The sequence below is a fragment of the Mauremys mutica genome, chromosome 5 (assembly GCF_020497125.1).
Source record: "Mauremys mutica isolate MM-2020 ecotype Southern chromosome 5, ASM2049712v1, whole genome shotgun sequence".
In the NCBI taxonomy this organism is placed as follows: Eukaryota; Metazoa; Chordata; order Testudines; family Geoemydidae; genus Mauremys; species Mauremys mutica.
In genome coordinates this window covers 2,517,241-2,589,329 of record NC_059076.1, presented here as the reverse complement: position 1 = coordinate 2,589,329, position 72,089 = coordinate 2,517,241, and the positions used below count along the sequence as shown (strand labels likewise).

Below are 72,089 nucleotides of genomic sequence, written 5' to 3'. Positions count from 1 at the left end.
ATCTGCCCTGATCCTTGCCCATAATGAGCAGAGACAGTTGCACTGATGGCATGTCCACATCTCAGTTGTTTGCAAATGATACTGGCATCTGATAGGTCCCAGGAATCATCACAGACTGTCCCCCAGGTGCCATTGTAAGAAATCTCCACTCTCCCTGCACAGTGATCGATCCCATTCACCAGCCTGACCTGTTGGCTTTCTGTAAGGAAAAGTCTTTCAGTGTAAGCCGTGCAGCAATTTTTTAAAACCAAGCTACTTTTTAGTTATTAATTATTAATTATTATTATTATTTTATTTATTTGTATTACAGTACTGCTTTGGGGCCCCAATCAAGACTGAGGCTCCATAATGCTAGATACTTGCTAAACACACAGTAAGAGACAGTCCCTGTCCTGAAGATCTTGCAATCTAGATAGACAAGACAGACAAAGGGTGGGGGAAAGTATTAATATTCCCATTTTACAGATGGGGAACTGAGGCAAAGATAGATTAAGATCCAGATCAAAAGTGACAGACATTTAGGAGTCAAATGGCACTTGAGCGCCTAAGAGCCATAGCCTCAGAGGTATTTAGGTGCCAAACTCCTACTGGTTTCAATGTGAGTTAGGGTCTAAATAGCTTTGAAGATCTAAGTGCCCAAGTCACTTTTGAAAATGAGTCTTAGGCTCCCTACTCAGTTAAGCATTGCAACACGGAGCAAAGCAACACCTAAATATATTTAGAAACTTCGAGCTAAGTTATTTGTCCAAGGTGAATAGAAAACCTATAGCAAAGCTGGAAATGGAAACTATATCTTGGGAACCTCAAGGCAGTCCTTTAACCACAGCCGCCATCCTGCTCCCATGTGAAAGTGATGGATGGAAATATGTCAGTGGCTAGTAAAAGCCTAAATATGGACTTTAATTTTAGGCATCCACTTTTGACCATAGTATCTAAACTCCTTGATAAATTAGCTTTGCTCTCTGGTGCTATTCTTGTCATGATGAGATATCAATGGGAGATTAAAAAATAATCAAGAGTAGGGCAGATAGGATTTAAAAGCTTTTGAGGAATGGAATGGAGAAAAATGTCAGCGAGCCCTTGAAAATAAAATAACAGAACAATAAAATATTGATCAAAGTCCTGTAAAGGATAATTTGTTAATGTGTAAAAAAAAAAAGAGATCTTAGAATATTGACTGCTGGGTAATGAGCATTCCTTCTAAATCTGCAGGAGATGAATTAGAATAATTCATTGGTGAGTGTGTTACAGCCCCCTCTATGTGCCTGATCCACAGAGGACATGAGTCTGTTACAGCCTAAGCTTGAGAGCTTTACCTCAAGCTGTAGCAGCTTCTGTGTTTTGTTCTGTAATTTAATTGTCAGTGTGCTGGCCAAGAGGGAAATTGTCATAGGTTAGATTACGTGATAGCATTACTTTATTAGTGCATTCTTTAGCAGATTGCAATTCTTCCCTCCAGATATTGAGCATTTTTACGTACTAGAAAACTGTTGTAATTTATATCCGTATTTCAGCAGGAACATGTTACGATGCTTGTTTGTCTAATTAAATATAGGCCGGTGTGACGACAGTATGGCTAAAATTAAGTACATATAGTTGAAAAGGCATTTTTGAATGGAAAAACATGCTGCTCTCACATATCACTAAAAGAGCAGGTAAAAGTGGAGAGATGTAATTTACTTGTAATTTTCAAAATCTTTGAATAAAACCTCAGAAAAATTATTAAGGAAAATAACCACAAAGTAAGAGAAAAAGTTTTGTAATGGCACAAAGTCAAGGGCTAAAAAAGCAAAGAATCATAGTAAGGGCTGCATCTCAAAATACATGAATACTGTGCTGCCTCATAGGTTAGTACCAAGCCTGATGTACTTAGTATATTTTAAATTATTAATTCATAACCTCAGACCACAAATGATTTGGAGCAGAAAGAGGCTGTGAGTCGGAGAAATCTGGTGATAACACTAAGGACAAAATTCTATCCCAACTTAATTGTGCTGTTTGGGACAGAAACAAGGAATTTTAGTAGAAACAAATGTGAGAAAGAATTCTGGGTCCATCAGGGAGATAGATTCTTTTCCATCATACTCAGCTACCTTCTCCTTTTATTGCATCTTGTTTAGTTAATATTCATCTCTTATATTAATTCTGTTAATCAAATTCAATAGAGCATTCACAGAACAGACCTGAGCAGAGAACTCCAGCGTCTTCACCGTGCCCACAGTTGTGCTGACCCCATCCTCTGGAGGAACAGTCCCGAAGATAGGATTCGCTTCCAGAGCAACTCACATCATCCAGCCAGATCTGCCCTGATCCTTCCCCATAATGAGCTGAGCCAGGTGCATTGATGGCGAGTCCACATCCCAATTCTTGGCAAACAACATTGGCATCTGATGTGTCCCAGGAATCATCACAGACTGTCCCCCAGGTGTCATTGTAATAAATTTCCACTCTCCCAGCACATCGATCTGCTCCATTCACCAGTCTGATCTGTTTGCTTCCTGTAGGGAGAAATTCCGGATGCTATCGAAGAACAGGATTTTTGTAAAATTTCAGAAAACACCTGAGCTACAAAGACAACCTCAGCAATTTATGACAGTGAATATATGATCTGGAGGTATTGCAGCATCTGTTGGGTACCATCTCCTACTTACAATGTATTTTGCAACTGCATAGGGTAGTGAAATGCACATTCAGACTTGATGGGGTTATGAGTGGAATTTTATGTTTGTCATGATCACAACAGATGTCAATGGTGTTTGATTCCCTCCACCCCGCCATCCCCCCACAAATTAATATTCCTTGTTATTCTGGTTTATCTGCTTGTAAGCAAGTCTCCTTTGTGAATTTTTACAAATTTGGGTCCCTATGTGTTCAGTATAGTGGATTGTGAGTTTTTAAGTGGTTTAAAATATTAAATAAATATTAGTTGGTTTCAAATTATGTTTCTTGTAAAATAAAGAATATTAAATTTCTCATAATATTTCTTGTGACAAATAACTTAATGTGTCCTGGGACTTTTCTTTCTTTAAGTTAAAATTATGACTTTTCTGTTTTTTGCCTTTAGAGACAACAGGGCTTGGTTGCAGGTTTTCTCTGCATTTCCATACTGTAGCTGACAGCTCAGTGCTATGTCATCATTAGTGTCCCAGAGCTATCCTTGCCTCAGTCTCAGCTCCATTCCCAGTTTTAATTTCCCTGTTCAACAGTCTGAGTTTAAAACATTAGTTAGGTTGTAAAATAAAGTGTGGCCAACTGTGACATATAATAGGATTTTGGCCCTGTTATAGGTAATATCATGATGACATGAAAAATTTTGGGGTTCACACAATTTGGGGGAAGGTGTGTCCCCATCCCACAAAGCCCTACAGTCAAGGGGATGGATCTAACTCTGCTCTTAGGAGGAGAAAGACTATTTATAATTTTGCCGGAATAAATGCCAGAAAGACTCATGACCAGCAGAGAGATTTTTCTCCGTCACACTCAACTGCCTTCTGATTTTCAATCTCCATTTTCTAACATTCATCCCTCATATTAATTCCTTGTTTATCAGTTGAGCAGAGTGTTCACAGAACAGACCTGAACAGAGCACTCCTGCATCTTCATGATGCCCACAGTTATGCTGCCCCCAACCCTCGGAAGAACATTCCGAGAGAGTGGATTCGGTTCCAGAGCATTTCAACTCATCCAGCCAGATCTGCCCTGATCCTTGCCCATAATGAGCAGAGACAGTTGCACTGATGGCATGTCCACATCTCAGTTGTTTGCAAATGATACTGGCATCTGATAGGTCCCAGGAATCATCACAGACTGTCCCCCAGGTGCCATTGTAAGAAATCTCCACTCTCCCTGCACAGTGATCGATCCCATTCACCAGCCTGACCTGTTGGCTTTCTGTAAGGAAAAGTCTTTCAGTGTAAGCCGTGCAGCAATTTTTTAAAACCAAGCTACTTTTTAGTTATTAATTATTAATTATTATTATTATTATTTTATTTATTTGTATTACAGTACTGCTTTGGGGCCCCAATCAAGACTGAGGCTCCATAATGCTAGATACTTGCTAAACACACAGTAAGAGACAGTCCCTGTCCTGAAGATCTTGCAATCTAGATAGACAAGACAGACAAAGGGTGGGGGAAAGTATTAATATTCCCATTTTACAGATGGGGAACTGAGGCAAAGATAGATTAAGATCCAGATCAAAAGTGACAGACATTTAGGAGTCAAATGGCACTTGAGCGCCTAAGAGCCATAGCCTCAGAGGTATTTAGGTGCCAAACTCCTACTGGTTTCAATGTGAGTTAGGGTCTAAATAGCTTTGAAGATCTAAGTGCCCAAGTCACTTTTGAAAATGAGTCTTAGGCTCCCTACTCAGTTAAGCATTGCAACACGGAGCAAAGCAACACCTAAATATATTTAGAAACTTCGAGCTAAGTTATTTGTCCAAGGTGAATAGAAAACCTATAGCAAAGCTGGAAATGGAAACTATATCTTGGGAACCTCAAGGCAGTCCTTTAACCACAGCCGCCATCCTGCTCCCATGTGAAAGTGATGGATGGAAATATGTCAGTGGCTAGTAAAAGCCTAAATATGGACTTTAATTTTAGGCATCCACTTTTGACCATAGTATCTAAACTCCTTGATAAATTAGCTTTGCTCTCTGGTGCTATTCTTGTCATGATGAGATATCAATGGGAGATTAAAAAATAATCAAAATTAATTTTTTTGAGTTAATCACATGAGTTAACTGCGATTAATCGACAGACCTAGTAATTATGAATAGGAAATCCTCATCCAGTAGGTGTAGTTTTAGTGGTGTCCCGCAGGGATCAGTTTTTGACACTAGGATATTTAAACATTTTTATCAATTGCATGGAAGAAAATATAAAGTGTGCAGATGACGCAAAGATTGTGGGAGTGGTTAATAATGAAGAAGACAGGTCACTGATACAGACCAATCTGGATCTCTTGGTAAGCTGGGTGCAAGCAAGCAATGTGTGTTTTAATAAGGCTAAATGTATATATCTAGGAACAAATATTGTAGGCCTTACTTATAGGATGGGAGACTCTGTCCTTGGAAGCAGTGACTCTGACAAAGATTTGGAGGTAGTAATGGATAAACAATTGAACATGAGCTCCCAGTGCAACACTGAGGCCAAAAGGGCTAATGCCATCCTTGGATGGATAAACAGAGGAATCTCATATAGGATTAGAGAGGTTATTTTACCACTATATTTGGCACTGGAGTGACAGCAGCTGGAATACTATGTCCAGTTCTGGTGTCTACAATTAAAGAAAGATGCTGATAAAATGAATAGTTCAAAGAAGAGCCACAAGAACAATTAAAGAACTGGAGAATATGCCTCTACTGATAAACTAAATAGATTGACCTCCTTGAGTCTAACAAAGAAAAGGTTACGAGGTGATGACCACAGTCTATAAGTGCCAACATGGGGAACAAATTTTTGATAATGGGTTCTTCAGTCTAGCAGACAAAAGGTATAACATGATCCAATGGCTGGAAGCTGAAGCTAGACAAATTCACAATGGAAATAAGGTATAACTTTTTTACCAGGGAGGGAATTTAGCCTTTGGAAAAAAATAACAAGTCATGGTGGATTCTCCATCACTTTCAATGTTTAAATCAAGATTGCATGTTCTTCTAAAAGATATGTTCTAGGAGTTATTTTAGGAAGTCTTATGTCCTTTTTTTTAAATAAGTGGTCAGACTAGAGGTCACAATGGTCCTTTCTGGCCTTGGAATCTATGATTTATTTGCCTTTTAATCAGGGTCAATAGAGAATTCATTGTCCACACCTGAGCAGAGAATTCCTACGTCTTCATAGTGATGACAGTTATGTTGATCCCATCCTCTGGAAGGACATTCCCAGAGCTTGGATTCATTCCCAGAACAATTCAGATCATCTAGCCAGATCTTCCCTGATCCTTCCCCATAATGTCCAGAGAGATTTGAAAGAAGAGTGCGTCCACATCCAAGCTGTTTGCAAACAACATTGGAATCTGATAGGTCCCAGAAATCATCACAGACTGTTCCCCACATGCCATCATTATAGATTTCCACTCTCCCAGAGCAGCGATCTGCCCCATTCACCAGTCTGAGCTGCTTGCTTCCTGTAGGGATAAATCTCTGCTGTTAATACGTCATATTGCTATTGAACAAGAAGTCAGTGTTTGCACATTATCAGAAATAAAACAATTAATCAAGCTGACATCCATGGTAATTCTTGGTGGTGCTCCCTCAGGAATGGAGATTTTGAAGTGCATCAAAGGAGCTATGTCCTAAACACACTATATATTTCCAAATGTCAAAAGCTTTGTTGTTCCTCATTTAGATTTGAGGGTTTATAAGTAAGGTGTACTTCATGCCCATGGGTTCTGTGACAGAAATTTATGACATTTAAATATTTTCCCCCTCCTATACTGTGATGACCTTTGTGATTCTGGGAATCTGCCATTGAGCAAGAGTCCTCCATGAATTTTTACAAAATTGTTTCTTTATATGTCCAGAGCAGTGGAATAAGTGTTTCCAAATGGTATTAAGCTGTTTAAGTATCATAAAACAGTTTCATATTTCTTCTTGTAAAGTTTAAAAAAAATCTTAATTTTTTTGGATGACAAAAACCTTAATAATTATTATAATATTATGTGCCATGGTTTTTCCCTTTTTAAAAATCTAATATTATGGCTTTTCAACTATTTTGCCTCAACAGACAACCAGCTTTAGTCTTATCACATCTCCACACTGGAGCTGCCGGCACACCATGCTTGCTTCCCCACATATCATAGAGGCTTTAGCTGTCTCGTCACACTGACTCCCCATACCAACATGCTGAACAATTCAGAATGAACCGTGCTCTGGAGTGATGGGAAATAGACAGAATAACACGAATAGCTTCCAACACTTATGCAGCTCCTCTGTGACATTTTACACAAAATATCTAATGAACTGAATGGCATATTTGCAAATAATTTTTATATTACACATACAAGCACACAAAGTATGTTAAAAGACCATTATTAAAGTTCCAAAGTCAATCATTCAAAATTTAGGAAATGCCAGTCTTAAGATGCAATATTAATTTGCCCTCTTATGCACATGCTTTAAGATGCTGTCTTTAATTACACGATCACATGCTATTATTTCACCAGGACTTCTGCCTCATTCAGTGCACAGGATAGATAGTGTTCAGGGAATGAGTCAGGATTATGTAGTGAAGGAGGCTGTTGTCTGCAGGATCCCTGTCTGATTTCCTGCAGAAATTGGAAGGTGTGATGTGGACAAGCAGGAGGCTACAGAGACAGAAAGGACAGTCGTTTGGTTCATGCATAAAGGACTGGAGCTTCTTGTGTCTTCACAAACTAGCTCCAGCCCATTCCGAAATCTTGTCCCTTGCAGAAAAAACAACCACCCAAGAGTTGGTGATACTGTTATTACTGTAGACAACAGAGATTAGGGCTTTATTGTTCTAGGCACTAAACAAAAATATAGTAACAGGTGGTGTCTGCTCTGAAGAGTTTATAATCAAAACAGATGATACAGACAAATATTGGGAAGGGCAATGAGAGAGAGAGGTGCATAAGGTACAAACAAGTGTTCAGTGCCTTTGAGAAATTAAGGCCTAGATGTTTGAATTATTCAACCCCCTAAAATGTGTGGGCATTGAACAGTTTGCAAATGTTGGTCTTGATCTCTGTCATGGTCCCTCACAGACAAGTTGGGAGGGAGGCAGGTCCTTTCAGAGGTCCAGAGAGGCCCGGGCCACTTCCAGCTTTTGAGGCCCTTAACCATAATAAAAAATATAAAATGACAACACATGGAAACAAAATAAGGCACCAAAAAAGGAGTGAGACTTAGTGTGGATTTTTTTTTATTTAACAAATGCTTTTCTAGCCTTTTTCTGTGCAAATGCACCAATTACTGAGGGAAAACAAGTTGCGAAATGCCAAAAAAATAACAAGTGTCTAAATTTGAGGCCCCTTTGAGCTTGAAGCCCAGGCCAGATGGGCCTCCTGGCCCCCCTCTGATTGGCCTGGAGGGAGGCCCCACTGCCTCAGCACTGGCAGGCCGCAGGTAACAGTTTTATAGGGGAGAGCTCCAGCTCCTGAGGCAGGGTGAACCCAACAGTCTTTAGCCCACAGCCACCTGGCTGGGCAGACAGCTACGAACAGTCTGTACAGGAACTCTGACTCCCTCCAGGTCGGGCAGAGCCACAGGAAGTTAGGGCTCTGGCCCATATTCAAGGCAGAGCTGTAGCAGTCTGTAAGTCCAGACCCTCAAGCAGGTGGGGTGGCAAACAGTTAGAACTCAGGCAGGGTGAGCACCAAAGCAGGACCCTAGGCCTAAGGAACGGGAGCACTGCCAGCCCCGGGATGGGGAGGCTGAGGGTGGAGGGACACGGGCCCACCCGACTACACCCCATCCTAGCCTTGGTGAAGATTAATTTCTTAAAATGTGTCAGACATTCAGATACTAAAGCAGTGAGTGCCATAGAAAAGTTCTTGACAGATTTGATAATACTGTATTCAGAGGAGTGTTTTGTTGGTTTGCAATAAATATGGCTGGGGAGACCACTGAACAATGAGTATAAAGAGAAATACCAAGCAGCAACCTCATCCTCTGCCTGGAAAGAGAAAAGTTCCAGAAGAAAAAGTATTATGGGATTATATAACAAAAGAGCATCATAATGCATATGCATAAGAAGGCATCAGTAAGTTTGCACCATCCACCTTAATTCTGGAATTTCCTAACAGGCAGCTAGATTTTCCAAATTTAATTAAGAACATAAGAACATAAGAACGGCCGTACTGGGTCAGACCCAAGGTCCATCTAGCCCAGTATCCTGTCCATCGACAGTGGCCAATGCCAGGTGCCCCAGAGGGAGTGAACCTAACAGGCAATGATCAAGTGATCTCTCTCCTGCCATCCATCTCCATCCTCTGACAGACAGAGGATAGAGACACCATTCCTTACCCATCCTGTCTAATAGCCATTAATGGACATAACCGCCATGAATTTATCCAGTTCCCTTTTAAACGCTGTTATAGTCCTAGCCTTCACAACCTCCTCAGGTAAGGAGTTCCACAAGTTGACTGTGCGCTGCGTGAAGAAGAACTTCCTTTTATTTGTTTTAAACCTGCTGCAGATTAATTTCATTTGGTGACCCCTAGTTCTTGTATTATGGGAATAAGTAAATAACTTTTCCTTATCTACTTTCTCCACATCACTCAGGATTTTATATACCTCTATCATATCCCCCCTTAGTCTCTTCTTCTCCAAGCTGAAGAGTCCTAGCCTCTTTAATCTTTCCTCATACGGGACCCATTCCAAACCCCTAATCATTTTAGTTGCCCTTTTCTGAACCTTTTCTAGTGCCAGTATATCTTTTTTGAGGTGAGGAGACCACATCTGTACACAGTATTCGAGATGTGAGCATACCATGGATTTATGTAAGGGCAATAATATATTCTCAGTCTTATTCTCTATCCCCTTTTTAATGATTCCTAACATCCTGTTTGCTTTTTTGATTGCCTCTGCACACTGCGTGGACATCTTCAGAGAACTGTCCATGATCACTCCAAGATCTTTTTCCTGACTCGTTGTAGCTAAATTAGCCCCCATCATATTGTATGTATAGTTGGGGTTATTTTTTCCAATGTGCATTACTTTACATTTATCCACATTATATTTCATTTGACATTTTGTTGCCCAATCACTTAGTTTTGTGAGATCTTTTTGAAGTTCTTCACAACCTGCTTTGGTCTTAACTATCTTGAGCAGTTTAGTATCATCTGCAAACATTGCCACCTCACTGTTTACTCCTTTCTCCAGATCATTTATGAATAAGCTGAATAGGATTGGTCCTAGGACTGATCCTTGGGGAACACCACTTGTTACCCCTCTCCATTCTGAGAATTTACCATTAATTCCTACCCTTTGTTCCCTGTCTTTTAACTAGTTCTCAATCCATGAAAGGATCTTCCCTCTTATCCCATGACAGCTTAATTTACGTAAGAGCCTTTGGTGAGAGACCTTGTCAAAGGCTTTCTGGAAATCTAAGTACACTATGTCCACTGGATCCCCTTTGTCCACATGTTTGTTGACCCCTTCAAAGAACTCTAATAGATTAGTAAGACACCATTTCCCTTTACAGAAACCATGTTGACTTTTGCCAAACAATTTATGTTCTTCTATGTGTCCGACAATTTTATTCTTTACTATTGTTTTAACTAATTTGCCCGGTACCAACGTTAGACTTACCAGTCTGTAATTGGATCACCTCTAGAGCCCTTTTTAAATACTGGCGTTACATTAGCTGTCTTCCAGTCATTGGGTACAGAAGCCAATTTAAAGGACAGGTTACGAATCTTAGTTAATAGTTCCGTAATTTCACATTTGAGTTCTTTCAGAACTCTTGAGTGAATGCCATCTGGTCTCGGTGACTTGTTAATGTTGAGTTTATCAATCAATCCCAAAACCTCCTCTAGTGACACTTCAATCTGTGACAGTTCCTCAGATTTGTCACCTACAAAAGCCAGCTCAGGTTTGAGACTCTCCCTAACATCCTCAGCTGTGAAGACTGAAGCAGAGAATCCATTTAGTTTCTCCTTTATCATCTTTATGTGCTCCTTTTCTTTCTCTATCATCGAGGGGCCCCACTGGTTGTTTAGCAGGCTTCCTACTTCTGATTTACTTAAAAAACATTTTGTTATTACCTTTGGAGTTTGGCTAGCTGTTCTTCAAAGTCCTCTTTGGCTTTTCTTATTACATTTTTACACTTAATTTGGCAGTGTTTATACTGCTTTCTATTTACCTCGCTAGGATTTGACTTCCAATTTTTAAAGGAAGTCTTATCTCTCACTGCTTCTTTCACATGGTTGTTAAGCCACGGTGGCTCTTTTTTTGTTCTTTTACTGTGTTTCTTAATTTGGGGTGTACATTTAAGTTGGGCCTCTTATGGTATCTTTAAAAAGCGCCCATGCAGCTTGCAGGGATTTCACTTTAGTCACTATACCTTTTAACTTTTGTCTAACTAACCCCCTCATTTTTGTATAGTTCCCCCTTTTGAAATTAAATGCCACAGTGTTGGGCAGTTGAGGTGTTCTTCCCACCACAGGGATGTTGAATGCTATTGTATTATGGTCACTATTTCCAAGTGGTCCTGCTATAGTTACCTCTTGGACCAGCTTCTGCGCTCCACTCAGGACTAAATCTAGAGTTGCCTCTCCCCTTGTCGGTTCCCATACCAGCTGCTCCAAGAAGCAGTCATTTAATGTATCGAGAAATTTTGTCTCTGCATTTTGTCCTGAGGTGACATGTTCCCAGTCAATATGGGGATAATTGAAATCCCTCACTATTATTGGGTTCTTAATTTTGATAGCCTTTCTAATTTCCCTTAGCATTTCATCGTCACTATTACTGTCCTGGTCAGATGGTTGATAATAGATCCCTAACGTTATATTCTTATTAGAGTATGAAAGTACTATCCTTAGAGATTCTATGGAACATGTGGATTCACTTAAGATTTTTACTTCATTTGATTCTACATTTTCTTTCACATATAGTGCCACTCCCCCCACCCCCCACCCCCTGCACGACCTGTTCTGTCCTTCCGATCAGGGCCGGCTCCAGACCCCAGCGCGCCAAGCGCGCGCTTGGGGCGGCATTTTGCCGGCAGGGCGGCAGGCGGCTCCGGCGGACCTTCCACAGTCATGCCTGCGGAGGGTCCGCTGGTCCCGCGGCTCGGGTGGACCTCCCACAGGCGTGCCTGCGGATGCTCCACTGGAGCCGCAGGGCCAGCGACCAGCAGTGCGCCCCCTGCAGCGTGCCGCCGTGCTTGGGGCGGCCAAATTCCTAGAGCCGCCCCTGCTTCCGATATATTTTATACCCCGGAATGATTGTGTCCCATTGATTGTCCTCAGTCCACCAGGTTTCTGTGATGCCTATTATATCAATATCCTTCTTTATCATGAAGCACTCTAGTTCACCCATCTTATTATTTAGACTTCTAGCATTTGTGTACAAGCACTTTAAAAACTTGTCCCTGTTTAATTGTCTGCTCTTTTCTGATGTGTCAGATAGCTTTTTATGTGAATGTTTCTCATCTTATCTGGTCCTTACATTATCCTCTTCCATCCTCTGTTCCTGACTATAACCTAGAGAATCTCTATCAATAGACTGTCCCTTAAGAGAAGTCTGTGTCCAATCCACATGCTCCTCTGCAGCAGTCGGCTTTCCCCCATCTCCTAGTTTAAAAACTGCTCTACAACCTTTTTAATGTTTAGTGCCAGCAGTCTGGTTCCACTTTGGTTTAAGTGGAGCCCATCTCTCCTGTATAGGCTCCCCTCATCCCAAAAGTTTCCCCAGTTCCTAATGAATCTAAACCCCTCCTCTCTACACCATCATCTCATCCACACATTGAGACTCTGAAGCTCTGCCTACCTACCTGGCCCTGTGTGTGGAACTGGGAGCATTTTTGAGAATGACATCATAGAGGTCCTGGATTTCAGTCTCTTTCCTAGCAGCCTAAATTTGGCCTCCAGAAAGTCACTCCTACCCTTCCCTATGTCACTGGTACCTACATGTACCATGACCACTGGCTTCTCCCCAGCACTACACATAAGTCTGTCTAGATGCCTCGAGAGATCCACAACCATCGCACCAGGCAGGCAAGTCACCATACGGTTCTCCTGGTCATCACAAACCCAGCTATGTTCCTAATGATCGAATCTCCCATTACTAACACCTGCCTTTTCCTAGTAACTGGAGTTCCCTCCCCCGGAGAGGTAACCTCAGTGCGAGAGGTAACCCCAACACCATCTGGAAGGAGGTCCCAACTATGGGAAGGTTTCCCTCTGCTCCCGTTGACTGCTCTGCTTCCCTGGGCCTTTCTTCCTCCTCAACAGCGCAGGGGCTGTCTGACCAGAGGTGGGACATTCTACAGTCTCCCAGAAAGCCTCATCAACATACCTCTCTGCCTCTCTTAGCTCCTCCAGTTCCGCCACCCTGGCCTCCAAAATCCATACATGGTCTCTGAGGGCCAGGAGCTCCTTGCACCAAATGCACACATACGCCACCCGCCCACAGGGCAGGTAATCCATACATGCAACACTCAGCGCAAAAAACTGGATAGCCCCCACTCTGCTGCTGGGCTTCTGCCTGCATTGTCTCCTAGTTAATGAAGGGGTTGTTTAAAGCAAGAAGTTTTGACTGAAGTTTAGTTTATAGGTTTTAAAATGAAAACAACAGCAAGGGGCCCTTGCCTCCTTCCCACTCCCCTTCCAAACTCCCTTGCGAAACTTCCTGTTAGCAGCCCCTGTTCGCAAAGCTGAATGTAATGGCCATATTCTTGAAACATGCAAATGATCACATGACTCTTTGCATGTTTCAAGAATATGACCATTAAATTAAAGTTAACTCTAACCTCTTCTGCAACTCCTAGAGCTATTATTGATTGCACATGCAGCTTTTCAAATAGATCACCATCTTCACAAGGTAGAAGTACTTGGGGTATTTATTTTATCAATCTGATAAATTCTACCTCTATACTATGGAGGATTAAAATGGGAAAAAAACATGCAAAGGCATCAAAAGCCAGACTTGAAGAAGGCAAGTAGGCACCTAAAATGCAGACAGGTGCCGAGTGGGATTTTCAAAAGCATCTCTAGGTGTCTATCTCCCTCTTTAGGCTCCTAAATGCCTTTGGAAATCTGGCCCTAATTAGTTTCTCTTCTCTATACCCGAGGTCTGCTAGCATTCCTCATTCCAAACCTGGACCAAACCACACTATTCCAGTCTAACGTTACCAGACATTTCTATCACTGCACTTCAGTCCCGATCTATAGCACCCAATGCTGTTCTAGCCTCTTGCCTCTCCTGGGCAGAAATTGGCCGTTGTGCAGAATTAAGTGGTGAAATCTGTAGTTTTGATCAGTGGAGATTCTGGTGAAAGAGTCACCAGACTCCTCACTTCTGAGTCAAACCTGGATTTGAACACTACTCTCAGGATCTGAATGACAAGTTACCAAGAATTGTGACCAGTAGGGAAATTCTCCTTTATCATTACCAGCAGCCTTCTCATATTGTTGCTTTTGGGTTTGTTAACATTAATGTATATTAATTCCTGATTAATCAGGTTAAACAGAGCATTTGCAGAACGGACCTGAACAGAGAACTCCTGCATCTTCTTTGTGTCCACAGTTGTGCTGGCCCCATCCTCTGGAAGAACATGCCCAGAGATAGGATTCATTTCCAGAGCAGTTCAATTCATCCAGCCAGATCTGCCCTGATCCTTCCCCATAATGAGCAGCAGTTACATTGATGGAATGCCCACATCCCAGGTGTTTGCAAACAACATTGGCATCTGATAGGTCCCAGGAATCATCACAGATTGTCCCCCAGGTGCCTCTATAATTTACTTCCACTCTCCCTTCACAATGGTCCACTCCATTTATGAGTCTGACTTGCTTGCTCCCTGTAAAAATAAATTTCAGCTATTAATATATTCTATTACTGTTGAAAAATGAGGATGTTCCAGAAATTCAACCACTAAGAAAATAATGCTGACATCCTTAGCAATTCTTGACCGTATTTTCTCTGACTTGGACATAACACAGAATATTACACAGGATCTCACCTCCATCATATTTCATAGTTTTCAGTCCTCTCAGGACCTGTTCTTTATTTAGACTTAGGAGGGTGTTTATTTGTCATGTGTGATACAGCATGGCCAGAGGGCAGCAGGAGAGTGTTAGCAGGGAGCCTTATTCCCTGTAAGGGGAAGAAAGTTTGCTATAGATTTACTAGAGCACCTGAAGCCAATTAGAGCACCTGCAGTCAGTCACATGATAAAAACCCCTGCTGCAATCAGACAGTGTGGGAGTTGGAGCAGAAAGGATTGGTATTGGAACAGAGAACAGTTTGAAGGAGTTGGAGCAGAGAAGATTGGTGTTGGAGCAAAGAACAGTTTGAAGAGAAGCAGAGGAAAGTTTGGAGGAGTGCTGCGGTGGGCTAAGAAGTCCAAGACCCTAGGTAAGGGGCACCTGGCTTGTGCAGAGGGAGGGCAGGAAGCCCTCCCCACAAGCTGAAGGAGAGGGAAGTAGCCCAGGGGAAGGAACCGCCAGTTCAAGTGGTTCACCACTATCCTCAGGGCCCCTGGGCTGGGACCTGGAGTAGAGGGCGGGCCCAGGTCCCTCCCTCTCCACTCCCCTCCTCAAAGACACTAGTGGGGCAATTAATATTCCATTTCAGGGGCAAGAAATGGCACCCTGAACCCCCCGCAAAGAAGAGAAAGCGTGAGACCCATCATAATAGTGACAGCAATTTGCCACACATGGCTATGGTTCCCTTGACAAAACCTGTGACTTTGATATTCCTACCCTGACTCTCATAAATAGTCAGGCACTGTGTCATTGTTGCTAGCCTGATGCTCAGCATGTGCAAAGGATAAATATAGCACAACTAGGATTTGGGTAGGTATTGATTAACTTGTTGCTCTCTATGTTCTATTAACACATCTGTCTAGACCGGCAGGACTCCTGCTATTTAACCTCTCAGCCATCATAATGCTTTAGTCCAGTGTCTGTCTTGCACAGAAATTGCCATTGATAGTAAAATCTGTGGCATGAACAGTGGGGATTAAAGAAAGAGTCACTTCTGAGCCAAATATCAATTTGAATTCCTCCCTCAGGAGTCGCAAGGTTACTTATCATTCCACAAGATTGAATGCCAGAAAAAATCATGAATCCCACATGGGAATTATCCTTTATCATACTCAGCTACTCTTTCATTTTATTGCTGCATTTTATTTTCTTTATTTAAATATTTATAATATAATTTATATGTTTTTAATTTTATGTTATGGTTTATATTTTATTTATTTAAATAAAATTCTATTAGTTAAATTCACCTCTATCAATACTCTATTGCAGGGGTAGGCAACCTATGGCACGTGTGTCAAAGGCGACACACGAGCTGATTTTCAGTAGCACTCACACCGTGGGTCCTGGCCACCAGTCAGGGGGCTCTGCATTTTAACTGAATTTTAAATGAAGCTTCTTAAATATTTTAAAAACCTTATTTACTTTATATACAACAACAGTTTAGTTATATATTATAGACTTATAGAAAGAGAACTTCTAAAAACATTAAAATGTATCACTGGCATGCAAAATCTTAAATTAGAGTGAAAAAATGAAGACTCAGCACACTACTTCTGAAAGGTTGCCAACCCCTGCTCTATTGTTTGGGTTAAAATAGAGCACTTGCACAACCTACCTGAGCAGATAACTCCTGCATCGTTGGTGTGTCCACAGTTATGCTGACCCCATCCCCTGGAAGGACAGGCCCACAGACTGGATTCAGTTCCAGAGCAGTTCACATTGTCCAGCCAGATCTGCCCAGCTCCTTCCCCATAATGAGCAGAGACAGTTGCATTGATGGCGTGTCCACATCCCAGTTGTTTGCAAATGACATTGGAGTCCAATATATCCCAGGAATCATCACAGACTGTTCCCCAGATACCATTGTAATAAATTTCCACTCTCCCAGAGCAATGATCTGCACCATTTACCAGTCTGATCTGCTTGTGTTCTGTAAAGATAAATGCCAGCTATTAATGTGTCATCGTTATAGAACTGAAGGATGTCTGTAAGATTTCAAAAATAAAATGCCAGAGTAAGAGACACTGACATTGTCAGCAATTCCTTACTGTGCTATCTCAGATGTGGAATTTGTTATTCAGGGACTCATCTCCATCAGAAGTCGTATTTCTTTATACTTTTTGGGCCTGTTCATCTTTCAGACTTTGACCGGGGTTAAAAGTGACGCTATGTGTTTGTTGTGGCCGTGACTTCTGGGACAAAATCCATGATATTTTTTCCCCATAAATAATGCTCTGTCATCCTGGGCATCCTGATACTGAGCAAGACTTAGTCATGATTTTTTAAATTTTGGCTCTCCACCTGTTCTGTGCGGTGTGGTAAGTGATTTTTAAAACTTTTAAACCATTTTTCTAGTCAAATAAAAAAGTTACCATCTCATAATTTACCAAAACAATTTAATACAATATTATGTGCCATGACTTTTCCTTTTCCTTTGTTTTTTTGACAAAAATTGTTACTTTTGTGTATTTCTGATTCCAAATATTTAGCCTTAGTTACAAGTTTTTTCCACATCTCCACACTGCAGCTGCTTGCGTACCAAATTGGTATTATTGGTATCCCACCAATTATCTGGGACATTGCCTACATTTCATGCGCGGAAATCTCAACTCTCTTATTAAATGGATTATGCTAGTTAAACTCTCTCCACAGTTCAGAATCACTTATGCTCTGGAATGATGTTATCCACTGAATAAAACCCACTACGGTATTTTAGAAATTAGGAGTTCTATACAGAAGTATGAAATTATAAATGGTTAAACAAGAGCTTGCAGTACCCTATGCACTGCATTACTAAAAGGAACGGCCGGTGTTCAAGGTATACATTTGTCTTTTGAATTGAGTGTTGAGGGATTCAAGTACAGTCCATTCCAAGGGCTAGATGACTGTTATCAAAGGATTCCAAAGGAAATAAAGAATGAAATAGTGGAATTACTGACAAATTTATGCCCTATTCTTAAACACCTGTTACTAGAACATCACTATCATGGTGCCTGTTTAAAAAGTAAGAACAAAATGGAGACACTCTTGGTGGGGAAGGCAATAGGGGAACTTAAGCTTCCAGTTTCCCCCAAGGCGTTCTGCAGCTGTGGTATATTTTTTGTTGCTACAGAGGATGCAGACTGACATATCTTTGTCTATGTATTGGCAGGCAGTAGACCTAATCTTACATGTTTTGTTATGTGCTATTTTTGGTCTTGCTTAAGAGGAGTTTAGATTTACATGGGTGGTTTAAGATCTATGTACCAGTGTATGCACAGTTATTCTTGGGAGGGTGCATGCCTTTTCGTGTTTTTAAATCTAGAATTACTTTTTTATTATTATTTGCATTCTGTTGGCTCAGTAATAGGTGTGGGCAGGAAACCATTTTCCACAAAATATTTCAAGATTTTGAAATTTTTCCTATTCGGTGTTGGGATGAAACAGAAACCTTGTGAAGTTTTTCATGAAAAATCAGAGCGAGAGCAAGTGAGACAAAGAAAATAGCTTCAGAACAGCCAATAGCCTAATGGTTTGGGTGCCCACTGGGCATGTTGGTGGTCCAGGTTCAAGTCCCTTGTCCAATAAATATTTCATTATTTAATAGAAAGTGGGAAAGCTCCAAGAGGAGAGATGAAGAAAGCCAGTAACAAGGTGATTAGGGCATGTGTCTGGGATGTGAGTGACCATGGTTCAAGTCCTTTGACTGAATCAGGCTATTGGAAATTCTGGGGTGAAATCAATAAGCTGAAACTGCTATTTTCCCACAACCCGTTTCAGTTTCAACAAATTGGTATTTTCTGGAGAGAGCTTTTTTTTATTTTTTTGAAAAATTTGCAACCAACAGCTTATCTTGGAGTTTATATTAAATTTTTGAGTATGTATTTACACAGTTTTGGACATGTGTAAGCAGGTACATTCTCCATTTGTATCATCTTTTTAATACCTTTATAATAGAGACAGAAACATAAAATTAATTCTGAATTTCTTGGGTTTGAAATGCTTTAATTTTGTGATAATTACAGATTTTTATGTTTAATTTACTGATATGTATTCTCAACCTGAACTCTGCTTAAACAGTGAAAATAGGGTAGGTTCAGAAGCTAAAATAGATTTTAATAAGGCTTTTGATACAGTCTCGCATGACCTTCTCATTAACAAAGTAGGGAAATACAAGCGAGATGGAGCTACTACAAGGTGGGTGCATAACTGGTTGGAAAACCGTTCCCAGAGAGTAGTTACCAGTGGTTCACAGTCATGCTGGAAGGGCATAATGAGTCAGGTTCTGCAGGGATCAGTTCTGGGTCCAGTTCTTTTCAATGTTTTCATCAACGATTTAGATCATGGCATAGAAAGTACCCTTATAAAGTTTGCAGATGAAACCAAGCTGGGAGGGGTTGCAAGTGCTTTGGAGGATAGGATGAAAATTAAAAACGATCTGGACAAACTGGAGAAATGATCTAAAGTAAATAGGATGAAATTCAATAAGGACAAATGCAAAGTACTCCACTTAAAAGGAACAATCAGTTGCACACCATACAAAATGGGAAATGACTGCCTAGGAAAGGGATCTGGGGGTCATAGAGGATCACAAGCTAAATATGAGTCAACAATATAACACTGTTGCAAAAAAAGCAAACGTCATTCTGGGATGTATTAGTAGGAGTGTTGAAAGCAAGACACGAGAAGAAATTCTTCCACACTATTCTGTGCTGATTAGGCCTCAACTGGCGTATTGTGTGCAGTTCTGGGTGCCACATTTCAAGAAAGATATGGACAAATTGGAGAAAGTCCAGAGAAGAGCAACAAGGATGATTGGGGGTCTGGAAAACATGACCTATGAGGGAAAATTGAAAAAACTGGGTTTGTTTAGTCTGGAAAAGAGAAGGCCGAGAGGGGACATGTGAACAGTTTTCAAGTTGTTAAAAGGTTGTTACAAGGAGGAGGAAGAAAAATTGTTTTTTTTAACCTCTGAGGATAGGACAAGAAGCAATGGGCTTAAATTGCAGCAAAGGAAGCTTAGACTGGACATTAGGAAAAACTTCCTAACTGTCAAGGTGGTTAGGCACTGGAATAAATTGCCTAGGGAGGTTGTGGAATCTCCATCATTGGGGATTTTTAAGAGCAGGTTAGACAAACACCTGTCAGGAATGGTCTAGATCAGGGGTGGCCAACCTGAGCCTGAGAAGGAGCCAGACTTTACAAATGTACATTGCCAAAGAGTCACAGTAATACGTCAGCAGCCCCCATCAGCTCCCCCACCCCACTCCCAGCACCTCCCCTCCACCAGCAGCCCCACCAATCAGCGCCTTCCCTCCCTCCCCGCTCCCCATCAGCTGTTTCATGGTGTGCAGGAGGCTCTGGGTGGGGAGGAGGGAGGGCACGGCAGGCTCAGGGGAGGGGGCGGGAAGGGGTGGAGTGGGGGCAGGGCCTGTGGCAGAGTCAGGGGCTGAGCAGTGAGCACCCCCTGGCACATTGGAAAGTTGGCGCCTGTAGCTCCAGCCCCGGAGTTGGTGCCTAGACAAGGAGCCGCATATCAACTTCTGAAGAGCCGTAGGTGGCTCTGGAGCCCCAGGTTGGCCACCTCTGGTCTAGATGGTGCTGGTCCTGCCATGAGAGCAGGGGACTGGACTTGATGGCCCCTCGAGGTCCTTTCCAGTGCTATGATTCTATGATTTTATTTTTTTCTTGGAATTTCCTTTGAAAAATACTATTATTTATTAAACATTTCATACAAGAATATGAGACAAGAGAATGCTACCATTCAGTATATGTAATGATTTGAAGATTTATAACATCATCTTTAAATAATTGTTTATTTCTGCTTTTAAAGGCAGATTCACTGATACATCCGGCTAGTAAAAGCAGTCAGGGCAGTGAATCTAGATTCACAGTTGCTTTGTACCTCAAGAGCAGGACAAAGCAGCCAAAGTGTACTAGTGAACCTGGACTCTAATTTTCAGCTGACTTATTAGTCCAAAGGGCTATGTTGGGGAGACTGGTTCTACATGAAGGGAGCCCATGGGTCCCGATATCACTGCACTTTAAGGGATCTATGCTCCTGCCTCATTTCTCTTGGCAGTGTTGATAGTAGTGTGCAGTGGGTCCATGGCAGCAATCCCATGGGAAGCCTTTCAAGCATAGATCAGAGCATGTGGCAGTTGTAGTCAAGTAATGTACCACTGAGAAACATGTGCCCATTTTACCTTATATCAATGACTCATCTACAACCAGCAGAATTATTGCATGCAGTTTAGGTGTATAAGCAGAGCAGTGACTGATTGAGTCACCACTGATGCTGCCATGATTCCAATAAAGAATTACATGAGCTGTTGATCTGAGCCTATCTGTAGCATATATATTCATAACAATTAGATACAAGAAAAAAAAATAACTTAGCTTAATTATAACCTAATTTCTTGAAATATAGCGTATGCACAAAATTTTAATAAATTTTAACAGTATGGAGAGTTTGAAGAATCTGTTTTATACCATTATTAAAATTTGGGACAAAAGAAAGAGACAATTTGTTTTAAAATGAGTACTTTAACTCAAAATGGATATTTTAACTCAAAAACTGGATTTACTTGTGAATTCTCAGAAAATTAAGTCTGTGCTCATAGAATAAATGTAGTAACTCTGGGGCAGGTGTGATGTAGGTTTTCTACATAACAAAGAGGTTGAATGCCTGCTTTAAGTGCAAAACAGAATTCAACCTTTACTATGAAACTGTGATTGGTGCATTCATAATTCTCTGTTACCCCAGTTAAATAGAGCAGAAACAGAGCTCACCTGAGTAGAGCACTCCTGCATCTTCATGATGCCCGCAGCTGTGCTGACCCCATCCCCTGGAAGGACATGCCCAAAGGTTGGTTTCAGTTCCAGAGCAGTTCACGTCATCCAGCCAGATCTCCCCTGATCCTTCCCCATAATGAGCAGAAACAGATGCATTGATGGCACGTCCACATCCCAGTTCTTTGCAAACAACGTTGGCATCCGATAGGTCCCAGGAATCATCACAGACTGTCCCCCAGGTGTCTTGGTAATAAATTTCCACCCTGCCAGCACAGTGATCTGCCCCATTCACCAGTCTGATCTGTTTGCTTCCTGTAGGGTTAAATCTCAGCTGTTAATGTGTCACAGGAACCAATTGATGATTATGAGATTTCAGAAGTAAAACAGCTGAGCAAAGTATACCAACATCCTCAGCAATTTCCTACTGTGCTGTGACAGAGACTGGTTCCCATCTCCCACATAGCTCATTCCTCATTCACACTTTGGAGGACTGTAAGTGAGGCAGGATGTTGATAATGGCCATAACCCCTTGGCCAACATTCAAGACATTTAAAGTTGCTTCACTGCTCAAATGGCTGCTCTGTGTCATAACAGGCAGCCAGCTACTGAGCTAAACTCTTCCATGAATTTAGAAACCTGGCTATCCCTAAGCCCGCTTTCAATCGGGCCCATATGCGGTCAGTGTGACACTTTCCATTCACTTTCCATTTACTTCACAAGGCTTCTGGATCAAAACTGACAGGTCCAGTGCAGTGCAGAATAGGTTTAATACATTGTTTTAATCTAGTATGTCAGAATTATAACATAGCTTCAAAAATGGTTGTGCCATGACTTAATGTTCACATGTTGAAAGGATGATTTTTGCTATGACACACATGCAGGATTTGTTGTATGCATTCTCTGAATCTCCTCATTGTAGCTGCCTGCACACCACCCTGGCATCATTAGTGTTCCACAGATCACCCAGGATATAGCAGTGAACACCATGGAGATAAACCAACTTTCACCACTCTGAGCAAACCAGACCGGAGTTCTGGAGTGATGTGAATATGTTAAATAGCACTTACTACAGTACACTACAAATTATACATTCTATAGGTATGAAATTATAATTATTTAACAAATGTCTACAGTAGTGAATTTGCTACAGTGATAAAAGAAGCAGCGTCTGTCACCAGGTCACCAGTTAATGAAGTGTGGATCTAATTCTGCAAAACTATTAAACGTGTGCCTACTTTGCAGAATTGAGGTCCAAGACAGGAAATTATACTCTTGAATTGAAGTCTAATTTTATTATTTACTTAATTAAATTCTTAAAGCTGGTTGAAATTGTTTAACAGAAAAATTTCCCCAATAAAATATGTGATTTTGTTAACGTTGATTCCCCCTCCCAGGAAAATGTCAATTTCAATTAAATTTCCCAGTTTCTCAATGGAAAACTTAGACATGAAACATTTAGCTTCAAATCACCATTCTGAAATGTCAAAAATTTTAACACATTCAAACAAAATGTTTAATGTCAATCAAAAATGTCAAAAAAAAATCATGCCAACATTTCTGAATAGAACCTTTTTAGAACTTTTGCTTACATGAAAATTATTGATATTTAATCTTTTTGTCCTGTTTCTGAATGAAAGTAAATATAGAAATATATGAATTTCCCAAGAGAAATTCTATTTTCCGACAGCTCTACTGGAAATTCACTATTATGAAGTCTATTTTCACAAAAGAAACAGACAAAGAAAACCAAAAAAACCTCAAGAGCAGTTCTTGTTGGGATGGTTCCTTGTTGGGATGGTAGTGGGGAAGATGAATTATACTTTTCAACTGAAGTGGCATTTCATTATTTATAGGGCTATCAACTGATTAAAAATTAATCATAATTAATCACACATAATTAATTGTTAATAATAGAACACCATTTATTTAAACATTTTTGGACGTTTTCTACATTTTCAAATATATTGATTTCAATTACAACACAGAATACAAAGTGTACACTGCTCAATTTATATTTATTTTTGATTTCATGTATTGTCACTGTAAAGAAACCAAAAGAAATAGTATTTTTCAATGCACCTAATACAAGTACTGTAGTGCAATTTTATCATGAAGGTTGAATTTACAAATGTAGAATTTTGTACAAAAAACCTGCATTCAAAAATAAAACAAATGTAAAATTTTAGAACCTGCAACTTCTTGTTCAGCCAATCTCTCAGACAAACAAGTTTGTTTACATTTGCAGGAGATAATGCTGCCCACTTCTTGTTTACACGTCACCTGAAAGTGACAACAGGTGTTAGAATCATAGAATGTCAGGGTTGGAAGGGACCTCAGGAGGTCATCTAGTCCAACCCCCTGCTCAAAGCAGGACCAACCCCAACTAAATCATCCCAGACAGGGCTTTGTCAAGCCTGACCTTAAAAACCTCTGGGGATGGAGATTCCACCACCTCCCTAGGGAACCCATTCCAGTGTTTCACCACTCTCTGAGTGAAAAAGTTTTTTCCTAATATCTAACTGTAGTGAGCAGGTGTGGCTCCCCTCCTGCCCAGAGGAGGGAGAGCCCAGCTGGAGGCCAGAGTGGGCGGAGCTATGGAGCTCTGGGCCCGCCCCTCAAAGGGTCAGGCGGCGACCTGGAATTATAAAAGCTGGCCCTCAGAGCTCAGTCCAGCCCCAGCCATCAGAGAGAGCAGACATCCCCCAGGGAACTCGAGACTGGGAAACTCCTGTGACCCAGGGCAGCTGCCCAGACTGGCCTGAGCTTCCCCGCCCCTGCTGCTACCTGGAGGAGCCGCCGGAGCTTCCCCGCCCCCGCTGCTACCTGGAGGAGCCGCCGGAGCTTCCCCGCCCCCGCTGCTACCCGGAGGAGCCGCCGGAGCTTCCCCACGCCCGCTGCTACCTGGAGGAGCCGCCGGAGCTACCCTGGGCCGACTATCCCGAGGAACTGCTGGACCTGCCACCCAGCCCCGGCTGCGACTAGCCCATGCTCGTGGACCCTCCACAGGCCAATGTTAGGGCCCAGGTAGGCCCCGAGGGGGAGTACAGAAGTAGCCCAGGAACAGCCAACCCCAGTCAGGCTGCGGCATTACTGGAACCTATGTCAGTGTGTTGTGGCCAGGATCCCCACTGACTAAGCAGCGGATCTTTGGCCGCTGCTAGGGCCCTGGGTTGGGACGCAGTGGAGTGGGCGGGCCTGCGTCCCCCCTGCCACTGCACCCCGGGGTGGCAGACTCCCCCTCTCCCTGGCCTGAGGAGGCCTTAAAACTGTTACTGTGGCTCAGCCCTGCCCCAGGGCCTGAGCCTTCTGACTCTGTGTTTGCTGCCCCACCCTGACCTAGGGCCGGGCCTTAACTGTACTGTTACTCAGCCCTCCCGGAGGACCTGAGCCCCTTGCCCACCGGGCGGGCAACTACCACAAGGACTGCAGGGTGATTTTCCCGGACCAACCGGAGTGTAATGAGCCAGTGTGGCTCCCCTCATCCCCCCCCAGAGAGGGCTGAGCCCCGGCTCCACTCGCTTACACTAACCTAAATCTCCCCCACTGAAACTTGAGACCATTACTCCTTGTTCTGTCATTGGGTACCACTGAGAACAGTCTAGATCCATCCTCTTTGGAACCCCCTTTCAGGTAGTTGAAAGCAGCTATCAAATCCCCCCTCATTCTTCTCTTCTGCAGACTAAACAATCCCAGTTCCCTCAGCCTCTCCGCATAAGTCATGTGCTCCAGCCCCCTAATCATTTTTGTTGCCCTCCCCTGGACCCTTTCCATTTTTTCCACATCCTTCTTGTAGTGTCAACTATCAGAGGGGTAGCCGTGTTAGTCTGGTTCTGTAAAAGCAGCAAAGAATCCTGTGGCACCTTATAGACTAACAGACGTTTTGCAGCATGAGCTTTCGTGGGTGAATGCCCACTTCGTCGGATGCAAGAATGGAAATTTCCAGGGGCAGGTAAATATAAGCAAGCAAGAAGCAAGCTAGAGATAACGAGGTTAGATCAATCAGGGAGGATGAGGCCCTGTTCTAGCAGTTGAGGTGTGAAAACCAAGGGAGGAGAAACTGGTTCTGTAATTGGCAAGCCATTCACAGTCTTTGTTTAATCCTAAACTGATGGTGTCAAATTTGCAAATGAACTGAAGCTCAGCAGTTTCTCTTAGAAGTCTGGTCCTAAAGTTTTTTTGCTGGAGGATGGCCACCTTAAGAATGCTATGTACATCGGCCAAACTGGACAGTCTCTAAGGAAAAGGATAAATGGACACAAATCAGATATTAGGAATGGCAATATACAAAAACCTGTAGGAGAACACTTCAACCTCCCTGGCCACACAATAGCAGATCTTAAGGTGGCCATCCTGCAGCAAAAAAACTTTAGGACCAGACTTCTAAGAGAAACAGCTGAGCTTCAGTTCATTTGCAAATTTGACACCATCAGTTTAGGATTAAACAAAGACTGTGAATGGCTTGCCAACTACAGAACCAGTTTCTCCTCCCTTGGTTTTCACACCTCAACTGCTAGAACAGGGCCTCATCCTCCCTGATTGATCTAACCTCGTTATCTCTAGCTTGCTTCTTGCTTGCTTATATTTACCTGCCCCTGGAAATTTCCACGCTTGCATCCGACGAAGTGGGCATTCACCCACGAAAGCTCATGCTGCAAAACGTCTGTTAGTCTATAAGGTGCCACAGGATTCTTTGCTGTTCTTGTAGTGTGGGGCCCAAAACTGTACACAGTACTCCAGATGAGGCCTCACAAATGTCGAATAGAGGGGAATGATCACGTCCCTCGATCTGCTGGCAATGCCCCTACTTATACAGCCCAAAATGCCGTTAGCCTTCTTGGCAGCAAGGGCACACTGTTGACTCATATCCAGCTTCTCATCCACTGTAACCCCTAGGTCCTTTTCTGCAGAACTGCTTCCTAGCCATTCGGTCCCTAGTCTGTAACAGTGAATGGGATTCTTCTGTCCTAAATGCAGGACTATGCACTTGTCCTTCTTGAACCTCATCAGGTTTCTTTTAGCACAGTCCTCTAATTTGTCTTGGTCCCTCTGTATCCTATCCCTACCCTCCAGCGTATCTACCACTCCTCCAAGTTTAGTGTCATCTGCAAACTTGCTAAGGGTGCAGTCCACACCATCCTCCAGATCATTAACGAAGATATTGAACAAAACCGGCCCCAGGACCGACCCTTGGGGCACTCCACTTGAAACCGGCTGCCAACTAGTCATGGAGCCGTTGATCACTACTCGTTGAGCCCAAAAATATAGCCAGCTTTCTATCCACTTTATAGTGCATTCATTCAGCCCATATTTCTTTAACTTGCTGGCAAGAATACTGTGGGAAACCATATAAAAAGCTTTGCTAAAGTCAAGGAATAACACCTCCACTGCTTACCCCTCATCCACAGACCCAGTTATCTCCTCATAGAAGGCAATTAGGTTAGTCAGGCATGACTTGCCCTTGGTGAATCCATGCTGACTGTTCCTGATCACTTTCCTCTCCTCTAAGTGCTTCAGAATTGATTCCTTGAGGCCCTGCTGCATGATTTTTCCAAGGACTGAGGTGAGGCTGACTGGCCTGTAGTTCCCTGGATCCTCCTTCTTCCCTTTTTAAAAGATGGGCACTACATTAGCCTTTTTCCAGTCATCTGGGACCTCCTCCGTTCGCCATGAGTTTTCAAAGATAATGGCCAATGGATCTGCAATCACATCCGCCAACTCCTTTAGCACCCTCGGATGCAGCGCATCTGGCCCCGTGGACTTGTGCTCATCCAGTTTTTCTAAATAGTCCCGAACCACTTCTTTCTCCACAGATGGCTGGTCACCTTCTCCCCATACTGTGCTGCTCAGTGCAGCAGTCTGGGAGCTGACCTTGTTTGTGAAGGCAGAGGCAAAAAAAGCATTGAGTACATTAGCTTTTTCCACATCCTCTGTCACTAGGTTGCCTCCCTCATTCAGTAAGGGGCCCACACTTTCCTTGACTTTCTTCTTGTTGCTAACATACCTGAAGAAACCCTTCTTGTTACTCTTAACATCTCTTGCTAGCTGCAACTCCAAGTGTGATTTGGCCTTCCTGATTTCACTCCTGCATGTCTGAGCAATATTTTGATACTCCTCCCTGGTCATTTGTCCAATCTTCCACTTCTTGTCAGCTTCTTTTTTGCGTTTAAGATCAGCAAGGATTTCACTGTTAAGCCAAGCTGGTCACCTGCCATATTTACTATTCTTCCTACACATCGGGATGTTTTTTTCCTGCAACCTCAGTAAGGATTCTTTAAAATACAGCCAGCTCTCCTGGACTCCTTTCCCCCTTGTGTTTTTTTCCCAGGGGATCCTGCCCATCAGCTCCCTGAGGGAGTCAAAGTCTGCTTTTCTGTAGTCCAGGGTCTGTATTCTGCTGAATACAGAATTCTGTTCTCATGGCACTGTTGTAGCCAATGTCGCAAGATATTTAGATGCCAGATGCGCTAAAGATTCATATAGTTCTTCATGCCTCAACAACTATTCCAGGGGACATGTGTCCATGATGATGATGGGTTCTGCTCGATAACAATCCAAAGCAGTACAGACTGACGAATGTTCATTTTCATGATCTGAGTCAGATGCCACCAGCAGAAGGTTGATTTTCTTTTTAGTGGTTCGGGTTCTGTAGTTTCTGCATCAGAGCATTGCTCCTTTAAAACTTCTGAAAGCATGCTCCACACCCTGTCCCTCTCAGATTTTGGAAGGCATGTCAGATTATTAAACCTTGGGTCAAGTGCTGTAGCTATCTTTAGAAATCTCACACTGGTACCTTCTTTGCGTTTTGTCAAATCTGCAGTGAAAGTGTTCTTAAAATGAACAACATGTGCTGGGTCATCATCCGAGACTGCTATAACATGAAATATATGGCAGAATGCAGGTAAAACAGAGCAGAAGACATACAATTCTCCCCCAAGGAGTTCAGTCACAAATTTAATTAAGACATTGTTTTTAATGAGCATGATCAGCATTGAAGGATGTCCTCTGGACTGGTGGCTGAAGCATGAAGAGGCATACGAATGTTTAGCATATCTGACATGTAAATATCTTGCAATGCAGCTACAACAGTGTCATATTCTCACTTTCTGGTGACATTGTCAATAAGAAAAGGGACGCATTATCTCCTGAAAACATAAACAAGTTTGTTTGTCTTAGTGATTGACTGAACAAGAAGTAGAACTGACTGGCCTTGTAGGCTTTAAAGTTTCACACTGTTTTGTTTTTGAGTGCTGTTACATTACCAAAAAAATCTACATTTGTACACTGCTCTTTCATGATAAAGAGATTGCACTACAGTACTTGTATGTGATGAATTGAAAAATACTATTTCTTTTGTTTATCATTTTTACAGTGCAAATATTTGTAATAAAAATAATATACACTGATTTCATTTACAACACAGAATGCAATATATATGAAAATGTAGAAAACCATCCAAAATATTTAGTACATTTCAACTGGTATTCTATTATTTAACAGTGCTATGAAAACTGTGATTAATTGCGATTAATTTTTTTGAGTTAATTGCGTGAGTTAACAGAGATTAATTGACAGCTCTAATGATTTACTTACTTAAATTCTTAAATTTCCAGTGTTAAATTCAATATTCTGTGTCAACTCTTATATGTCCATCTTTATTTTTCTGTCTGTAATTTGTTGACTACATATTATAGCAAAGCAACCTTAATTTCCATACAGTCATAGTGTACAAAGTGAAGGTAATGGATTAATTAAACTCACTTAACCATCTTATGTCCTTATATTATATACTGTAGGTGCTAAATATTGCATAGCTTTCCCAATCTAATACTGGCAACATATATGAATTTCAGAATGGATCATGGTCTTCCTGGGGAATAGGAGGAAGTAGGGACACCCATTGTATTAGTTTGATTAACTCTAGATCTGTGCAATGAACAGGCAGCACAATTACAAATGTGGCGAGATACTGATTAACCTTTGTACCTCAATAATTTCAGTGCTGACAGTTCACATTAATGAAGACACTGAGAATCACATGCTATTTCTCTTCTGGACCCCCAGGCAGCTCTGCCAGTGCACTGCGTTTCTAACCTGCTGCAATCATTCAATCAACTACTCAAGTCTTTTGCCTCTCTTGATCAGTGTTTTGCCTTTTTTAACATTAGGGGATGAAATATATGAGTAAGTGAGTAAGAAAAGAGACACACTAGACTCTTTCTCACTTCTGACTCACATATGGTTTTGAACTCAGCTCTCAGGATCTGAAAGGCAGCAAATACCAAAATGTTCTGTGACCAGCAAGGAGATGTTCCTTTATCTTTATCTGCTGACTTCTTATTTTATTGCTTTAAATTTAATTAATCAAGTTGAAGAGAGCAGTCATAAAACTGACCTGAGCAGATAACTCCAGCATCTTCATGATCTCCACAATTGTGCTGACCCCATTCCCTGAAAGGACACACCCAGAGATTGGATTCATTCCCAGAGCAATTCACATCATCCAGCCAGATCTTCCCAGATCCTAGCCCGTATCGAGCAGAGACAGTTGTATTGATGGCGTGTCCACATCTCAGTTGTTTGCAAACAACGTTGGCATCTGATAGATCCCAGGAATTATCACAGACTGTTCCCCAGGTGCCATTATAATAAATCTCCACTCTCCCAGAGCAATGATCTGTTCCATTCACCAGTCTAATCTGTTTGTTTTCTGTAGGTATAAATCACATTTGTTAATACGTCATTTTCTTATCCTACAAGAAACTTTTTGTAAGAATTTAGAAATAAAACATCTGAGCAAATGATAGACGTCTTTCTAACTGTGCTATTCCAGATGTGAAGATGTTGTAGGTTGCCAGATGGTTTCTCATCTGCTCTACACTCTGTAATTCTCAGTCCCTACAGGACCTATTCCTCAGGCAAATTTGAGGGGGATTAGGGTTATATTTTGTCATGGCCGTGACCTCTGTGACAAAATCCTTGATGTTTAAGGGTTTAAATTTGCTCCCATAAAATGTCATCCCTTTCCCATTCTCAGTAGCCTGCAAGATTCCTCCATGATGTTCTGCAAACTTGTCTCGCTATATGCACTGTGTGGTGGAGTAATGGCTTTAAAGCTTAGCTGGAAATATTCATCTGTACACTGCTTTTCTGGTCAAAGAACAAATGAGTCTTTTGTACTTTTATTTCCATTTATCCAAGTGACCATTTTGTAATTCTACATTACATTCTCAGAAAGCAAATATTTGAGATAAGAAGCCTGTAAATGACTGAAATGCATAATACCTTTTATTAACAAGTTTTACCCTAAGTTTACAAATAATTTGAGTGTCCAAGTGGCTAACAACTTCCTGGTACAAGTGCTGGAGGAACCAACAAGGTGCCATGCTTCGCTTAACCTGCTGCTCACAAACAAGGAAGAATTGGTAGGGGAAATAGAAGTGGGTGAAAACCTGAGCAGCAGTGACCATGAGATGGTCAAGTTCAGGATCCTGACACAAGGAAGAAAGGAGAGCAGCAGAATACGGATCCTGGACTTCAGAAAAGCAGACTTTGACTCCCTCAGGGAACTGATGGGCAGGATCCCCTGGGAGAATAACATGAGGGGGAAAGGAGTCCAGGAGAGCTGGCTGTATTTTAAAGAAGCCTTTTTGAGGGCGCAGGAACAAACCATCCCGATGTGCAGAAAGAATAGCAAATATGGCAGGTGACCAGCTTTGCTTAACAGAGAATATTCAGTGAGCTTAATCACAAAAAGGAAGCTTACAAGAAGTGGAAACTTGGACAGATGACTAGGGAGGAGTATAAAAATAGTGCTCGAGCATGCAGGGGTATATTCAGGAAGGCCAAAGCACAGTTGGAGTTGCAGCTAGCAAGGGATGTGAAGGGTAACAAGAAGGGTTTCTACAGGTATGTAGCAACAAGAAGAAGGTCAGGAAAAGTGTGGGACCCTTACTGAATGGGGGAGGCGACCTAGTGACAGATGATGAGGAAAAAGCTGAAGTACTCAATGCTTTTTTTGCCTCAGTCTTCACAGACAAGGTCAGCTCTGTTGCACTGGGCAGCACAGTATGGGGACGAAGTGAGCAGCCCTCAGTGATGAAATAATAGGTTAAGAATTATTTAGAAAAGCTGGACATGCACAAGTCCATGGAACTGAATTGAATGCATCCGAGAGCGCTGTGGGAGTTGGCTGGTGTGATTGCAGAGCCACTGGCCATTATCTTTGAAAACATGTGGAGATCAGGGGAGGTCCTGGATGATAGTAAAAAGGCAAATATGGTGCCCATCTTTTAAAAAGGGAAAAAGGAGAACCCGGGTAATTACAGAGTGGTCAGCCTCACTTCAGTCCCCAGAAAAATCATGGAGGAATCCATTCTGAAGCACTTGGAGGAGAGGAAGGTGATCAAGAACAGTCAACATGGATTCAGCAAGGGCAGGTCATGCCTGACCAACCTGATTGCCTTCTATGATGAGATAACAGGCTCTATGGACATGGGGAAAGCAGTGGACATGATATACCTTGACTTTAGCAAAGCTCTTGATACGGTCTCCCACAGTATTCTTGCCAGCAAGTTAATGAAGTATGCATTGGATGAATGGACTATAAGGTGGATAGAAAGCTGGCTATATTGTTAGGCTCAACGAGTAGTAATTAACGGCTCGATGTCTAGTTGGCAGCTGGTATCAAATTCAGGGTCGGTTCTGGGGCCGGTTTTGTTCAATATCTTCATTAATGATCTGGAGGATGGCGTGGACTGCACCCTCAGCAAGTTTGTGGATGACACTAAGCTAGGGGTAGAGGTAGATACGCTGGAGGGTAGGGATAGGATACAGAGGGACCTAGACAAATGGGAGGATTGGACCAAAAGAAACCTGATGAGGTTCAACAAGGACAAGTGCAGAGTCCTAAATTCAGAGCAGAAGAATCCCATGCACTGCTACAGGCTGGGGACTGAATGGCTAAGCAGCAGTTCTGCAGAAAAGTACCTGGGGATTATAGTGGACAAAAAGCTGGATATGAGTCAGCAGTGTGCCCTTGTTGCCAAGAAGGCTAACAGCATATTGGGCTGTATTAGTTGGAGCATTTCCAGCAGATCAAGGGAAGTGATTACTCCCCTCTATTCGGCACTGGTGAGGCCTCATCTGGAGTTCTGTGTCCGGTTTTGGGCCCCACACTACAAGAAGGATGTGGAAAAATTGAAAAGAGTCCAGCAGAGGGCAACAAAAATGATTAGGGGGCTGGAGCACATGACTTATGAGGAGAGGCTGAGGGAACTGGGATTTTTAGTCTTCAGAAGAGAAGAATGAGGAGGGATTTGATAGCGGCCTTCAACTACCTGAAAGGAAGTTTCAGAGAGGATGGATCTAGGCTGTTCTCAGTGGTAGTAGATGACAGTACAAGGAGTAATGGTCTCAAGTTGCAGTGGGGGAGGTTTAGGTTGGATATTAGGAAAACCTATTTCACTAGTAGGGTGGTGAAGCACTGAAATGGGTTACCTAGGGAGGTGGTGGAATCTCCATCTTTAGAGATTTTTAAGGCTCAACTTGACAAAGCCCTGGCTGGGATGATTTAGTTGGTCTTGGTCCTGCTTTGATGACCTACTCAGGTCTCTTCCAACCCTAATCTTCTATGATTGTATGAGCTCTGAGACTGGTTGTTTTATTTCACTGATGCTGAAAATGATAAATTCATTACAGCCACATTTTATAATTTCTGCTAAACAAGTTAATCTGATTAGGGTCTTAATTCAAGAAAAAAATTAAGCACATATTATTCCTATTCAGTAAGGCTGGTAAGCATGTTTCACTTTAAGCCCAAGCTTAAATCATATTGATGTAAATGAAATTCAAACACAGAGTTACAGTTAAGCAAATGCTTAAGTGCTTTTCAGAATACGGATGGATCACTGACTCATGAGCTAGATGCAGTAAAGAGCAATGTTGTAGTGATGGCATTCTAGAGAAATTAAACACTGAGATGTGGAGATGATCATCAGTAGTGGTCTCCCATGACTCTGAAAACTTTTGGTGTTTACAACTGTTTTGACACTGGATAAGTTAATACACATTTTATATAAAATATTTATAAACTCCCTGTATTATTTATTAATAGAATTCAAAAGAATCATGGTGCACTTTTGATTTAAATGGAACCTAAGCATCTACTTCAGTGCTTAGGTAAAAGGGTATAATTTGCTGAACTGGAGTCTTGGGTATGTCTACGCTGCAGTCCAATGTGTGACTGCACCACACTTGTTTTACATCCAAAGAGGCTGGATCTAGACTATTCTCAGTGGTACCTGATGACAGAACAAGGAGTAATGGTCTCAAGTTGCAGTGGGGGAGGTTTAGGTTGGATATTAGGAAACACTATATCACTAGGAGGGTGGTGAAGCATTGGAATGGGTTCCCTCGGGAGGTGGTGAAGCATTGAAATGGGTTACCTAGGGAGGTGGTGGAATCTCCTTCTGTGACGTTATTGATATAAACTGGGACCATATAGAACATGATTGCAACCAATGTCATGTAGTGGCACCAAATCTTATGTAAAGGGCGTCATATAAGGCAGGGGTCCCCAACCCCCGGTCCGCGGCCCGGTACCGGTCCGCGGCCTCTTAGAAAGTGGGCCGCGAACCGACCCAGTGGAGCTTCCGCAGGCGTGCCTGCGGGAGGTCTACCCGAGCCGCGGGACGAGCGCTTCCTCCGCAGTCGTGCCTGCGGGAGGTCCGCTGCTCCCGGGGCTCCGGTGGACCTCCCGCAGGCATGACTGCGGGCAGTTCGCTGGTCGCGCGGCTCAGCTGGACCTCCCGCAGGCACGCCTGCGGAAGCTCCACTGGAGCCGGTGGACCTCCCGCAGGCATGACTGCGGGCGGTTCGCTGGTCGCGTGGCTCAGCTGGACCTCCCGCAGGCATGACTGCGGAGGGTCAGGACGAAACCAGTCCCTGGTCCTAAAAAGGTTGGGGACCCCTGATATAAGGTGTCTAAGACCAGGTAATGGGTTGCTGATTATGATTATGCTGTCTGTATGTCTGTGTATCATTTTGTAGTTGAAGTTATAAGTATTGGCTCTATACTGTCTGTATTTCAAATTTGTGCTGTGCTTCTGGGAGACATCCCAGACAAGTTGGTGTTAGCTCTGCCTAGCCTGCTTGATGGCCCATTAAGGACCATCAGCTACACAATTGACCCATTGAGAGAAGGCAGATACGCCTTGTAACTCAGCAAAGTATGCAGGGACTTGCCCACGTGACTCCAGACTCCATTTTGCTGTAATTTTCCACAGTAAGAACAAAGAGGTTCTTACACCTGGAAAAGCCTATATAAGGCTGATGCCTCATCTCCATTTTGTCTTCAGTCCTGCTTCTTACCTCTGGAGGGACTTTGCTACAAACTGAAGCTCTGAACAAAGGACTGAATGACCCATCCCAGCGGGGGATGTACTCCAGAGACTTGATTTGGACCTGCAGTTTATTCCATCACTGCTACAAGCCTGAACTAAGAACTTTGCCTTTACTGAATGTAATTGATTCCATTTAACCAATTCTAGCTCTCATCTATATCTCTTTCCTTTTATGAATAAAACTATAGATTTTAGATTCTAAAGGATTGGCAACAGCGTGTTTTGTGGTTAAGATCTGATATGTATATTGACCTGGGTCTGGGGCTTGATTCTTTGGGATCGAGAGAACTGTTTTCTTTTACTGGGGTGTTGGTTTTCATAACCATTCATCCCCAGGACGAGTGGCACTGGTGGTGATACTGGGAAACTGGAGTGTCTAAGGAAATTGCTTGTGTGACTTGTGGTTAGCCAGTGGGGTGAGACCAAAGTCCTTTTTGTCTGGCTGGTTTGGTTTGCCTTAGAGTTGGAAAAACCCCAACCACCTGGTCCCGGTGACTTGTTAATGTTGAGTTTATCAATTAATTCCAAAACCTCCTCTAGTGACACTTCAATCTGTGACAGTTCCCCTGGGCTGTAACTGCCCTGTTTAAGTGATTTGTCCTGAATTGGCACTCTAAGTTGGGTCCCGCCAGAACCACATCGTCACACCTTCCTTAGAGGTTTTTAAGGTTAGGCTTGACAAAGCCCTGGCTGGGATGATTTAGTTGGGGATTGGTCCTGCTTTGAGCAAGGGAATGGACTAGATGACTTCCTGAGGTCCCTTCAAACCTAATATTCTATGATTCTACCCACAGTAGCACAGTGAAAATAGCACTGTAGACATGGCAGCATGGGTCAGCGCAGGATGGCAATGCGAGTACCTATCCAGCATCTCCAGAGTCTTTATACAAACCAAGCTGAAGCCCATAGTACCACATTTACAATGCTATTTTTAACTCTGCTTATGTAGGTAAAGCTAACATAGGTATTACCTGTGATCCAATTATACTGCAGGTTGCAGCATAGATGCATCCTTAGTTAACATTCCCCTCATATATTAATTCCAGGCTAAATGGGCTTAGGAGAGCATTCACAGAACAGACCTGAACAGACAACTCCTGCATCTTCGTTGTGCCTGCAGTTATGCAAACTCCATCCTCCAGATGGGCATTCCCAGAGACTGGATTCATTCCCAGAGCAGTTTACATCATCCAGCCAGATCTGCCCAGATCCTTCCCCAGAATGTGCAGAGATAGTTGCACTGATGGTATGTCCACATCCCAGTTCTCTACAAATAACATTGGAATCTGCCAGGTCCCAGGAATCATCACAGACTGTTCCCCAGGTTCCATTGTAATAAATCTCCACTCTTCCGGCACAATGATCTGACCCATTCACCAGTCTGATCTGCCTGTTTCCTGTAGGGATACATTGCAGTTGTTAACATGTCATATTCCTATTGAACAAAAGCAGGTTTGTGAAATTCCAGAAATAAAAACACATGAACAAATGATACTGTCTTACTCAGCAATTCCAGACTGTGCTGTTTCCGACGTGGAGATTTTGAAAGTTGTCAAATGGTCTTATCTCCTACGAACTTTATACTTAACCCGAACAGAGCGCATTCCTTATTTATACTTAGAGGGTTAAAGCGAGTCTGAATGTTTGCAATGGTGAGAGTTCTGTGACAAGGTTTTAGGGTTTTTGCACAACAAAAAAGTCATGCTCTTTGTCATTCTTAGCAGCCTGCTTTTTCCCTTCTATTTGCTTTTTCATATTTTCTCTGGGAGCCTGATGCCAATTCTATTGCACATAAGAAAGACCGTACCAGGTCAGACCAAAGGTCCATCTAGCCCAGTATCTGTCTACCGACAGTGGCCAATGCCAGGTGCCCCAGAGGGAGTCAACCTAACAGGCAATGATCAAGTGATCTCTCTCCTGCCATCCATCTCCATCCTCTGACGAACAGAGGCTAGGGACACCATTCTTACCCATCCTGGCTAATAGCCATTTATGGACTTAGTCACCATGAATTTATCCAGTCCCCTTTGAAACATTGTTATAGTCCTAGCCTTCACAACCTCCTCAGGTAAGGAGTTCCACAAGTTGACTGTGCGCTGCGTGAAGAAGAACTTCCTTTTATTTGTTTTAAACCTGCTGCCCATTAATTTCATTTGGTGACCCCTAGTTCTTGTATTATGGGAATAAGTAAATAACTTTTCCTTATCCACTTTCTCAACATCACTCATGATTTTATATACCTCTATCATGTCCCCCCTTAGTCTTCTCTTTTCCAAGCTGAAGAGTCCTAGCCTCTTTAATCTTTCCTCGTATGGGACCCTCTCTAATCCCCTAACCATTTTAGTTGCCCTTTTCTGAACCTTTTCTAGTGCTAGAATATCTTTTTTGAGGTGAGGAGACCACATCTGTACACAGTATTCAAGATGTGGGTGTACCATGGATTTATATAAGGGCAATAAGATATTCTCTGTCTTATTCTCTATCCCCTTTTTAATGATTCCTAACATCCTGTTTGCTTTTTTGACCGCCTTTGCACACTGCGTGGACATCTTCAGAGAACTATCCACGATGACTCCAAGATCTTTTTCCTGACTCGTTGTAGCTAAATTAGCCCCCATCATGTTGTATGTATAGTTGGGGTTATTTTTTTTCCAACGTGCATTACTTTACATTTATCCACATTATATTTCATTTGACATTTTGTTGCCCAATCACTTAGTTTTGTGAGATCTTTTTGAAGTTCTTCACAATCTGCTTTGGTCTTAACTATCTTGAGTAGTTTAGTATCATCTGCAAACTTTGCCACCTCACTGTTTACCCCTTTCTCCAGATCATTTATGAATAAATTGAATAGGATTGGTCCTAGGACTGACCCTTGGGGAACACCACTAGTTACCCCTCTCCATTCTGAGAATTTACCATTAATTCCTACCCTTTGTTCCCTGTCCTTTAACCAGTTCTCAATCCATGAAAGGACCTTCCCTTTTATCCCATGACAGCTTAATTTACGTAAGAGCCTTTGGTGAGGGACCTTGTCAAAGGCTTTCTGGCAATCTAAGTACACTATGTCCACCGGATCCCCCTTGTCCACATGTTTGTTGACCCCTTCAAAGAACTCTAATAGATTAGTAAGACACCATTTCCCTTTACAGAAACCATGTTGACTATCACTCAAGAGTTTATGTTTTTCGATGTGTCTGACAATTTTATTCTTTACTATTGTTTCAACTAATTTGCCCGGTACCGACATTAGACGTACCGGTCTGTAATTGCCGGGATCACCCCTAGAGCCCTTTTTAAATATTGGCGTTACATTAGCTAACTTCCAGTCATTGGGTACCGAAGCCGATTTAAAGGACAGGTTACAAACCTTAGTTAATAGTTCCGCAACTTCACATTTGAGTTCTTTCAGAACTCTTGGGTGAATGCCATCTGGTCCCGGTGACTTGTTAATGTTGAGTTTATCAATTAATTCCAAAACCTCCTCTAGTGACACCTCAATCTGTGACAGTTCCTCAGATTTGTAACCTACAAAAGCCTGCTCAGGTTTGGGAATCTCCCTAACATCCTCAGCCGTGAAGACTGAAGCAAAGAATCCATTTAGTTTCTCCGCAATGATTTTATCGTCTTTAAGCGCTCCTTTTGTATTTCGATCGTCAAGGGGCCCCACTGGTTGTTTAGCAGGCTTCCTGCTTCTGATGTACTTAAAAAACATTTTGTTATTACCTTTGGAGTTTTTGGCTAGCCATTCTTCAAACTCCTCTTTGGCTTTTCTTATTACACTCTTGCACTTAAGTTGGCAGTGTTTGTGCTCCTTTCTATTTGCCTCACTAGGATTTGACTTCCACTTTTTAAAGGAAGTCTTTTTATCTCTCACTGCTTCTTTTACAGGGTTGTTAAGCCACGGTGGCTCTTTTTTAGTTCTTTTACTGTGTTTCTTAATTTGGGGTATACATTGAAGTTGGGCTTCTATTATGGTGTCTTTAAAAAGGGCCCACGCAACTTGCAGGGATTTCACTTTAGTCACTGTACCTTTTAACTTCTGTTTAACTAACCCCCTCGTTTTTGCATAGTTCTCCCTTTTGAAATTAAATGCCACAGTGTTGGGTTGTAGAGATGTTCTTCCCACCACAGGGATGTTGAATGCTATTGTATTATGGTCACTATTTCCAAGCGGTCCTGCTATAGTTACCTCTTGGACCAGCTCCTGCGCTCCACTCAGGATTAAATCTAGAGTTGCCTCTCCCCTTGTGGGTTCCTGTACCAGCTGCTCCATGAAGCAGTCATTTAAAGTATTGAGAAATTTTATCTCTGCATTTCGTCCTGAAGTGAAATTTTCCCAGTCAATATGGGGATAATTGAAATCCCCCACTATTATTGTGTTCTTAATTTTGATAGCCTCTCTAATTTCCCTTAGCATTTCATCGTCACTATTATTGTCCTGGTCAGGTGGTCGATAATAGATCCCTAATGTTATATTTTTACTAGAGCATGAAATTTCTATCCATAGAGACTCTATGGAACATGTGGATTTGCTTAAGATTTTTACTTCATTTGAATCTACACTTTCTTTCACATATAGTGCCACTCCTCCCCCTGCACGACCTGTTCTGTCTTTCCGATATATTTTGTACCCCGGAATGATTGTGTCCCATTGATTGCTCTCAGTCCACCAGGTTTCTGTGATGCCTATTATTTCTATATCCTCCTTTATCACAAGGCACTCTAGTTCACCCATCTTATTATTTAGACTTCTGGCATTAGTGTACAAGCATTTTAGAAACTTGTCCCTGTTTATTAGCCTGCCTTTTTCTGATGTGCCAGATTCTTTTTTATGTGACTGTTTATCATCTTATCCGGCCCTTACATTATACTTTTCAGTCCTCTGCTCCTGACTATAACCTGGAGATTCTCTATCATCAGACTCTCCCCTAAGAGAAGTCAGTGTCCGATCCACACGCTCCTCTGCAGCAGTCGGCTTTCCCCCCATCTCCTAGTTTAAAAACTGCTCTACAACCTTTTTAATGTTTAGTGCCAGCAGTCTGGTTCCACTTTGGTTTAGGTCAAGGGGAGTGTTTCCATTGAGTTCACAGGGCTTAGGATCAGTGTAGCGCACTAAGGGCTTACCAATAATCAACTCATAGTTTAAAACTATCATTACATGGTGTCAAACAATGTTTCATGTATAATAAAGACTAGCTGATTTCTTTATAGTTTTGCATCACTAATGATGTCATAGGATGTCATGACTCCTTATGTTTTTAAACTAAAATTGACTTTTGAATTTTTGTCTTGACAAAAATCTAGCTTTGGTTGTAAACTTTCTGCATCTTGACACTTATTGTTCCACAGCTCATCCAGGACTCTGACATACCATAAAGGGGAATCTCATCCTACTCCACATACCAATTACAGTCATTAAAAGTTTCAGCTATTCAGAGAGAGTGTCCTATGCTTAGAGCCCTGCACAGATACAAAGTTTGGATCTACATCGATTCATGATCCATGTGGATATACAGCATATATCTGCGGATTTGCAGGGCTCTACCTATGCTCTGGAGTGGAAACAGTATAGGTCTGATTCATGTAAGACCTTTAAAATATGCTCAAGTCTCAATGACTTCAATGGGATTGAAGTGCTTTTCTGAATAGGGGTCTAGAACTAACTACTGTATATTAGATTTGATATAGCCTATACATACGAATTACCATTGTAAGTTACTAAATCAGAAGGGTTACATAAGAACATAAGAAAGGCCGTACCGGGTCAGACCAAAGGTCCATCTAGCCCAGTATCTGTCTACCGACAGTGGCCAATGCCAGGTGCCCCAGAGGGAGTGAACCTAACAGGCAATGATCAAGTGATCTCTCTCCTGCCATCCATCTCCATCCTCTGACGAACAGAGGCTAGGGACACCATTCTTACCCATCCTGGCTAATAGCCATTTAGTACCCAATTTGCTATCATGAGCCAAGGACCTGCTTGTGTCTCAAGGTTTCCATTTATATCCACATGTGGACAAATGAGACTCAAATCCAGATGATGGCACTCATGGATTCTGGAAGAAGTGAAGTGTGAAATAGTGGAATTAATGACAACTTTATGCCCAATCCTTGAACAGCAACTGTTCTCAAAGCCTGGAAAGTGGCTGTTGTGGTGCCTATTCTGTAAGAGGAAGAGAAAAAGAAAATAAAAAGGCGACAAGGATGCTGTGCCAAATTTGAAGATAAAACCTCAGTTGTGCCCCCAATGTGGCTGCTGCTTTTGCTCCTTTTACAGCTAGATTTAGAATCTAGACCACTATTCCTCTGCCTGTCCCCAGAGGTCCTCCTGTGCTGGAAGGCAGGGTCACACACTGAAGGGCAGGTGTCATTAATCCTGCATTTCTCCTGCACTTACCTGAACAAATCAGACTGGCATCGTTACCATGTGGGCACTGAGACGCCTCCAACATGGTAACAGGGCTGTGACCCAAATGCGGTTCAGAACTCTTATCGTGAAGTGAGTCTGTCCACTCAGAGCCATTTCCTTCCCCAAAATATCCTTCGCCCGGAGCCAATATGGCAAATCCACAGTCAAGCTGATTGCAAAGGACGTTGGCGATGGGTAAGTCCCAACGTGAGTCACACAGGGCTCCCCAGGCACCATGCACCTGGATCTCCACTCTCCCTGAGCACTCTGTGCTGCCGATCACCAGCCGGAACCCTGTGTGCCCTGGGGAGAAGGAGAAGGGTTTAGAGAGGGACCTTTCGAGCGATTTATTATCAAGTATTATGAGGGAATTTTATTCCTTTATACCATCAAAATGTTTCTGTTTCTGTGTTTTAGAACAAATTTATACTAGCCCAGTGATCCAAGTTCCATTCGTAGGAAGGACATTTTATTAGTATATTTATTAATGTAGTACAGAATACTTTCCATAATTGTTTAATCTGACCTAGGATTTAGGGAGTTTCTTTGTAACAAAACTGTGCAGCAGTTTGTGTTCCAAGTTTACAGTTTATAAACATGGGCAATCATATGGCCTGTTTCCAGTGTCCTAAACAAACAAACACCTTTGCATTCACTATTCGACATTGGTGAGGCCTCATCTAGAGTACTGTGTCCAATTTTGAGCCCCACACTACAAGAAGGATGTGGAAAAATTTGAAAGAGTCCTGCAGAGGGCAACAAAAATGATTAGAGCACATGACTTATGCGGAGAGGCTGAGGGAACTGGGATTGTTTAGTCTGCAGAAGAGAAGAATGGAGGGGGGGATTTGATAGCTGCTTTCAACTACCTGAAAGGGGGTTCCAAAGAGGATGGATCTAGACTGTTCTCAGTGATGGCAGATGACAGAACAAGAAGCAATGGCCTCAAGTTGCAGTGGGGGAGGTTTAGGTTGGATATTAGGAAAAAACTTTTTCACTAGGAGAGTGGTGAAGCACTGGAATGGGTTCCCTAGGGAGGTGGTAGAATCTCCTTCCTTAGAGGTTTTTAAGGTCAGGCTTGACAAAGCCCTGGCTGGGATGATTTAGTTGGGGACTGGTCCTGCTTTGAGCAGGGGGTTGGACTAGATACCTCCTGAGGTCCCTTCCAACCCTGATATTCTATGATTCTATGATCTATGATTCTAGCTGAGTCCTGTCTTTTTTTCTACTTCAAGGGATACAGCACACAGTAGACTAGAATATATCACTGGCATTTTAGAGTCATCCTTTTGAAGTCTTACGTGAACATATGATGCTGACAGCATTAGCAGGACCACATGTCTGATTCACATGTGATGTTCTGGGACAGTACACAAGGTGGGATTCATTCCCTACACACTGGAATGTTTCGTTCCATACTGTCCCATTTCCTTCTCCAGACTGAGCTCCTCCCAGGATAGATATGGCTGTTCCACAGTTTAGTTCGTTGCAGATAACGCTGGCAGTATTGAGACTGAAGTGGGAATCACAGACTGTAGACCATGTTTCTTCTCCATGTCTTACTTCAACACGTCCTGAGCAGACACTGTCCCCTCCAGCAAGTCGGGGTGTAATATGACCTGGAAATATTCAGTGAGAATATTAGAACAATGTACAATATGTATTATAATGTTAATTTCAATGCCACTAGCTGTGGAGTAATATGCAATTCAGCATGAATAAAGGAATAAAATTTGGTCCTGTACAATCTAAGGATATAGCTATATCCTTAAAATGTATGCATTGAATCGATTATCATAATTAGCATAACATTAAATCACAATCTGCTACTGCCATTTAGAAAATAAATATTTTTAAAATATTGTGTAACTATTACTTATTCACTGAGTGCTCCAAAGCATGCTAGACATCATTCACTCACATAAAAATTAGTTTCTAGCCAGCATTGCTTCCAATTTAAAATATAGACAAAGACACAATGAATGGTACTGAAAAACATGAGGAGGAGAATAGGGAGAGAGAAGAAAAATCATTATTAACAGATTATTATAAGGATTTTTAAAAGTTGTTACATTCTGCTAATTCGAATTCTTGCATATGTATTCACACACTCTGTATGTAAACAAATATAAAAATGGATACATACATTATGCAGAATTTACACATACATTGCACCTGCAAGTGGTAATGCCTATAGTTAAGATTTCCTGCCACTTCCCATTGTAAAATCTGGTTTTGCATTGTTTGGGAATGTTGCCAAACTTTAACAATTTGCGCTGAAATTGTCCATGCCAAGTATATGACTTTTTTTGTTTTGTTTTTGTTTTTAAAGACAGTTGAGCTGTTTACAAGAATGAGATTAGACAACATTATGTTTTTCTCAAGTGATGAATTGCTTATAAAATTTTATTGAGAAGCTCTCGTCCTTCCTTACATTGGAGCAGGGACTTGTAATTTGGAAGGGAGGTCACTCTGGTCTCAGGGATGTGACTTTTGTTTTGTTTTGTTTTTCATTAAAACCTGCACAAATCAGGCCAAGTTAGGTGCCTTTGAATAACTGCAATTCACACATGTTCTGCGGAGACCTGTTAGAGTTCAGTTGCTAAATTCTCTGCAGATTCCATACTGAACATACGCCAGCCCCTCACAGCTCCTATATGTGACTGGACTGTGCATCCCAGGGGCTTAGTAGGATTTTCCCTTCAATTGCTGTTCCAGGCTGAGGTGGTCTGAGCACCAGAGCTGGGAGGGAGATGTCTTACTCCCAGGCAGCAAGAAGGGGAAAGCAGCTTAACTTAGAATGCAGCGGGTGAGTAATGTGGAGGTAGTCCTGAGGAGAGCGTAAGGAGAAGCAGAGGGAGAAGGAGATAGCAGCCAGAAAGGGGTGGGGGAGCAATGGGAGACAGGGACTGGTGGTAGTGGTGGGAAGTGATTTCAATGGAAGTTTGGGCCCTAGGCACTTCTGAAAATTCCAATAGGTGCCTGTCTTCTTCTTTAGGCACCCCAATGCCTTCAAAATCTAGCCCTGTGTCTAGTAGCTGTAACTCCCTGCTTATGCATAGCCAGCCTCCTCCCCATGTCTGTCCCTGCCCCCTCCCCGCTGAGCATTCCAGTCGGGACTCGGGACCTTGCGGGAAGGGGCAAATGAGAGAAGAAACGTGTGGAAGGGAGAGAGGGTCAGGGGTAACTGAGGAGACCAAGAGAAGTGGGGAGGGACAAGGGAACATTGGGGTTAGCAGAGTGAGGGGTGATGTTGCAGAGGTGGAAACAGAGGGACCTTAAAAGGGAAAGGGAATGTCAGCAGGGGGAGATGGGGACCCCAGAAGTAGAAATCCCATTGCTCTAGAGAGTGGGAAGTGGAAGAGTGAGAGGAACCAACCAGGGCACCCCCAGAACTTCCCCACGGCATGCACGGTCACTCCCTGTGGGGCCATGCCCACTGCAGTTGCTATCCCCATCACTTCACCCATTGAATGCTCAGCCCCCACCTTCTAACCTGGCCCATCCAGGTGCAGTGTCACTCCCTGTCCCTGAGAAGGGACATAGGCAGTTGGATGCTGGTCATGCCTGGGCAGCGAGGGAGGGAGTTCTAGCACAGGACCTGCCGAATAGCAATGGAGAGGAGGAGCAGTGCTGGCCAGCCCACTGCCCAGTGTGCCCACTCAGGTCTGGCGCTGCTGACCCCGCCAGGATAGAAGGCCAATGGGGACAAACCTGAGTGGGGCAGCCTGACTGCTTTTCCTGACTGCTGCCAATGTTACACACTGGCCATAGCGTGCATACAGCTGTGGGCGCCTCTTCCACCAGCTGCCTGCTCCCTCGCTGTAACTCTTCTAAGTGCCTGCATCCCTCCAGATCTGCAGGGGAGCAGAGAACAGCGACAGGCGGCATGTCTCCTGGGCAGACAGAGCAGAACCAGTGACAGCCAATGCTCAGGACAGCAAACTGTCCAACAAAGAGGCCTCAGGCACCTGCACCACAGCCCTGGATCTCCTGGTGAGCTATGATTCCCCTCTGCCACTGACTGGAATTAAGAAAATGAACTGTAAATTGCTGTAAAATGGGAGGGGTATAAAAATTGAAACACGGCTGGAATAGTGAAAATTGTTTACAAGTGACTGAGAATGTGAATTGCACAAATGTCTCCCCAGTGTCCAGTAAGGTTAATAAGAATTAGCAGGTTTCTATTTTTATTTCTCATTAGGGTCAGAGGAATGTGACACTCTAGATTAATTCCCTTTTCTCTCAGGAGGATTTTACCTTTAAGGCTGGATTTCTTACCTGAACAGGTGACTCCAGCAGGCATATGATGATCACAGCCATGCACACCCCATCCTCTGTGTCTGCACTCCAAGAGAGATGACTCAGTACCGTCACAGGCAACTTCATCCAGCCAAATTGGCCCAGAACTGGACCCAAAATAAGCTTGATCATGGACACTAACAGCAGATCCACATCCCAACTGCCTACAAACAACTTCAGCATCTTCCATTTCCCAGACACCATCACACACCATCCCCCACCGATCCTGGTGTTTAACCTCCACTTTCCCAGCACAGGGGCTGCCTCCATCCACCAGCCTCAGCTCCTCAGTAGCTCCTTCAAAAAGAGACACATTGTGGGGTTACTGGAGAGAGCATTGAGCCACAGAGCCATCATTATTATTCATTTGAGAGAAAGAGAGAGATGCAAAGTAAATTCCAGAGTTAAAGTTTCCCATGTATCCTTAATTTGTTTCCTTTGGGCATATGCATTATGATACACTCTTTAAATTACATGACTATTATTTACACAGGATCACTGCTCCTTACTTAGGCCTTGCATGATCTTGGAGAGAGGATCTCTTTGATTTTGATCTCTTTAAATAACAAATATTTGAAGAAAATGAAACTGGAGAAAGAAGGGGGCTGATTCTTTTATTGTCATGACAAATGTTTTGGTATTTTTTGTTTGAAACAATTGAATACCAACCCAGTGATCTGAGCTCCCTGCAGTAAAGACATTTTATTGTTACACCATGAGTCTAGAACAACCATCTCTGGTATTTTAGAGTCATCACTTTAATTCTTACCTGAGCACACAATGCTGACATCATTTGCATGTGAGCATGTCTCATTCAGATGTGAGACCCTGGGACAACAGAAGAGTTGTGACTCATTCCCTTCACACTGAAGGGTTTCATTCCAGATTGGCCCATCTCCTTCTTTAAAGTGAGCTCCTCTCAGGATCGATACCACTGCTCCACAGTTTAATTCACTACAGATAACACTGGCAGCTTTGAGACTGAAGTCAGCGTCACAGACTGTAACCCATGTTTCTCCATGTTCTATCTCAACACGTCCTGAGCAGATACTCTCCCCTCCAATCAGCCGGGACTTAATATGGCCTAGAGAATCAATAAAGCCAGCGAGTGAGACACTGACATTCTGCAGCATCTTATACACCTTGATCTGGAGAAATATTACTTTCAGATATTTTCACTGGAAACCATAAGACAACGCAGTGAGTATGTTTCAATGATGCAGTGTCTTATATGCTTAAAATGCAGAGTTAGACAACATAATTTAAAAAACACAGTTGTTAACACTGTTTTTAAACTAATACATTATTTTTGTTAATTACTGTTTTATTACCATCCATTCTTCACTTTGAATTCACACACAGACACTATTACACAAACATTTTTAAAGTCAGGTTATGCTTGAAACACACAGGTCAGGCTTTTCAGATATAAGTACCTAAATTTTGACTTATAAATTGATATTTAGGTACCCAAATAAATGCTCTTACGTAGGTGTCTTAATATGGATTTAGGAGACTAATTTTAGGCACCTAAGGGCATGTCTACACTATGAAATTAGGTTGATTTTATAAAGATGATATTTAGCAACTGATTTTTATAAAATCGATGGTGCATGTCCCCATTAAGCACATTATGTCGGTAGAGTGCGTCCTCAATACCTTGACTAGCATCGACTCACGGAGTGGTGCACTGTGGGTTGCTATCCCACAGTCCCTGCTGTCACTGGAATTCTGGGTTAAGCTCCCAATGCCTGATGGGGCAAAAACATTGTCGTGGTTTTGGGTACATGCCATCAGTCTCCCCTCCCTCCCTTCCTCCCTCCCTCCTTGAAAGCAACGGCAAACAATCAATTCATGCCTTTTTGCTTGGGTTATCCATGCAGACGCCATAGCATGGCAAGCATGGATCCCACTCTGCTGTACACTGCTTTGCAAGCATTGCAAACACCTCGTGCATTATCCTGCACTATGTGCAAAGCCTAGTGAGGAGCTGCAGACAGATGTGCCTGAAGGCACGGGATGTGGCAATTGGGATATCATGGTGGCATTGGGCATGTTGATACAGTGGAACACCAATTCTGGGCCTGGGAAACAAGCACAGACTGGTGGGACCACATAGTACTGTAGGTCTGGGATGATGACCAGTGGCTGCGAAACTTTCGCATGCGTAAGGGCACTTTCATGGAACTTTGTGGGTTGCTTTCCCCTGTCCTTAAGTGCAGGAATACCATGATGAGACCTGCCCTGACAGTTGAAAAGCGCATGGCGATAGCCTGTGGAACTTGCAATACCAGACAGCTATCGGTCTGTCGGGAATCAATTGGAAGTGGGCAAATCTACTGTGGGGGCTGCTGTGATCCAAGTAGCCAGGGCAATCAATACCCTTCTGCTAAGAAGAGTAGTGACTCTGGGAAACGTGCAGGTCATAGTGGATGGCTTTGTTGCAATGGGGTTCCCTATCCCTATCTTGGCACCAGACCACCTTGCCAAAGAGTACATAAACCACAAGGAGTACTTCTCAATGGTGCTGCAAACACTTGTGGATCACAAGGGCCGTCTCACCGACATCAATGTGGGATGGTCAGGAAAGGTGCATGACATGCGTATCTTTAGGAACTCTGGGCTGTTCTAGCAGTTGCAAGAAGGAACTTTCTTCCCAGACTGGACAATAACCATTGGTGACATTGAAATGCCAATAGTTATCCTTGGGGACTGTAGCAAGGCGGTGGGATACCCCATAGCCCCGCCGAGGGATGGACCTCCCCTAACACCAATGTGGGCGGAGCCACTGGGTCCTGCGCCCACCCCTCAGAGGTCACGGCGCAGACCTGGAAGTATAAAAGCTCACCGGCAGAACTCAGTTGGGAACCAGCCGCTGGAGAGACCAGACGTCTGTGACTGAGCTCCCTCTGGGGAGACAGCAGAAGGCCGCGGCTGGACTGAGGTCGCACCGGGCCGGCCGAGCCTACTCCTCGCTCGTTACCCCGAGGAGGACTGGCCGAGCCTACCCCGCTTCAGTTACCCCGAGGACTGGCCGAGCCTGCCTCTTTCCAGCTACCCCGAGGACTGGCCGAGCCTGCCTCTTGCCAGCTACCCCGAGGAGGAGCCGAGCCGGCCTCTTGCCAGCTACCCCGAGGAGCAGCTGAGGAACCAATGGTGTTCGAGACCGCCAGCGACGCTACGACGACTCAGGCACCCTACGAGGGGGAGTGTGGAAGTAGCCCGGGGGCAGCCGACCCCAGTCTGGCTGTAACACTGCCAGAGCCGATGTCAGTGTGTTGCGGCCAGGATCCCCACTGACAGCAGCGAGTTTCTGCTGCTGCTAGGGCCCTGGGCTGGGACGCAGTGGAGTGGGAGGGCCTGCGTCCCTCCTGCCACCCACTCCTTGGGTGGCAGACTCCCCCTTTTCCCTGGCCTGGAGAGGCTAGGACCTCCTGATATTGAACTGCTGACTCAGTCCCTGCTTAAAGGCCTGAGCCTTTGACTATTTGCTTGCTGCCCTGCCCTGACCTAGGGCCTGGGCTGCTATTGAATTGCTGACTCAGCCCCTGCTTAAGGGCCTGAGTCCGTGACTGTTTGGTTGCGGCCCCGCCCTGACTTAGGGCCTGGGCTGCTCTAGAACTCTTGGTTCAGCCCCGGCTGAAAGGGCCTGAGCCCCTAACCATGTGTTTGCGGTCCCCCACTAGCGCAGAGCCCAGACTGACGGCGAGCTAGAAGAGGTGGTGGGATACCCCACAGCCCCGCTGAGGGACGGGCCTCGGCCGGCCACCTTTACAGGGACCCAGCCTACCCCTTAATGCCATGGCTCATGAAGCCGTACACAGGCCGCCTGGACAGTGGTCAGGAGCTGTTCAACTACAGGCTGAGCCAGTGCAGAATGGTGGTAGAATGTGCATTTGGCCTTCTAAAGGGCACAGTTTACTGAGTAGGTTAGACCTCAGTGAAAGCAATATTCCCATTGTATATTGCTGCTTGCGGTGTGCTCCATAATATCTGTGAAAGTAAGGGGGAGATGTTCTGGCAGACTAAGGGGTCGAGACAGATCACCTCGTGGCCAATTTTGAGCAGCCAGATACCAAGGCAATTAGAAGAGCACATTGAGGCATGCAGCACATCAGGGGGCTTTGAAAAACAGGTTTTTTTCAGGCAATTGTGTGATATGTGTGTTTGTCATTGATGCAAAGCCACCCCCGTCGGTGAATGTACTTCCCTGTAACCCAATCCCTGCTCCAACCACAGCTCATAATAAAGTTCATAAAAAACCCTGAGATCACAGGCGCTGCTGACTAGTAAAGGAAGCCTGGGTGTACAAAGGGTCTGATAACACGGGGAGGAAGGAGGCAAGGACAAGGTCACATAGCTTATTGTAGCCACATAAATAAATTAAAGCTGTTTGAATGACGGCCTTCTGCTGCTTGAACCATCCCCTGGAGTTGAGTGGCAGGGTGCCCAGAGACTTCCCGTTCCCATGTTCTTGGACGTCTAGGTGAGGAGGATACAGGATTTGGCGAGGAGGGCAGGTGGTTCATCAGTGACTGCAGCAGGGCTCTGTAGTCCAGCTGCCTTTCCTGCATCTTCACCAGCCGCCTCATCATGTCTGTTTGCTCCCCCATAAGCCTCAACATCTCATCCTGTGTGTTACGATCATGCTCACTGCGTGCTTTCCTGGCCTCTGACACCATACACCTGCATGCAGTCAGCTGTGCCCTATCAGTGTGGGAGGACTGCATGAGCTCTGCAAACATGGCATCGCGAGTGCGCTTTTTCACCTTCTAATCTGCGATAACCCCAGGGATGGAGTTGATGCTGGGAGCATAGACACATTTTCAGCTGCGGGGGGGAAAGAGCAAGGGTAGACTTTACAGAAGATACATTGTACAGCCCAGTATATCTGGGATCATAATGTGTTGGGGGTCAGCACACAGAGGGGATTACTCTTCTCTTATTAAACTTCCACTATTTCAACCAGGTGACATGAGCGATATCAGTCTCCTGAGGTTAAGACAGCAAGATAATGAGTGCATGCTGCAGGAATGTGCCAAAACCCAGGACCCTTTGCTGCTATGCTTTGTGCTGCATTGATTCCAGACTACTGGCTTGGCGTGGTAAAGTGTCCTGCAGTGGAGGATAGAATAAGGCAGCCTTCTCCAGAAACCTTCTGCAAAGGCTTTCAGAGTATCTCCAGGAGACCTTCATGGAGATGTTCCTGGAGGATTCCCACTCCATTCGCAGACACTTAATCAGACTTTTCTATTAGCTGTACTAGCCGTGAATGCATGTGAATTGTTCACGGCAGATCAAACATTAAACATAATTGCATTTAACTCTTGCAGTGTCATTACAAATGTGCACTCACCAGAGGTGCCTCTCCACCATCAGGCTCCAGGAACAATAGGGGGTTGGTCTAGATGACCTCCTGAGGTCCCTTCCAACCCTGATAGTCTATGATTCTATGATTCAACCTCGGCCTTAAAAACCTCCCCCGATCACCACGAGTTTTCAAAGATAATGGCCAATGGTTCTGTAATCACATCAGCCAACTACCTCAGCATCCTCGGATGCATTAGATCTGGACCCATGGACTTGTACATGTCCAGCTTTTCTAAATAGTTCTTAACCTGTTCTTTAACCACTGAGGGCTGCTCACCTCCTCCCCATAGTGTGCTGCCCAGTGCAGCAGTCTGGGAGCTGACCTCATCTGTTAAGACTGAGGCAAAAAAAGCATTGAGTATTTCAGCTTTTTCCAAATCATCTGTCACTAGGTCGCCTCCCCCATTCAGTAAGGGTCCCACACTTTCCCTGACCACCTTCTTGTTGCTAACAAACCTGTAGAAACCCTTCTTGTTACCCTTCACATCCCTTGCTAGCTGCAACTCCAGTAGTGCCTTGGCCTTCCTGATTACACCCCATGTATGCCCGAACAATGTTTTTATACTCCTCCCTAGTCACCTGTCCAAATTTCCACTTCTTGTAAGCTTCCAGACCAGACTTAGGCACCTAACTCCCTTTGAGGGACAGGGGTTAGGACACACGTCTCTCCTTAGCATCTAGTCTTGGCTAGCGTAGGCAGCTTCTCACTCAACATGCTGGCTTTTGTGAATCCCACTCTGAGGCATCTGACTTTCCCCATGCATTGTACAGGGAGCCTGGGTGCCTAAAAATCAGACTTTTTTGAATTCCACTGGGTGATGAGGTGTAACACTTAAATCTCCTTAGTGAGGCTAACCCTCAGGCTCCTTTTAGGGCCATTTACACCCTATTTTTGAAAATGCCAAACATATCCAAAAGGCGGCTGATCTCTAGCTGCCGAAGCTTCTAATTTCAGCTGTACAAACTACTGAAAATTCTTACCATGTTGCATTAAAACAAACCAAAATGAGAAGTGGAGATGAGAGAGATTTAAAAACAAATGTACAGCTTGGAGAGGGTGAAGAGGCAGAGAAAGAAACCAATCTCCTGGTTAAAGAGAAGGGAGGAAAAAGACAGAAATATGGAAATTTTCCAGTTAAAAAAAGAATTTCAAACTTACATAGAGAGACTCAAGCACTAGTTTCACATAAATGCTAGTTAAGATAGTGGAGAGAAAGAACCGTTTTTGTAACACTAATGGGAAAGGTAATATTTACAATACTTAACAAAACAACAACACTTGTTTCCCACAGGAATCAGGTGAGATGCAATAGAAGGACTTAACAGAGGTGATTATAAAATAATAATAAATTTCACTCTTCATACAAAAGGTTTCATCCTGGAAGTAGCAGAGGATACAACTTGAGGGCTGGATTCTCCTCCAATTGAAGGCAATGAGAATTTTGCTATTGACTTTAATGGGACAAGGATTGAGCTCTTGCGTGTTTAAGCTTAAAGAAAAATGCTCTACCTTTTGTGAGACACCTCTGCCATTCCCAAACACCTTCCCATTTGTCATGGGAAGGAAGGAAAACATAATCCACTGTCCAAGAAGACTCAAGATGACATAAGCAAATATGGTGACCAGATGAGAGGGAGAAAATATTGGGACACCTGGGGAGGGAGGCCTGCCGGCGGAGCAAAAAAAAGCCGAGTGCTGCCGGCGGAAAAACATAGCGGGAAAATTGCCTCCCGACCAAAGATCAGTCGGGATGCGGGTCAAAGATCTAAATATCGGGACGGTTCTGATTTTATCGGGACGTCTGGTCACCCTATAAGTGAATCAGATAGCTGTGTGTGCCATTGCTTTGGAAACAATGCCCTGAGTGAAGCTGTTTCTCCAGCAGGTAGCGGTAAGAGGAGCTGTGCTGTCCATCCCTGAAACACCCACATAACAGTTCAGAGAAGAATGCGCTGACAATCAAATCACCAATACTGAGAGGAATTAACACCATTTGGCTAGGGAGGAGTCTACCTCGGAATCTCTGCCTTTTTACAAAGGGCTCTTTCATGCCAAGACTGGAATTTGCATAATTCAGTACCTTTACAAATCACAGCAGTCACACCATTAGCCGGTGATATAAATAACAACAGTTACAGGAGTTAATCCAGATTGTATTCATTTCTCCCTCGGCCATAGAAATGTGATACACACATGAGCGGTGGGTGAATGGCTGGCTTGGGGAGGCAAGCCCCAGCCCCGCCCCTTCTGCCCAAGTCCACACCCCTTCCACACCCACCAGAGCCCAGCCCCATTGTGGCCACTGCCCTGTGCCCCCAACCCCCCTCCCCATTATGGCCCCTGGCCCCTGCCCATGGCTAGCACCTCCCCTTCCCCCAGCAGCATCAGACAACTGTATGGCCCCAGCTCCCTGTCAGCCCCCAGAGCAGCCGGGCAGCCACACCGTGGCTCCAGCCTTTCCGGCTGGTCAGACAGTCACATGGCTCTGACCCCAGGAGCAACCTGGTATCCACACTGCTGCCCCAGCCTTCCTGGCCGTCCAGAGCATGGTCGGGGTCACCCCTGTTATTTTGGGAAGGCATTGTACAGGGAGCCTGGGAAGGCAATGCCTTTCCTTGCCTATGTTACCCGCCACCCATGGATACACATCATTTTGCCTTGGGGGAGTCGGATGGCTGATTTCTTACCGGAACAGAGCACTCCAGCAGGATAAGGGCAAGATTTCAATTCCCATCCTCCATGTTTGCAGTCCCAGAGAGCTGACTCGTTACCATGACAAATAACTTCTGTGAGCCATGTCAGTCCAGAATGTTCTCCAAAAATTAAAGCTTCAGACGTGGCAACAGCAGATCCACATCCCAGCTGTTTACAAATGACTGAATGATACTGCCGCTCTGTTTCATCATCATCACACACCATTCCCCACTGATCCTGGTGCTTAACCTCCACTCTCCCAGCACAGGGGCTGCCTCCATCCACCAGTCTCAGTACATCAGCACCTTCAGACAGACACAGAACAGGGTTACAAGCGAGAACATCCTTATTGTTGTCAATTATCCCATCTGGCTCTGTCAATATCATGAATCAAATCCCAGAGTGGGCTTCATCTCCCCTCTCCCAGTCATGTCCCTCACAATAATCAGACAATGGAAGGCAGGGGTCAGCAGCATGGTAAAAATTGGGGTCCGTGGTAATTTAAAAAAATATTGAAAGACTGAATGACAACCTCCCCCACAATGTCTGTCACTTAGTACGGTAATTTTGTCAAGTGTTTGTCACACAACATAGTGGTGGCAACCCCTGGTGGAAGGTATTGCCTTCACAAATCCCACTCATCTTCTCCTGTACCATCAGACTGGGCTGTTGCATATGAGCATAGTCTCCGCTGAAAGATAGACAGCAATGTTCCTGGCAGCCCTCAAGAGACCCTCCACTAGATCCAATTCCTCCAGACACCAAGTACCTTCCTTTCCCTCCAAATCACTGGAAAACATTCTCATTGGGAACCAGCAAACCCCCCTTTTACCTGAGCACCTGCGGTTACCCACTGCATCAGCCACACCCACCAGCTGTTGAATCCCTTGCTTCTCACAGAACTCCCCAACAAGGGGGCATTTCAGAAAAAATAAGGGGTGCAGGAGTTATGTCAGCTTTAGACCTTTATATGGGATAGTCTATCCTGCAAAGGCTGGGTGCTGCTGGAAGACATACTGGGACATATATGAAAAGTTGAGGGGGGCAACTGCTCCACTTGCAAATGGTGCCCCTACTCCTCAGCCTGCCCGTTTCCCTCCCCACCCTCCCCTAATCAGTGCCGTGCATCACCTCTCTTCCTCTTCCCCCCTCACCCATCCCTCCTGTACCCAGTCAGTGGACCCCAGCTCCTCCCGCATGCCCACTGCTGCCCCTTTCCCTTGCCCAGAGAGTAGGGTGACTAGATTTTCAAAGTGAAAAGACAGACATTTGACTCAGGCTAGGAGGCTGGAAAGTTTCCCACAGGATGATTTAGTGTGGGTCAGAGAGGGGCAAACAGGAAGAATTTGGGAGTTGGGGAGAGGGTTGGAGTGAGAAAAACCAGCCAAAGGCCTCCCTCGTTTAAGGCCAAACTCTCTTCCCCCAGTCTCCTCCTTTTCAGTCGCTCGGGAAGTGCAGAGTGGCCAGAGTCTGGTGCTAACTGCCCTGCTCAGAATTCTCCCAGAGAGGAAGAGCTCTCAGCTGCTGTAAAGCCAGTGTACCTGGTTCCTTCACCAACTCTTGGTGCAGGGAGCACATAGGGGATGGAAGGGGACCTGCACTGCCATTTCCCAGATGGTCTAAGTCCCTAGACCTTCCTCATTCTTCTGTCTTGTATTGAGGAGAGAATCTGGTCCTAATGCTTTTTACTTGAGTGGTAATTAGTTCTGGAGTCATTGGCTCTGCTAATAAACAGTTCCAGGCTCACAGTGCCCCAGGGGCAAGATATTTTGAACAATATGCATAATCTGTGAGTGAGAACTAATTATTGAAGTATATAAACTTTCTCCCTGGTACTCATCTACAGGAGACAGACACATTCTTTCTATGAGAAGACAGTTTTTACTTTTTACATCATTGGTGACTGAAAGCAAAAAAAAAAATCACTAAAACCTATTGGACCCCAAATTACAATCCTTTAGGGTCAGTTTGTCTCAGTTCTACGTGTGAATTAAAGCAGGTACTTACCTATGGTGGAGTGAAAAGAAAGGAGAAGCCAAAGCAACTGAATAGAGAGAAGTTCCTTCATTGTCACTCTGACCTGTCTTTCTCCGACACTGCACTGGTTGCATCTAAACACCCTACCAAGGCTTATCTGTGTTTGAGATGTGACCACAAAGAAGTGAAAGGGAAATATATAGATTCAGCTGCTGGCGTCAAGTGCAGGAAAAAACAAACCAGAACTTCTGGAAACTCACACCCACAGTGTGGGGGTCATCTGCAGCTAGACACACATCACAGAACTAGAATTTTTTTTGGCAGTTAGGATCAGCTATATCAGAAAAGAGGAATTTCTTTTGTTCCTCTTGTTAGAGCTTCATACATGGACCATAAAGACCAGTAATGAAAACACAGTTTCTTAAGATTTCCTGTATGGCATGTGGCAAATTGCCAGCACTATTATGATGGGTCTCGTGCTTTCTCTTGTTTGGGGGGGGGGGTGGTTTCAGGGAACCATTTCTTGCCCCTGAAATGGAATATTAATTGCCCCACTAATGTCTTTGAGGAGGGGAGTGGAGAGGGAAGGACCTGGGCCCGCCCTCTACTCCAGGTCCCAGCCCAGGGGCCCTGAGGATAGTGGTGAACCACTTGAACTGGTGGTTCCTTCCCCTGGGCTACTTCCCTCTTCTGCCCTTCAGCTTGGGGGGGGGGGGGGGGGCGTCCTGCCTTCCCTCTGCACAAGCCAGGTGCCCCTTACCTAGGGTCTTGGACTTCTTAGCCCACTGCAGCACTCCTCCAAACTTTCCTCTGCTTCTCTTCAAACTGTTCTCTGCTCCAACTCCCACACTGTCTGATTGAAGCAGCGGGTTTTATCATGTGACTGACTGCAGGTGCTCTAATTGGCTCCAGGTGCTCTAATTGGCTTCAGGTGCTCTAATTAATCTATAGCAAACTTTCTTCCCCTTACAGGGAATAAGGCTCCCTTGTAACACTCTCCTGCTGTCCTCTGGCCATGCTGTATCACAGGCACATGTCTATCAATTATAGCAGGTGCCCTCAGAGGTAGAAGAAATTTTTCAATTACCCTTTCTAAGCTGTGAACATTACTGATGGTGAGGACTCTGCTTTGGCTGTTATAATAAAAAATGATACAGTTGATTTGTCTTGGTGCATTTTTTCCATTCTTTTTACATGGTTAAAAAACACTGTAGACAAATGCTACCCATGCATAACTGATATTGTAGCAACTGTCCCATTTGATATTTTTTCAATAGAACATTTCAATTTTTCATTTAGCAATTAAATGTATTTCATATTATTTTTTAAAGTCTAAATTGGAGCAAAATGTTTTGATTTTATCAGAATGAAACATTTTGCTTGACCCAAAATTATTTCCCCCCCAGAATTTTGTTTTGTGGGAAAGGTTGAATTCTTTGGGTTTTAATCCCTTTTGTTCAAAATTGCAGGATGTCTTGCAAAATGGAACAATCCAACTTTCATTCCTAAGTCATTTGCTGTCTATACTGTGTAACATTGTATCCAGTGTTTCTGTCCTCCCAGCCCTTATCTTCAAAACATGCCATCTTGCGGGATGCCAGTTGGCAGGTGCTGAAACCTAATCTGGCTGCCCATGTCATGCTGCAGCTGCCCGGCATTAATTAGCATTTATTTATTTATTTCCTAGAGACTTCCTTTAGTGTTAGCAGCAGCAGCCCAGTGTCCATCTGATTTTTATAGCTAAAAGGCAAAAGTGAATGTATTAGAACTACAAACTTAAATTCATTCACATCATTACATCTAAATCAGAATATAAAACTTAAAAAATAGATCTCTTTGAGGGTGCAATGCTCTTTCTCTGTCCTTAACACCCGTTAGCATAACTATAAGTATGGTGGGTTTGGGCATCTGTTTCGTTGCAACTGAGCCTTGGAAAAAGACCATGTGTATGTCCTCAAGTGACAAATGTGGAGAGAAATGGGGGAGTGAGCTCCTGAGACCAGCAGGCTGCTCTTTTAGCCTTCTCGTTCCCTCCCTGCATGACTGAATGTGCTGCATTTTCTGCAGAAAGCTACCTGCCTGGCAGCAACCAGTTGCTGTGTGTGAGCAGAGTCAGGATGAGCTCTGGTGGTAAATTATGGCGAGTGTGGAAAAGAATTTTAGGGGCTTATCATGTTTGCATAGGCACACCCACCCCGCCTAGCATAGCCCACGACAGCCTAAAATGGTCACTTTGACAGCTGTGAGATCCCCAATTTCTTTGTTATTGGGGCAGGAGGAATAAAGTGTTGTCACCCTGATTATGTGAATGTGGAACTATGAAACTGCTTTATGACAGAGAGTCTCACCATCAACTAAGTAGCACTCGCTAGACAAGGGACATGGGTGCCAAAGCCCAGTGAACTGGGAGAGGTTGGGGACAGGTGTGTACATCTGATAGGATGGGTTCTCTTTGAGGGCCTGGCATATCAATTGCATCTCCTTCTCTCTCTCAACTGTTAAATAGCAGAGCTAATTTTAATTCTATTAGGAGTTTAGCTAGAGGCTGCTGAACTGAATTCACTTTGGACCAATGGTGCACCAGCAGTGGGGCTCCCCTACTGCAATCTGAGGACACTAAGAGCTGAAATCACTAAAAGAGCTAAAATTACTGAGCTAAGGTCACTGAGTGCTGTGTTAATCAGTGGGGGAGCCTGAAGCTATATTGCTAAGCGGCTGGCAGAGCAGTTTGCTGGATGGTTGGAGTGGCCCATGGAACAGTGAGTGGAGCAGAGTGGAGCAGTTGCGGGGACTGCTGGAGGAGCGGAGCAGAGCCGTTCGTGGTGAAGGCTGCAGCAGATCTCCACGGAGAGGCGGGGCAGTTGGCCTCGGCCCATGTAAGGTGCCCCTTTACACCCTGTGTGCCCCCCCATTTCCACCCCAGGCTGGAGGGGTAAAACTCTGCAGATGAACTTTGAACTCTGGGGTGGCACTGGCCAGGGACAGAGACTTTTGGGTTGTTGGACTTTCAGGTGATTTGGACTTAAGACCCTGAGGGGAAAAGGACATTGCCAAATGTACTTGGAGGTGGATCTTTTGCTCATGGTTTGTGTTATAATCTTGTTTGTGTTATAATCTTGTTTGTGATGTTTCTCCAATGTAATGCTGCATTGTTTCCCTCCTTTATTAAAAGGATTTTGCTACACTCGGACTCCGTGCTTGCGAGAGGGGAAGTATTGCCTCCTAGAGGCGCCTGGGGGGTGGTATGTAATTGTCCCAGGTCACTGGGTGGGGGCTTGAGCCGGTTTTGCATTGTGTTATTGAAACGGAACCCCTGGATACTGAACCCGGCCCTTGTTGCTGCCAACTCGGAGGGGCAGAAGGGTTACATGTGAAAGAAAGATTTATTCAAGTGCGGAAAAAAGAAAAGGAAGCCCAGGAAACCCTGATATGAGTCACTGCCCGTAAAAGGCAAAGGGAACTTGATAAAAAATCAGACTGAAAATGGGAAGTGAATGTGCACTAGTCAGGGCCATTCTCATCAAGATGCCTCCTCTCAGTTAGAAAAGGCAATACAGGATGCAAAGTTTGCTAATTGCTTTGTGCTGACATTACCAACACCAACTGCAGTGCTCTGGGAAATGCCTGAAACTTCACTGAACTAGGCTTTGGCTACACTTACACTTCAAAGCGCTGCCGCGGCAGCGCTTTGAAGCGCTAAGTGTAGTCAAAGCGCCAGCTCTCCCAGCGCTGTCCGTACTCCACCTCCCTGTGGGGAATAACGGACAGCACTGGGAGCCGCGCTCCCAGCGCTGGGGCTTTGACCACACTGGCGCTTTGCAGCGCCGCAATTTGCAGTGCTGGAGAGGGTGTGTTTTCACACCCTGCTGCAGCGCTGCAAATTTGTAAGTGTAGCCAAGCCCCTAGTTTCCACAAGATTTTAGAGAAAGGAAGATGTTGGAATTCTTATTATTTATGCAAGGTATTACTACAACACTAATTTCACCATACATCCCTTTATTAAATAAAAAGGCTGAACTGTATTTATACAATTGCTTTAAACATGCCTAAAAAGCTTAAATAATAAGCAATTTACTACACAAACAGGAACAAAAAATTGATAAGCATTTGATCAAGATAATTACAAAGAGGATAAATCCAAGAGTACTTAGACCAATATTGGTCAGCTCCAGCTTGGTCAGGTAGCTATTAACAATGAACCTGTTAAGGGATTATTATGTTTATACTCTTGAGCAAAGAAGTGGTGTCATTGCCTATTATCAGATGTTAGCTGGGGCCAGTGAAAGCAGTTTCTTCTATGGACAGTTATTTACTGCACCTGGTACCCAATTAACCATGTTTTATTCTATTACTTCAGTCCAAACCTTAAATAAGTTAACTCTAGTATTTTGAAGGGTCCCTACAAGTTTACCTCAATAACTTCTTTCTCAAGATCTCATTCTTTTTGATCACATGCTTTGGACCTGTGGCTCATGCTAATATCCCAATTCAATTAAAACCATAGCTCACCTAAATCTAATGTAGTCCTGTATTCCTACAGAAGGGGATCACTCTTAACATCTCATTTTGTACCCCAAATGGAAAAAGATCTAAAACTCGATAGGTCAATATGCTCCGAACTTTTCCGCAGTCTAATACCTCTTTTCGGAGATGGGGTGATGAGAATGGCATGCAGTATTTAAGGTGTGGGAGTACCATGGATTTATATAGTGGGATTTGTGATGTTGCACTCCATATGCTTTATGAAAATATGCATATGAATATGAATATGACATAACTGGACTGCGAAATACCTCTTGTAACATATCATTAAAAAAGTTATAATCTACTGAATGTGTTCATCCTGTTTGTATGCATGCATCATTCTTATATGTGAAGTTAGAAATATGAGATATGAACTTGTGTTACTGATGAAGTCATACAAGGTGAGGGTCGTCAATGGGGTATTAGGAACTTGATCACTCCCATTTACCAGGACAATTGGCTGAAAATGGCCTTGTTTCCCTGAAAGCCTTCCTGTGTATGTGTGAGCCAGCCCATGGGTAATGGAGCCTGGGGTCTCACAGAGACATGTGACCATGTCACCTGATGCTGGAATCCATCTTAAACCTTGTATCTTTCCATTCAGAAGTGGGGGACGGCGTCAAATGGAGACACAAAACTTCTGCCAAATCTATAAAAGGGAGTGGAGCAGGACAAAGGGGCTGCCAGTCATGAAAAAAAACCCATTTACCACCTAAGATGTCTGCTGGAACTAACAAAAATTGAACCAGGGGAAAGGATTGGGTCCAGACTAGGAAGGAGTCTAGTCTGTGAAAGAAGATCATTGGAACATCTTTGAGGGTGAGATATTACAGGCAATCATTTTCTTAGTGTATTAGGCTTAGACTTGTGTGTTTTGTTTTATTTTGCTTTGTGACTTACTTTGTTCTGTCTATTAATTAAAACCACTTAAATCCTATTTTTATACTTAATAATATCACTTTTGTTTATTAATAAACCCAGTGTAAGTAATTGTTACTGGGGAGGAAGGGAAATTACTATGCAATCTCTCTTTCAATGATAAAGAGGGCAAATACTTATGAGTTTCCCCAGTATAAGCTTTATACAGAGTAAAATGGATTTATTTGGGGTTCAGGCTCCCAAAAAGGTGGTACACAGAGTGCTGGACAAGTCCCTGTTAACTGAGATGCCCCAGGGCTGAGTGACTCTCAATGTCTAAGGAACTGCAGAGGGGTGCCCATTCTGGCAGGGAGATTTCTCAGTGGTATCCCAGCTCATCAAGTGGCAGTCTTAAGGGGATCTCTGTGACCAAACCCATCACAGTATTATGATATTTTCTGTCTTATTATCTATTCCTTTCCTAATGGTTAAGAACATAAGACTGGCCATACTGGGTCAGACCAAAGGTCCATCTAGCCCAGTATCCTGTCTACCAACACTGGCCACTGCCAGGTGCCTCAGAGGGAATGAACAGGACAGGTAATCATCAAGGGATCCATCCCCCGTCGTTCATTCCCAGCTTCTGACAAACAGACGCTAGGGACACCATCCTTGCTGATCCTAGTAATAGGCATTGATGGACCTATCCTCCAGGAACTCATCTAGTTCTTTTTTGAACCCACTTATGGTCTTGGCCTTCACAACATCCTCTGGCAAGGAGTTCCATAGGTTGACTGTGTATTGTGTGAAGAAATACTTCCTTTTATTTGTTTTAAACCTGCTGCCTATTAATTTCATTTGGTGACCCCTAGTTCTTGTGTTATAAGAAGTAGTAAACAACACTTCCTTAGCTACTTTCTCTACACCAGTCATGATTTTATAGACCTCGATCATATCTCCCCCTAGCCGTTTCTTTTCCAAGCTGAAAAGTCCCAGTCTTATTAATCTCTCCACTTACGAAAGCTGTTCCATACCACTAATCATTTTTGTTGCCCTTTTCTGAACCTTTTCCAGTTCTAGTATATCTTTTTTGAGATGGGGCGACCACATCTGCACACAGTATTCAAGATGTGGGTGTAAAATGGATTTATATAGAGGCAATATGATATTTTCTGTCCTATTATCTATCCCTTTCTTAATTATTCCCAGCATTCTGTTCACTTTTTTGACTGCTGCTGCACATTGAGTGGATGTTTTCAGAGAACTATCCACAGTGACTCCGAGATCTCTATCTTGAGTGGAAACAGCTAATTTAGACCCCATCATTTTATCTGTATAGTATGAGATTATGTTTTCCATTTATCAACATAAATTTCATCTGCCTGTAGCAGGGTGTGACTCACCACCATGGCACCTGCTGCTGGTCAGTATGGGAATTAGTTCATCCAGCTCAGGAGTGCCTTCCTCTGGCCAGTTTCTCCCCTGCCCTTACCTGCCCCTCTGCAGTCCCTTTATCTCCACAAGTTCAGGCCCCACATCCCTCCCGGACCCCAGTTCCCCTTCCCTTGGGGTACTGCCCTTGGCAGTGTCCCCACACTCTGGGTCTCTCCTCACAGGGAAACCCCAATCCCCTATACCCACCTGGCCTTAGTGGCTACTGCCAGTCATCTTCTAGCCCCTTCGCTCAGGGGCAAACTGCAGTCTGTAATGGCCACTCATCACTAGCAATGGGGTTGGACCGGCTGCTTTTTCCTGCCCTGGCTGCATCCCCGGTACCTCCTCAGGCCTTTGCTGTAAGGCCTCAGCCTGGGAAGTCGCCAGGCCAGAATTCCCCAGCTCAGCCTGCCCTTTCCCAGCAGTGCTCTGTCCAAAGTAAATCCTGTCTCTACGAGGCAGCTAGGTCCTTCTTGCTCCACTGCTGGAGCAAGACTGACTTCTTTCTCCACAGGAGCCCTTAGAATCATAGACTATCAGGATTGGAAGGGACATCAGGAGGTCATCTAGTCCAACCCCCTGCTCAAAGCAGGACTAATCCCCAGACGGTTTTTTGCCCCAGATCCCTAAATGGCCCCCTCAAGTATTGAGCTCACAACCCTGGATTTAGCAGGCCAATGCTCAAACCACTGAGCTATCCCATCCCCCCGTTGTCCTTGTTGAACCTCATCAGATTTCTTTCCGCCCAATCCTCCAATTTCTCTAGGTCACTCTGAACCCTATCCCTACCCTCCAGCGTATCTACCTCTCCCGCCCCCCCCCCCCGCAACTTAGTGTCATCTGTGAACTTGCTGAGGGTGCAATACATCCTATCCTCCAGATCATTCATGAAGATGTTGAACAAAACCAGCCCCAGGACCGACCCCTGGGGCACTCCACTTGATACCAGCTGTCAGCTACATATGGAGCCATTGATCACTACCTGTTGAGCCTGACAATCTAGCCAGCTTTCTATCCACCTTATAGTCTGTTCATCCAGCCCATACTTCTTTAAATTACCGGCAAGAATATTGTGGGAGACCGTATCAAAAAGCTTTGCTGAAGTCAAGATATATCACACCCACTGCTTTCCCCATATCCACAGAGCCAGTTATCTCATCACTGGCCTGGTCGGGCCCTGATTGGCTGCCTCAAGCCTGCTCGTGATTGGCTCTCTGGGGCAGCCCTTTTCCAGGGCTGTTTTAACCCCTTCTAAAACGGAGCGGGATGACCGCCTCACTACACTGCCATTTGTTGCCCACTCACCTAGTTTTGAGAGCGCCTTTTGTAGCTCTTCACAGTCTGCCTGGGTCTTAACTATCTTCAGTAATTTTCTATCATCTGCAAATTTTGCCACGTCATTGATTACCCCTTTTTCCAGATCATTTATGAATATGTTGAATAGGATGGTCCCAGAACAGACCCCCTGGGGGACACCACTATTTAGCTCTCTCCATTCTGAAAACTGACCATTTATATCTACCCTTTGTTTCCTATCTTTTAACTAGTTACCAACCCATGAGAGCACCTTCCCTCTTATCCCATGGCAGTTTATTTATGGGTATGTCTACACTATGGGATTATTCCGATTTTACAGAAACCGATTTTTGGAATCAGATTGTATAAAGTCGAATGCACGCAGCCACACTAAGCGCATTAATTCGGCAGTGTGCGTCCATGTACCGAGGGTAGCGTCAATTTCCTGAGCGTTGCACTGTGGGTAGCTATCCCATAGCTATCCCATAGTTCCCATAGTCTCCCCCGCCCATTGGAATTCTGGGTTGAGATGCCCATGATGGGGCAAAAACAGTGTCGCGGGTGATTCTGGGTACATGTTGTCAGTCAATCCTCCCTCCATGAAAGCAACGGCAGACAATCATTTTGCTCCCATTTCCCTGGATTGCCTGGGCAGACACCATAGCACGGCAACCCTGGAGCCCATTCAGCCTTTTTTCACTGTCACTCTATGTCTACTGGATGTTGCTAACAGACGTGGTACTGCAGTGCTACACAGCAGCATCCCCTTGCCTTTTGCAAGTTAGCAAAGACAGTTACCAGCCCTACTGTACCGTCTGCTGCTGTCATGGGTGCTCCTGGCTGGCCTCAGTGAGGTCGGTTGGGGGCACATGGACAAAAATGGGAATGACTCCCCTGGTCATTCTCTTCTTTAAGTTTTGTCTAATGGAGAGTCAGTCCTGCCTAGAATATCAGGCGAGCCTACTAAAGAACCAGAGAGGCAAACGGCCGCCCTGGGTCAGAGCCCCAGACATCCCGCAGAAATGATGAGCTGCATGCCATTCTAGGGGGTGCCCCTGCAACAACCCCACCCGTTGCTTCCCTCCTCCCCCACCCCTCCTGGGCTACCGTGGCAGTTATCTCCCCATTTGTGTGATGAAGTAATGAATGTAGGAATAAGAAACAACACTGACTTTATTGCCTCTGCAAGCAGAGATCAAAGAGGGGAGGGGAGGGCAGCCTCCAGCTGCTATGATATTCTAGGCAGGACTGAATCTCCATTAGACAAAACTTAAAGGAGATAATGACCGGGAATCATTCCCATTTTTGCCCAGGCGCCCCCGGCCGACCTCACCGAGGCCGGCCAGGAGCACTCACGGGATGACGATGACGGAGATCAGTCATGCTGTACCATCAGCCGTCCGGAAGAGAAGGGAAGGGGATGCTGCTTTGTAGCGCTGCAGCACAGCGTCTGCCAGCAGCATTCAGTAGACATATGGTGACATTGAAAAAAGGCAAGAAATGATTTTTTCCCCTTTGGTGTCACAGGGGGAGGGGGTGAGGGGGCTGATGACATATACCTTGAACCACCCGCGACAAAGTTTTTGACCCTTCAGGCTTTGGGAGCTCAGCCAAGATTTCAAATGGTTTTCAGAGAGTGCGGGAACTGTGGGATAGCTACAGTCGTCAGTCGCCCCTCCCTCCGTGAGCATCCATTTCATTCTTTGGCTTTCTGGTACGCTTGTCTCAGCTCCTTAAGTTTCACGCAGCACTGTGTCGAATCCCTGTTGTGGCCTCTGTCCATCATAGCCTTGGAGATTTGTTCAAATGTTTTGGCATTTCGTCTATAGGAACGGAGTTTTGATAGAACAGATTCATCTCCTCATACAGAGATCAGATTCAGTATCTCCCATACGGTCCATGCTGGAGCTCTTTTTTGATTCTGGGCCTGCATGGTCATCTGTGCTGATCAGCGTTCCACGCTGGGCAAACAGGAAATGAAATTCAAAATTTGCAGGGCTTTTCCTGTCTACCTGGCCAGTACATCCGAGTTCAGAGTGTTCAAACCACAATTTGAGGACTTCAATAACTCAGACATAGGTTAGGGGTTTGTTACAGGAGTGGGTGGGTGAGATTCTGTAGCCTGCATTGTGCAGGAGGTCAGACTAGATGATCATAATGGTCCCTTCTGACCTTAAAGTCTATGAGTCTATGAGTCCAGAGCAGTCACAATGGTGCACTGTGGTATAGCTCCCGGAGGCCAACACCGTCGAATTGCGGCCACACTAACCCTAATCCGAGATGGCAATACCGATTTCAGTGCCACTCCCCTCGTCGAGGAGGAGTACAGATATAGCTATTAAGAGCCCTTTATATCAAAATAAAGGGCTTCGTTGTGTGGATGGGTGCAGCCTTAATTCGGTTTAACGCTGCTAAATTCAAAATAAACTCATAGTGTAGACTAAGCCTTGCTTAAGAGCCTTTTCTGAGGGACCTTGTCTAAAGCTTTCTGAAAATCTAAGTACACTACATCCACTGGATCCCCACTGTCCACATGCTTGTTGACCCCCTCAAAGAATTCCAGAAGATTGGTGAGGCATGATTTCCCTTTACTAAAACCATGTTGACTCTTCCCCAACAAATTATGTTCACCTATATGTCTGACAATATTGTTCTTTATTATAGTTTCAACCAGTTTGCCTAGTACTGAAGTCAGGCTTACAGGCCTGTAATTGCCAGGATCACCTCTGGAGCCCTTTTAAAAAATTGGCTTTACATTAGCTATCTTCCAGTCATCTGGTACAGAACTTGATTTAAATGAGAGGTTACAGACTACAGATAATAGTTCTGCAATTTCACATTTGAGTTCCTTCAGAACTCTTGGCTAAATACCATCATGTCCTGGTGATTTATTGCTGTTTAATTTATCTATTTGTTCTAAAACTTCCTCTAATGACACCTCAATCTGGGACAGTTTCTCAGATCTGTCACCTAAAAAGAATGGCTCAGGTTTGGGAATCTCCCTCACATCCTCAGCTGTGAAGACCGATGCAAAGAATTCATTTAGTTTCTCCGCAATGGCCTTATTGTCACTGAGTGCTCCTTTAGCCCCTCGATCGTCCAGTGGCCTAACTGGTTGGTTATCAGGCTTCCTGCTTCTGATGTACTTAAATTTTTTTGCTATTACTTTTTGAGTCTTTGGCTCAAATTGTTCCTCAAATTCTTTTTTAGCCTTACTAATTATATTTTTACACTTCTTTTGCCAGCGTTTATGCTCCTTTCTGTTTTCCTCACTAGGAATTGACTTCCACTTTTTAAAGGATGCCTTTTTGCTTCTCACTGCTTTATTCTCCTTTCTATTTTCCTCACTAGGATTTAACTACCACTGTTTAAAAGGATGCCTTTTTGCCTTTCACTGCTTTTTTTACTTTGTTGTTTAACCACGGTGGCTCTTTTTTGGTTCTCTTACTGTGTGTTTTAATTTGGGGTATACATTCAAGTTGAGCCTCTATTAAGGTGTCTTTTAAAAGTTTCCATGCAGCTTGCAGAGATTTCATTTTTGACACTGTACCCTTTAAGTTCTGTTTAACTAACCTCCTCATTTTTGTGTAGTTCCCCTTTCTGAAATTAAATGTTACAGTGTTGGGCTGCTGTGGTATTTTTCCTGCCACAAGAATATTAAATTTAATTATATTATGGTCACTATTATCAAGTGGTCCAGCTATATTCATCGCTTGGACCTGAACTTGTTCTCCACTTAGGACTAAATCAATAATTGCTGTTCCTCTGGTGGGTTCTAGGACCAGCTGCTCCAAGAAGCAGTCATTTAAGATGTCAAGAAACCTTATTTCTGCATCCCGTCCTGAGGTGACATGTACCCAGTCAATATGGGGATAATTGAAATCCCCCATTATTATTGAGTTTTTTATTTGAATAGCCTCTCTAATCTCCCTGAGCATTTCACAGTCACTATCACCATCCTGGTCAGGGGGTTAGTAATATCTCCACTGCTATATTCTTATTATTAGAGCATGGAATTTCCATCCATAGAGATTCTATGGTACAGTCTGAATCATTTATGATTTTTACTTCATTTGATTCTACGTTTTCTTTCACATACAGTGCCGCTCCCCCACCAGCATGACCTGTTCTGTCCTTCCGACATATTTTGTACCCTGGTATTACTGTATCCCATTGATTATCCTCATTCCACCAAGTTTCTGTGATGACTATTATATCAATATCCTCCTTTAATACAAGACACTCTAGTTCACCCATTTTATTGTTTAGACTTCTAGCATTGGTATAGAACCTGTCAGGGTTTCTTCCCCACTCTGAGCTCTAGGGTACAGATGTGGGGACCCACATGAAAGCTCCCTAAGCTTATTTACCAGCTTAGGTTAACAGGAAGCTGCCACCACCAAGCATGTTCCAAATCTTAGGGGAGAGCCACTTGGAACTCTGCCTTCCCCCAAATATTTTCCAAGTCTCTAACCCCCCACTTTCCTGGGCAGATCTGAGACTAATTCACCTCCCACCAATTCCTGGTGAGCCCAGATCCAAACCCTTGGATCTTAAAACAAGGAAAAATCAATCAGGTTCTTAAAAGAAGAATTTTAATTAAAGAAAAGGTAAAAATCATCTCTGTAAAATCAGGATGGAAAATTACTTTACAGGGTAATCAGATTCATAGAGCTTAGAGGAACCCCCTCTAGCCTTAGTTTCAAAGTTACAGCAAACCAGGGATAAACCCTCTAGCAAAGGAACATTTACAAGCTGAGAAAACAAAGATAAAACTAACACGCCTTGCCTGGCTGTTACTTACAAGTCTGAAATACGAAAGACTGGTTCAGAAAGATTTGGAGAGCCTGGATTGATGTCTGGACCCTCTTAGTCCCAAGAGCGAACAACCCCCAAAACAAAGAGCACTCAAACAAAAGCCTCCCCCCACCAAGATTTGAAAGTATCTTGTCCCCTTATTGGTCCTTTGGGTCAGGTGTCAGCCAGGTTACCTGAGCTTCTTAACCCTTTACAGGTAAAAGGATTTTGGTGTCTCTGGCCAGGAGGGATTTTATAGTATTGTACACAGGAGGGCTATTCCCTTCCCTTTATAGTTATGACAGAACCACTTTAAAAACTTGTCTCCTTTTAGCTGTCTGCCATTACACGATGTAATTGAATGAGACTCTTTTTTATTTGACTGTTTCTGATCAGACCCTGCAAGTATTTTATCATTTTCCATCCTCTCATCCTTACTAGGACATAGAGATTCTCTATTAACAGATCCTCCCCTAAGAGATGTCTGAACCACATGCTCCTTCGCACCTGTCGGCTTTCCCCCAGCCCTTAGTTTAAAAACTGCTCTGCGACCTTTTTAATGGTAAGTGCCAGCAATCTGGTTCCATTTTGGGTTAGGTGGAGCCCATTCTTCCTTGTCGGAGGGGTGTGGGTCTCTCCCCTTCTGGCAGGGTGGGAGACCACTCTTCCTTGCTGTTTCTCAAGCAGGGCCAGCAGTCCCTGGGTAGTGCCCTGCTGGTGATCAGTCTAAGTAGGTGGTCTCCTGGAAGCCAATTCAGCACTTCTTGGGGACAGCTGTCAGGCCTGTGGCTGGGATGGATCGCAGGATGGCCACCACCCAATTATGTGCTCTTCCCAGTGTCGGCTGTAAATCACCACATCGTTCAAATAGGCAGTGGCATATTCGAGATGTGGATGAAGAAGGTGGTCCATTAACCATTGGAATGTTGCAGGGGCCCCATGAAGCCTGAAAGACATGTGGGTAAATTGGTAGAGCCCACTAGGTGTAGCAAAGGTGGTCTTCTCCTTTGAGTTGACTTGGAGCGGAATCTGCCAATATCCTTTTGTCAGGTCCAGGGTGGTCATATAGCTGGCGTTGCCCAATCGGTCCAGGACTTCGTCGATCCGGGGCATTGGGTACGCATCAAACTTAGAAATGATATTAATTTTCCGGAAATCAATACAAAATCTTTGGGTCCCGTCTGATTTGGGGACCAGAATGATGGAGCTCTGCCACTCACTTTGGGAGGGTTCTATGATCCCCAACTCCAACATGGCCTGTACTTCCTGCTCCATTGCCTCCCGCAATCAGTGTGGGAGGGGTCAGGTGGTTTCCCATACCACCTCCACAGAGGGAGGGGGGTATGGATGATATGTTGGGTCTGCCCTGGTGCAACCATGAAAGTTTGGGAGAAGAGGGAAGGAGAGGAATAGCTCAGTGGTTTGAGCAGTGGCCTGATAAACCCCAAGTTGTAAGTTCCCTCCTTGAGGGGGGCCAGTTAGGGATCTGGGGCAAAATCAGCACTTGGTCCTGCTATTGAAGGCAGGGGACTGGACTCAATGACCTTTCCAGGTCCCTTCCAATTCTATGAGCTAGGTATCTCTCCATATTAATTTAATTAAAGCATCTTGTCTGTTTTATTTGCTCAGAAGTGAGAGTTTCGCCAAGGAAGGGCTCTTCTCACTCCATCGGAATAGGCACCTGAGGCCTCAGTTCAGGGTCCCGGGGGATATGTGGTTATGTTGGGTCTGCCCCAATCACGCCAGGCCTTTAAGACATTGATATGGTAAATCTGGTGTTTCTTCTACCACCCCCGCTGGTGTATCTTGTAGTTAACTGGACCCACTTGGTGAACCACTTTGTAGGGGCCTTGCCACCGGGCTAACAGCTTGGACTCCTCCGAGAGGAGCAATACCAGGACCTGGTCCCCAGATTCGAAGGTCTGGGCTCGGGTTCCTTGGTTGTAGGCTTGGGATCACTGGGTGGCCTGCAGGTTCCCCTTGGCTAGGTCACCAACTTGTCTCAGGTTTTCATGCAATCGCATCACGTATTGCAGGAGCCCCTGGGTCAGCAGCCCCTGTGGCTGGTGTCCGTACAGTAACTCAAACAGGGAAAATTGAGTGGAAGCTGTGGTACCTCTTGAATAGCCAGTAGCAACAGTGGGAGGAGTTGGTCCCATCGGCGCAACTCTTCTGGGGGAAATTTTCACATCATCCCCTTTAGTGCCTGATTGAATCATTCCATGAGGCCATTGGTTTGAGGATGATAAACTGAGGTTTGCAACTTCTGGATCCCTAACAGGCAACTAACTTCACGGAGCAGCCGGGAGGTGAAATTCGTTCCCTGGTAGGTTAGTATCTCCCGAGCAAAGATCTTCAGAAGTTCCGCCGTGATGCTCTGGGCAGTGATAGACTTTATGGGGATGGCCTCGGGGAAGCGGGTAGCATAGTCCATGATGACTAGGATATAACAAAAGCCTGCTGTGCACTTTGTGAGGGGTCCAATTAGGTCCATAGCAACCCTTTAAAAAGGGGTCTCCACCATTGGCACAGGGACCAGTGGTGCTTTCAGAACTCTGGCCAGTGCGGCCTGCTGGCATTTGGGACAGGATGCATAGAAGTTCTTGATGTCCTGGTGTACTTCTGGCCAGTAGAACCTGGCTAGTACTTGAGCCAGGGTTATGTCTTGGCCCAGATGGCCCGCAGCGGGGATATCATAGGCCATCCTCAACACTGTCTGCTGGTGACAATGTGGTACCACCAGTTGGGAGAGGGGTTCATAGGTATGAGGGTCCTGGTAAACCCAGCAAAGGCGATCACCCTTGAGTTCAAACTGGGGCCACTGAGTCACACACTGGGGGTCTGTAGTGATGCCATCGACATATGCCACCTGGTCATAGGCCCAGCTTAAGGTGAGGTTCTTTCTCTGATCTCAACAGAAGTCCCCATCTATGCCCCAGAGAGGTCCTTGGTCTTCGGGCGCCACCCGGGGTTCATCTGGAGAGTTAGTCAGACCTCCCTCAGGGGAGTCTAGAGGGTCTCTGGGGTTTTGTCCTGCCTCGTCACCCTCAAGGGGGTCTCCTTCCAACCTCAGCCTCTCCGGTGCATCTGGAGGGTTGCTGCACGCAGGACATGGCGGAACTCTGGCCAGTCTCTTCCGAGGATGATGGTATAGGGGAGGTTCGGGGCGACTCCCACTGTCATTCTCCGGGTCACTCCCTCAATTGTGAGGGACAGTGGAGCACTGGGGTACACCTTCACATCCCCATGTACACAGTGGAGTTGGATGGGCCTGCGGGTCAAGCAGTCAGCTGGGACAAGGCTTCCCTGCACCATTGTTAGGCTGCACCCCGAATCCACAAAGGCCTCCACTGGCTTCCCCCCGAGACTGGCCAGGATGGTCACTTTGGGACTGGAATATTGGTGGGCCTGGGCATCTCCAGCATAGATCTCACCGAAGGAACAATCCATGGCAGGGCACTGCCTCTGGAGGTGCCCTAACTGGCCACACTGGAAGCAGGAGCTGATCACTGTGGGATCCAGTCGAGTCTCCGAATTCAGAGGACGATCCGGGATCTCTCTCAGAGGAGTCCTT

The 72,089-nt window shown here is 44.2% G+C and overlaps 2 protein-coding genes across 2 annotated transcripts; both read right to left on the bottom strand.

Annotated features, from left to right (window-relative positions):
- Window positions 1-15,584: 15,584 nt before the first annotated feature.
- On the bottom strand, window positions 15,585-40,780 carry LOC123371177 (deleted in malignant brain tumors 1 protein-like). The gene is made up of 6 exons (XM_045018476.1): window positions 40,777-40,780; window positions 35,933-36,247; window positions 29,843-30,157; window positions 21,448-21,762; window positions 16,292-16,606; window positions 15,585-15,631 (listed from the first exon to the last, which is right to left on the bottom strand). The coding sequence occupies exons 1-6, from the start codon at window positions 40,778-40,780 to the stop codon at window positions 15,585-15,587; spliced, it is 1,311 nt and encodes a 436-aa protein (XP_044874411.1).
- A 231-nt stretch (window positions 40,781-41,011) lies between these two features.
- LOC123371176 (scavenger receptor cysteine-rich type 1 protein M130-like) lies at window positions 41,012-55,756 on the bottom strand. Its single transcript, XM_045018475.1, has 6 exons — window positions 55,637-55,756; window positions 53,623-53,934; window positions 46,520-46,648; window positions 45,733-45,861; window positions 41,497-41,565; window positions 41,012-41,016 (listed from the first exon to the last, which is right to left on the bottom strand). Exons 1-6 carry the CDS (start codon window positions 55,695-55,697, stop codon window positions 41,012-41,014), a joined length of 705 nt encoding a protein of 234 aa, XP_044874410.1. The 5' UTR covers window positions 55,698-55,756.
- Window positions 55,757-72,089: the final 16,333 nt, after the last annotated feature.

Coding starts and splice junctions, on each gene's coding strand:
- LOC123371177 (XM_045018476.1), bottom strand. Junction 30,158..35,932: donor TGCAGGAGTTGTCTGTTCAG/GTCTGTTCTGTG, acceptor TTATACCTACAG/AAAACAAACAGATTAGACTG. Junction 21,763..29,842: donor TGCTGGAGTTATCTGCTCAG/GTCAGTTTTATG, acceptor TTAACCCTACAG/GAAGCAAACAGATCAGACTG.
- LOC123371176 (XM_045018475.1), bottom strand. CDS start 55,697: ATGAAGGAACTTCTCTCTATTCAGTTGCTTTGGCTTCTCCTTTCTTTT. Junction 46,649..53,622: donor TGCTGGAGTGCTCTGTTCCG/GTAAGAAATCAG, acceptor TTGATTCTCTAG/GCCATATTAAGTCCCGGCTG. Junction 45,862..46,519: donor AGCTGCCAGTGTTATCTGTA/GTGAATTAAACT, acceptor CTCTTTTTGAAG/GAGCTACTGAGGAGCTGAGG.